The sequence below is a fragment of the Leptodactylus fuscus genome, chromosome 9 (assembly GCF_031893055.1).
Source record: "Leptodactylus fuscus isolate aLepFus1 chromosome 9, aLepFus1.hap2, whole genome shotgun sequence".
NCBI lineage: Eukaryota > Metazoa > Chordata > Amphibia > Anura > Leptodactylidae > Leptodactylus > Leptodactylus fuscus.
In genome coordinates, this window is record NC_134273.1 from 90971475 (window position 1) to 91032422 (window position 60948).

At 49.9% G+C, this 60948-nt stretch overlaps 1 protein-coding gene across 3 annotated transcripts; it reads right to left on the reverse strand.

Moving 5' to 3' along the window:
• Positions 1-25756: 25756 nt before the first annotated feature.
• On the reverse strand, positions 25757-58695 carry GNAI2 (G protein subunit alpha i2). Of its 3 annotated transcripts, none has more exons than XM_075286411.1 (9): positions 58405-58695; positions 35253-35295; positions 34515-34656; positions 33528-33688; positions 31037-31165; positions 30383-30512; positions 30006-30159; positions 29609-29805; positions 25757-27111 (listed from the first exon to the last, which is right to left on the reverse strand). In XM_075286411.1, the coding sequence occupies exons 1-8, from the start codon at positions 58520-58522 to the stop codon at positions 29615-29617; spliced, it is 1068 nt and encodes a 355-aa protein (XP_075142512.1). In that variant the 5' UTR covers positions 58523-58695; the 3' UTR covers positions 25757-27111; positions 29609-29614. The 3 variants fall into 3 exon arrangements, with proteins under 3 accessions (XP_075142512.1, XP_075142513.1, XP_075142515.1); XM_075286412.1 differs by lacking the exon at positions 58405-58695 and adding an exon at positions 57796-57821; XM_075286414.1 differs by lacking the exon at positions 58405-58695 and adding an exon at positions 57629-57645.
• Positions 58696-60948: the final 2253 nt, after the last annotated feature.

Consider the following 60948-nt stretch of genomic DNA (forward strand, 5'->3'; position numbering starts at 1 on the left):
CCAAGACCCTACACCCGAGGTTAGTAGGGTAATACAGGATAAGTAATGTAATGTATGTACACAGTGACTGTACCAGCAGAATAGTGAGCGCAGCTCTGGAGTATAATACAGGATAAGTAATGTAATGTATGTACACAGTGACTGTACCAGCAGAATAGTGAGCGCAGCTCTGGGGTATAATACAGGATAAGTAATGTAATGTATGTACACAGTGACTGTACCTGCAGAATAGTGAGCGCAGCTCTGGAGTATAATACAGGATAAGTAATGTAATGTATGTACACAGTGACTGCACCAGCAGAATAGTGAGCGCAGCTCTGGAGTATAATACAGGATAAGTAATGTAATGTATGTACACAGTGACTGCACCAGCAGAATAGTGAGCGCAGATCTGCAGTATAATACAGGATAAGTAATGTAATGTATGTACACAGTGACTGTACCTGCAGAATAGTGAGCGCAGCTCTGGGGTATAATACAGGATAAGTAATGTAATGTATGTACACAGTGACTGTACCAGAAGAATAGTGAGCGCAGCTCTGGAGTATAATACAGGATAAGTAATGTAATGTATGTACACAGTGACTGTACCAGCAGAATAGTGAGCGCAGCTCTGGAGTATAATACAGGATAAGTAATGTAATGTATGTACACAGTGACTGCACCAGCAGAATAGTGAGCGCAGCTCTGGAGTATAATACAGGATAAGTAATGTAATGTATGTACACAGTGACTGTACCTGCAGAATAGTGAGCGCAGCTCTGGGGTATAATACAGGAGAAGTAATGTAATGTATGTACACAGTGACTGTACCAGCAGAATAGTGAGCGCAGCTCTGGAGTATAATACAGGATAAGTAATGTAATGTATGTACACAGTGACTGTACCAGCAGAATAGTGAGCGCAGCTCTGGAGTATAATACAGGATAAGTAATGTAATGTATGTACACAGTGACTGTACCAGCAGAATAGTGAGCGCAGCTCTGGAGTATAATACAGGAGAAGTAATGTAATGTATGTACACAGTAACTGTACCAGCAGAATAGTGAGCGCAGCTCTGGAGTATAATACAGGATAAGTAATGTAATGTATGTACACAGTGACTGTACCAGCAGAATAGTGAGCGCAGCTCTGGAGTATAATACAGGATAAGTAATGTAATGTATGTACACAGTGACTGTACCAGCAGAATAGTGAGTGCAGCTCTGGAGTATAATACAGGATAAGTAATGTAATGTATGTACACAGTGACTGTACCAGCAGAATAGTGAGCGCAGCTCTGGAGTATAATACAGGATAAGTAATGTAATGTATGTACACAGTGACTGCACCAGCAGAATAGTGAGCGCAGCTCTGGGGTATAATACAGGAGAAGTAATGTAATGTATGTACACAGTGACTGTACCAGCAGAATAGTGAGCGCAGCTCTGGGGTATAATACAGGAGAAGTAATGTAATGTATGTACACAGTGACTGCACCAGCAGAATAGTGAGTGCAGCTCTGAAGTATAATACAGGATAAGTAATGTAATGTATGTACACAGTGACTGCACCAGCAGAATAGTGAGCGCAGCTCTGGGGTATAATACAGGAGAAGTAATGTAATGTATGTACACAGTGACTGCACCAGCAGAATAGTGAGCGCAGCTCTGGAGTATAATACAGGATAAGTAATGTAATGTATGTACACAGTGACTGTACCAGCAGAATAGTGAGCGCAGCTCTGGAGTATAATACAGGATAAGTAATGTAATGTATGTACACAGTGACTGCACCAGCAGAATAGTGAGCGCAGCTCTGGAGTATAATACAGGATAAGTAATGTAATGTATGTACACAGTGACTGCACCAGCAGAATAGTGAGCGCAGCTCTGGAGTATAATACAGGAGAAGTAATGTATGTACACAGTGACTGTACCAGCAGAATAGTGAGCGCAGCTCTGGAGTATAATACAGGATAAGTAATGTAATGTATGTACACAGTGACTGTACCAGCAGAATAGTGAGCGCAGCTCTGGAGTATAATACAGGATAAGTAATGTAATATATGTGCACAGTGACAGCACCAGCAGAATAGTGAGCGCAGCTCTGGAGTATAATACAGGATAAGTAATGTAATGTATGTACACAGTGACTGCACCAGCAGAATAGTGAGCGCAGCTCTGGAGTATAATACAGGATAAGTAATGTAATGTATGTACACAGTGACTGCACCAGCAGAATAGTGAGCGCAGCTCTGGAGTATAATACAGGATAAGTAATGTAATGTATGTACACAGTGACTGTACCAGCAGAATAGTGAGCGCAGCTCTGGGGTATAATACAGGATAAGTAATGTAATGTATGTATACAGTGACTGCACCAGCAGAATAGTGAGCGCAGCTCTGGAGTATAATACAGGATAAGTAATGTAATGTATGTACACAGTGACTATACCAGCAGAATAGTGAGCGCAGCTCTGGAGTATAATACAGGATAAGTAATGTAATGTATGTACACAGTGACTGTAGCAGCAGAATAGTGAGCGCAGCTCTGGAGTATAATACAGGATAAGTAATGTAATGTATGTACACAGTGACTGTACCAGCAGAATAGTGAGCGCAGCTCTGGAGTATAATACAGGATAAGTAATGTAATGTATGTACACAGTGACTGTACCAGCAGAATAGTGAGCGCAGCTCTGGAGTATAATACAGGATAAGTAATGTAATATATGTACACAGTGACTGTACCAGCAGAATAGTGAGTGCAGCTCTGGAGTATAATACAGGATAAGTAATGTAATGTATGTACACAGTGACTGTACCAGCAGAATAGTGAGCGCAGCTCTGGAGTATAATACAGGATAAGTAATGTAATGTATGTACACAGTGACTGTACCAGCAGAATAGTGAGCGCAGCTCTGGAGTATAATACAGGATAAGTAATGTAATGTATGTACACAGTGACTGTACCAGCAGAATAGTGAGCGCAGCTCTGGAGTATAATACAGGATAAGTAATGTAATGTATGTACACAGTGACTGCACCAGCAGAATAGTGAGCGCAGCTCTGGGGTATAATACAGGATAAGTAATGTAATGTATGTACACAGTGACCAGCAGAATAGTGAGCGCAGCTCTGGGGTATAATACAGGATAAGTAATGTAATGTATGTACACAGTGACTGTACCAGCAGAATAGTGAGCGCAGCTCTGGAGTATAATACAGGATAAGTAATGTAATGTATGTACACAGTGACTGTACCAGCAGAATAGTGAGCGCAGCTCTGGAGTATAATACAGGATAAGTAATGTAATGTATGTACACAGTGACTGCACCAGCAGAATAGTGAGCGCAGCTCTGGGGTATAATACAGGATAAGTAATGTAATGTATGTACACAGTGACCAGCAGAATAGTGAGCGCAGCTCTGGGGTATAATACAGGATAAGTAATGTAATGTATGTACACAGTGACTGTACCAGCAGAATAGTGAGCGCAGCTCTGGAGTATAATACAGGATAAGTAATGTAATGTATGTACACAGTGACTGTACCAGCAGAATAGTGAGCGCAGCTCTGGAGTATAATACAGGATAAGTAATGTAATGTATGTACACAGTGACTGCACCAGCAGAATAGTGAGCGCAGCTCTGGAGTATAATACAGGAGAAGTAATGTATGTACACAGTGACTGTACCAGCAGAATAGTGAGCGCAGCTCTGGAGTATAATACAGGATAAGTAATGTAATGTATGTACACAGTGACTGTACCAGCAGAATAGTGAGCGCAGCTCTGGAGTATAATACAGGATAAGTAATGTAATATATGTGCACAGTGACAGCACCAGCAGAATAGTGAGCGCAGCTCTGGAGTATAATACAGGATAAGTAATGTAATGTATGTACACAGTGACTGCACCAGCAGAATAGTGAGCGCAGCTCTGGAGTATAATACAGGATAAGTAATGTAATGTATGTACACAGTGACTGCACCAGCAGAATAGTGAGCGCAGCTCTGGAGTATAATACAGGATAAGTAATGTAATGTATGTACACAGTGACTGTACCAGCAGAATAGTGAGCGCAGCTCTGGAGTATAATACAGGATAAGTAATGTAATATATGTGCACATTGACAGCACCAGCAGAATAGTGAGCGCAGCTCTGGAGTATAATACAGGATAAGTAATGTAATGTATGTACACAGTGACTGTACCAGCAGAATAGTGAGCGCAGCTCTGGGGTATAATACAGGATAAGTAATGTAATGTATGTATACAGTGACTGCACCAGCAGAATAGTGAGCGCAGCTCTGGAGTATAATACAGGATAAGTAATGTATGTACACAGTGACTGTACCAGCAGAATAGTGAGCGCAGCTCTGGAGTATAATACAGGATAAGTAATGTAATATATGTACACAGTGACTGTACCAGCAGAATAGTGAGCGCAGCTCTGGAGTATAATACAGGATAAGTAATGTAATGTATGTACACAGTGACTGTACCAGCAGAATAGTGAGCGCAGCTCTGGAGTATAATACAGGATAAGTAATGTAATGTATGTACACAGTGACTGTACCAGCAGAATAGTGAGCGCAGCTCTGGAGTATAATACAGGATAAGTAATGTAATGTATGTACACAGTGACTGCACCAGCAGAATAGTGAGCGCAGCTCTGGAGTATAATACAGGATAAGTAATGTAATGTATGTACACAGTGACTGTACCAGCAGAATAGTGAGCGCAGCTCTGGAGTATAATACAGGATAAGTAATGTAATGTATGTACACAGTGACTGCACCAGCAGAATAGTGAGCGCAGCTCTGGAGTATAATACAGGATAAGTAATATAATGTATGTACACAGTGACTGCACCAGCAGAATAGTGAGCGCAGCTCTGGAGTATAATACAGGATAAGTAATGTAATGTATGTACACAGTGACTGTAGCAGCAGAATAGTGAGCGCAGCTCTGGAGTATAATACAGGATAAGTAATGTAATGTATGTACACAGTGACATATTGTGGAACTACAAGTCTCAGCATATTATGAATGCCTGGGGGTCTTTGGTATAAGTCTTTGGGGGGTGTGGTAGTAAATTCAGCAGGATGTGAGGAGAATTCTGCTGCAGCGCGGGATCATCCAGAGGCTGTGGATCTGTTAGAGTCATCACATGTGCAGGTCAGTGACCGGCCGCTGCCAGGCTCTTCGCTCTCCTTCGTCTTCTGCCGGTTTCCTATTTTTTTTATTTACTTCTTTCTGGATATTTGACTCACATTGAAAAGTCATCACGGTGGTGTTAGTGACATCAGGGCACAAGTATGTGTGTTCCCTGCAGAGCATCACTCCTGTGTGCACACTATCCCTTCACTCGCCATGTGTACACTGCTGGTGCCAACCTCCGCCCCGCCAACAAGTCCGGCATCAGCAGGCAGAGAGGAAATATGGGAGAGGGGAGATCGCGCCACAAACATGCACACATGTACCCGAGATGGTGCCAACGCCTCTGACCTGCCCGCTGTATAGTGCTCGGATATTACCCGAATCTTAAGACCTCTTCTTGCTGCCAGTGAATGGAAATGTTTTCTCTCCCTGTTGTGAGCTAGCCATGTGCACACAGCTGAGTGCTGTTACAATGTGTCAGTGACGAGATTCATCCATTCAGTGACAGCCAGCAGAGATCTGTAGGAACGTTACAGAATTTCTCCAGACATTGATGGAGCTTTCTTTCTATACATAGCCTTGACACTTGGTGTAGATTTGGGGTGGAGTGCTCCTTTATTGTCATCTCTCTGCGTGGTTGGTGTGATCCTGCAATTCTTTGTATAGATTGTAAGCTCCTGGGCTCAGGATAGTAAGCACAGCTCAGTGGATGGTGAGTCATGTTTGGGGAGTGGTCCCCCGGGGGATCCACCACCAGTCGCTTCTTGTACAGTGGCGTGGGGTGAAAAGTGCACCTGATAAGTCTTACCTGGAGGGAGAGATTGTGAGCGAGCGCCATCCGTCAGACGCGTGACAGCGGCCATAACACGTCACCCCAGGCCAGGCCCCGCACTATACTGTACACAGGAGCCCTGCATTATCCCATTTATTCCATTGTATAAAGTAGATTAGGCAGGATTATAGCACTGTACGCCGTAACCCCTTCACTGCCAGGGGCGCAGGTAACTCCACTATGCCAGGGGTCCGACCGGCGCTCCTCAGCAATGATCCACATGTCAGCAATCCTAAACACTGTGACTGAGATCCCAGGCTGGGCTGCGGGGTGGGTGAGTGGGCTCCAGAGCCCCCATCAGAGATGTCCAATTGTCTCATCTGGATTTTATCTCCAAACCTCTGCTTGCTGCCAGTAAATGGGCTGAAAACTGCACTGACCCAAGCCTGCTCACAGCTGAGGGTTTGTTACAATGTTTCAGTATAGTCCGTTATCTAAAGCTGATATCTCTCCTATTGTGATAGTTTGTTACAGTGTTTCAGTTCAGTTCTGGCGACATTCGCTCCTGCATCAGAGTCCATCTAAAGCCACAGGCAAGAAAGAGAGGAATAAGATGGATACCAATGAGCCGAGCAAAGATAGCGGGTCCTGTCATGGTGCTGCTGCCGTCCGTCTGTCTGTCTGTCTATGGACACATCTGTTGTTATTGTTACTCCTACAACAGACCAGATGATCGGGGGGGGGGGGGGACACGGATCAGAGTGGGGGGGACACGGAACAGTGGGGGGGACACGGAACAGTGGGGGGACACGGATCAGTGGGGGGGACACGGATCAGAGTGGGGGGACACGGATCAGTGGGGGGACACGGAACAGTGGGGGGACACGGATCAGTGGGGGGGACACGGAACAGTGGGGGGGACACGGATCAGTGGGGGGGACACGGATCAGAGTGGGGGGACACGGATCAGTGGGGGGGACACGGAACAGTGGGGGGACACAGATCAGTGGGGGGACACGGATCAGTGCGGGGGGACACGCATCAGTGTGGGTGGGACACGGATCAGTGTGGGGGGACACGGAACAGAGTGGGGGGACATGCATCAGTGGGGGGGGACACGGATCAGAGTGGGGGGACACGGATCAGAGTGGGGTACACGGATCAGAGTGGGGGGACACGGATCAGTGTGGGGGGGACACGGATCAGAGTGGGAGGACACGGATCAGTGGGGGGGACACGGATCAGTGGGGGGGGACACTGATCAGTGGGGGGGACACGGATCAGTGGGGGGAACACGGATCAGTGGGGGGGACACGGATCAGTGGGGGGGACACGGATCAGTGTGGGGGGGACACGGGTCAGTGGGGGGGACACGGGTCAGTGTGGGGGGGACACGGGTCAGTGTGGGGGGGACACGGGTCAGTGTGGGGGACACACGGATCAGAGTGGGAGAACACGGATCAGTGGGGGGAACACGGATCAGTGTGGGGGGGACACGGATCAGAGTGGGGGGGTCCCGGCTGTGTATCTGACATAGGATTGTATGAGCTAGATATAATTGTAACAAACCCTCAGCTCTATGAGCAGGAGCAGGTGGAGTGTGACTATCCCTGGTGTTACTCTTGTAGGTACGACGTTGCGTCAGGTCTGTTCAGTGGTCCGGAGCTGACTAGACCCCACCACCATGCTCTAGTTTCCTGGCCCTTCCTTATCTGGCATTATTGGCTGGGTTCACTTCAGTTCACAGCCGCTAGTGCCCCCATCTTATTAACCCCGTCGTTGCCTTGGCTGTTGTACCCCTTCCTCCTGTGTGGGTACCAGGCCGGCCAAGCCCCTCCCTCACTCTCCAACAGGAAGATCTCTCATTAATCACTTAAAACGGGCCCGGGGAGGGGGATTCTTGTGCCCCCCTCTAAAGCTCCATGGTACCACATCTCCCCTCCAAGGAAACAGCAGCTATGCCCTGACCAATCCTGAGCTGTGACAGGAACAGGCGACTCTGCCTCCCACTCCCACACCTGCAGAGCATTGCACCCTGAAGACGCCGCACACACATTTGTTTTTGTAGATAATGAGAGCTGTTCCCAACAGTCCCTACAGCACATGATACAGTATGAAACACAGCAGTGTAACGCTATAGTATACAGGTCATAGTACGGTGTAATACACAGCAGTATAACAGTATATAGTATATATAGTATACAGGTCATAGTACAGTGTAATACACAGCAGTGTAACGCTATAGTATACAGGTCATAGTACGGTGTAATACACAGCAGTGTAACGCTATAGTATACAGGTCATAGTACGGTGTAATACACAGCAGTGTAACGCTATAGTATACAGGTCATAGTACGGTGTAATACACAGCAGTGTAACGCTATAGTATACAGGTCATAGTACGGTGTAATACACAGCAGTGTAACGCTATAGTATACAGGTCATAGTACGGTGTAATACACAATGTTATACTAGTGTAACACACATCGGTAATATACAATATTGCAGATTAGATTGTCAGCTCCTGGGGTCAGGGATGATGGGAGTGATACATTGTGTGTGATATAGAGATTAGAGTGTCAGCTCCTGGGGTCAGGGATGATGGGAGTGATACATTGTGTGTGATATAGAGATTAGAGTGTCAGCTCCTGGGGTCAGGGATGATGGGAGTGATACATTGTGTGTGATATAGAGATTAGATTGTCAGCTCCTGGGGTCCGGGATGATGGGAGTGATACATTGTGTGTGATATAGAGATTAGATTGTCAGCTCCTGGGGTCAGGGATGATGGCAGTGATACATTGTGTGATATAGAGATTAGATTGTCAGCTCCTGGGGTCAGGGATGATGGGAGTGATACATTGTGTGTGATATAGAGATTAGATTGTCAGCTCCTGGGGTCAGGGATGATGGGAGTGATACATTGTGTGTGATATAGAGATTAGATTGTCAGCTCCTGTGGTCAGGGATGATGGGAGTGATACATTGTGTGTGATATAGAGATTAGAGTGTCAGCTCCTGGGGTCAGGGATGATGGGAGTGATACATTGTGTGTGATATGGAGATTAGATTGTCAGCTCCTGGGGTCAGGGATGATGGGAATGATACATTGTGTGTGTGATATAGAGATTAGATTGTCAGCTCCTGGGGTCAGGGATGATGGGAGTGATACATTGTGTGTGATATAGAGATTAGATTGTTAGCTCCTGGGGTCAGGGATGATGGCAGTGATACATTGTGTGTGATATAGAGATTAGATTGTCAGCTCCTGGGGTCAGGGATGATGGGAGTGATACATTGTGTGTGATATAGAGATTAGATTGTCAGCTCCTGGGGTCAGGGATGATGGGAGTGATACATTGTGTGATATAGAGATTAGATTGTCAGCTCCTGGGGTCAGGGATGATGGGAGTGATACATTGTGTGATATAGAGATTAGATTGTCAGCTCCTGGGGTCAGGGATGATGGGAGTGATACATTGTGTGTGATATAGAGATTAGATTGTCAGCTCCTGGGGTCAGGGATGATGGGAGTGATACATTGTGTGATATAGAGATTAGATTGTCAGCTCCTGGGGTCAGGGATGATGGGAGTGATACATTGTGTGATATAGAGATTAGAGTGTCAGCTCCTGGGGTCAGGGATGATGGTAGTGATACATTGTGTGATATAGAGATTAGAGTGTCAGCTCCTGGGGTCAGGGATGATGGGGAGTGATACATTGTGTGATATAGAGATTAGATTGTCAGCTCCTGGGGTCAGGGATGATGGAAGTGATACATTGTGTGTGTGATATAGAGATTAGATTGTCAGCTCCTGGGGTCAGGGATGATGGGAGTGATACATTGTGTGTGATATAGAGATTAGATTGTCAGCTCCTGGGGTCAGGGATGATGGGAGTGATACATTGTGTGTGATATGGAGATTAGATTGTCAGCTCCTGGGGTCAGGGATGATGGGAGTGATACAGTGTGTGTGATATAGAGATTAGATTGTCAGCTCCTGGGGTCAGGGATGATGGGAGTGATACATTGTGTGTGATATAGAGATTAGAGTGTCAGCTCCTGGGGTCAGGGATGATGGGAGTGATACATTGTGTGATATAGAGATTAGATTGTCAGCTCCTGGGGTCAGGGATGATGGGAGTGATACATTGTGTGATATAGAGATTAGATTGTCAGCTCCTGGGGTCAGGGATGACGGGAGTGATACATTGTGTGTGATATAGAGATTAGATTGTCAGCTCCTGGGGTCAGGGATGATGGGAGTGATACATTGTGTGTGATATAGAGATTAGATTGTCAGCTCCTGGGGTCAGGGATGATGGGAGTGATACATTGTGTGTGATATAGAGATTAGAGTGTCAGCTCCTGGGGTCAGGGATGATGGCAGTGATACATTGTGTGATATAGAGATTAGAGTGTCAGCTCCTGGGGTCAGGGATGATGGGAGTGATACATTGTGTGTGTGATATAGAGATTAGATTGTCAGCTCCTGGGGTCAGGGATGATGGGAGTGATACATTGTGTGTGATATAGAGATTAGATTGTCAGCTCCTGGGTCAGGGATGATGGCAGTGATACATTGTGTGTGATATAGAGATTAGATTGTCAGCTCCTGGGGTCAGGGATGATGGGAGTGATACATTGTGTGATATAGAGATTAGAGTGTCAGCTCCTGGGGTCAGGGATGATGGGGGTGATACATTGTGTGATATAGAGATTAGATTGTCAGCTCCTGGGGTCAGGGATGATGGGAGTGATACATTGTGTGTGATATAGAGATTAGATTGTCAGCTCCTGGGTCAGGGATGATGGGAGTGATACATTGTGTGATATAGAGATTAGAGTGTCAGCTCCTGGGGTCAGGGATGATGGGAGTGATACATTGTGTGTGATATAGAGATTAGATTGTCAGCTCCTGGGGTCAGGGATGATGGGAGTGATACATTGTGTGTGATATAGAGATTAGATTGTCAGCTCCTGGGTCAGGGATGATGGAAGTGATACATTGTGTGTGATATAGAGATTAGATTGTCAGCTCCTGGGGTCAGGGATGATGGGAGTGATACATTGTGTGTGATATAGAGATTAGATTGTCAGCTCCTGGGGTCAGGGATGATGGGAGTGATACATTGTGTGTGATATAGAGATTAGATTGTCAGCTCCTGGGGTCAGGGATGATGGCAGTGATACATTGTGTGTGTGATATAGAGATTAGATTGTCAGCTCCTGGGGTCAGGGATGATGGGAGTGATACATTGTGTGTGATATAGAGATTAGATTGTCAGCTCCTGGGGTCAGGGATGATGGGAGTGATACATTGTGTGTGATATAGAGATTAGATTGTCAGCTCCTGGGGTCAGGGATGATGGGAGTGATACATTGTGTGATATAGAGATTAGATTGTCAGTTCCTGGGGTCAGGGATGATGGGAGTGATACAGTGTGTGTGATATAGAGATTAGATTGTCAGTTCCTGGGGTCAGGGATGATGGGAGTGATACATTGTGTGATATAGAGATTAGATTGTCAGTTCCTGGGGTCAGGGATGATGGGAGTGATACATTGTGTGATATAGAGATTAGATTGTCAGTTCCTGGGGTCAGGGATGATGGTAGTGATACATTGTGTGTGTGATATAGAGATTAGATTGTCAGCTCCTGGGTCAGGGATGATGGGAGTGATACATTGTGTGATATAGAGATTAGATTGTCAGTTCCTGGGGTCAGGGATGATGGGAGTGATACAGTGTGTGTGATATAGAGATTAGATTGTCAGTTCCTGGGGTCAGGGATGATGGGAGTGATACATTGTGTGATATAGAGATTAGATTGTCAGTTCCTGGGGTCAGGGATGATGGGAGTGATACATTGTGTGATATAGAGATTAGATTGTCAGCTCCTGGGGTCAGGGATGATGGGAGTGATACATTGTGTGTGATATAGAGATTAGAGTGTCAGCTCCTGGGGTCAGGGATGATGGGAGTGATACAGTGTGTGTGATATAGAGATTAGATTGTCAGCTCCTGGGGTCCGGGATGATGGGAGTGATACATTGTGTGTGATATAGAGATTAGAGTGTCAGCTCCTGGGGTCAGGGATGATGGAAGTGATACATTGTGTGTGATATAGAGATTAGATTGTCAGCTCCTGGGGTCAGGGATGATGGGAGTGATACATTGTGTGATATAGAGATTAGATTGTCAGCTCCTGGGGTCAGGGATGATGGGAGTGATACATTGTGTGTGATATAGAGATTAGATTGTCAGCTCCTGGGGTCAGGGATGATGGGAGTGATACATTGTGTGTGATATAGAGATTAGATTGTCAGCTCCTGGGGTCAGGGATGATGGGAGTGATACATTGTGTGTGATATACAGATTAGATTGTCAGCTCCTGGGGTCAGGGATGATGGGAGTGATACATTGTGTGTGTGATATAGAGATTAGAGTGTCAGCTCCTGGGGTCAGGGATGATGGCAGTGATACATTGTGTGTGATATAGAGATTAGATTGTCAGCTCCTGGGGTCAGGGATGATGGGAGTGATACATTGTGTGTGATATAGAGATTAGATTGTCAGCTCCTGGGGTCAGGGATGATGGTAGTGATACATTGTGTGTGATATAGAGATTAGATTGTCAGCTCCTGGGGTCAGGGATGATGGGAGTGATACATTGTGTGTGATATAGAGATTAGATTGTCAGCTCCTGGGGTCAGGGATGATAGGAGTGATACATTGTGTGTGATATAGAGATTAGATTGTCAGCTCCTGGGGTCAGGGATGATGGGAGTGATACATTGTGTGTGATATAGAGATTAGAGTGTCAGCTCCTGGGGTCAGGGATGATGGTAGTGATACATTGTGTGTGTGATATAGAGATTAGATTGTCAGCTCCTGGGGTCAGGGATGATGGGAGTGATACATTGTGTGTGATATAGAGATTAGATTGTCAGCTCCTGGGGTCAGGGATGATGGTAGTGATACATTGTGTGATATAGAGATTAGATTGTCAGCTCCTGGGGTCAGGGATGATGGGAGTGATACATTGTGTGTGATATAGAGATTAGAGTGTCAGCTCCTGGGGTCAGGGATGATGGGAGTGATACATTGTGTGTGATATAGAGATTAGATTGTCAGCTCCTGGGGTCAGGGATGATGGGAGTGATACATTGTGTGTGATATAGAGATTAGAGTGTCAGCTCCTGGGGTCAGGGATGATGGGAGTGATACATTGTGTGTGATATAGAGATTAGATGGTCAGCTCCTGGGGTCAGGGATGATGGGAGTGATACATTGTGTGTGATATAGAGATTAGATGGTCAGCTCCTGGGGTCAGGGATGATGGGAGTGATACATTGTGTGTGATATAGAGATTAGATTGTCAGCTCCTGGGGTCAGGGATGATGGGAGTGATACATTGTGTGATATAGAGATTAGAGTGTCAGCTCCTGGGGTCAGGGATGATGGGAGTGATACATTGTGTGTGATATAGAGATTAGATTGTCAGCTCCTGGGGTCAGGGATGATGGGAGTGATACATTGTGTGATATAGAGATTAGAGTGTCAGCTCCTGGGGTCAGGGATGATGGGAGTGATACATTGTGTGTGATATAGAGATTAGATTGTCAGCTCCTGGGTCAGGGATGATGGGAGTGATACATTGTGTGTGATATAGAGATTAGATTGTCAGCTCCTGGGGTCAGGGATGATGGGAGTGATACATTGTGTGTGATATAGAGATTAGATTGTCAGCTCCTGGGGTCAGGGATGATGGGAGTGATACATTGTGTGTGATATAGAGATTAGAGTGTCAGCTCCTGGGGTCAGGGATGATGGTAGTGATACATTGTGTGTGTGATATAGAGATTAGATTGTCAGCTCCTGGGGTCAGGGATGATGGGAGTGATACATTGTGTGTGATATAGAGATTAGATTGTCAGCTCCTGGGGTCAGGGATGATGGTAGTGATACATTGTGTGTGATATAGAGATTAGATTGTCAGCTCCTGGGGTCAGGGATGATGGCAGTGATACATTGTGTGTGATATAGAGATTAGAGTGTCAGCTCCTGGGGTCAGGGATGATGGGAGTGATACATTGTGTGTGATATAGAGATTAGATTGTCAGCTCCTGGGGTCAGGGATGATGGGAGTGATACATTGTGTGTGATATAGAGATTAGATGGTCAGCTCCTGGGGTCAGGGATGATGGGAGTGATACATTGTGTGTGATATAGAGATTAGATGGTCAGCTCCTGGGGTCAGGGATGATGGGAGTGATACATTGTGTGTGATATAGAGATTAGATTGTCAGCTCCTGGGGTCAGGGATGATGGGAGTGATACATTGTGTGATATAGAGATTAGAGTGTCAGCTCCTGGGGTCAGGGATGATGGGAGTGATACATTGTGTGTGATATAGAGATTAGAGTGTCAGCTCCTGGGGTCAGGGATGATGGGAGTGATACATTGTGTGTGATATAGAGATTAGAGTGTCAGCTCCTGGGGTCAGGGATGATGGGAGTGATACATTGTGTGTGATATAGAGATTAGATTGTCAGCTCCTGGGTCAGGGATGATGGGGGTGATACATTGTGTGATATAGAGATTAGAGTGTCAGCTCCTGGGGTCAGGGATGATGGGAGTGATACATTGTGTGTGATATAGAGATTAGAGTGTCAGCTCCTGGGGTCAGGGATGATGGGAGTGATACATTGTGTGTGATATAGAGATTAGATTGTCAGCTCCTGGGTCAGGGATGATGGGAGTGATACATTGTGTGTGATATAGAGATTAGATTGTCAGCTCCTGGGGTCAGGGATGATGGGGGTGATACATTGTGTGTGATATAGAGATTAGAGTGTCAGCTCCTGGGGTCAGGGATGATGGGAGTGATACATTGTGTGTGATATAGAGATTAGATGGTCAGCTCCTGGGGTCAGGGATGATGGGAGTGATACATTGTGTGATATAGAGATTAGATTGTCAGCTCCTGGGGTCAGGGATGATGGGAGTGATACATTGTGTGTGATATAGAGATTAGATTGTCAGCTCCTGGGGTCAGGGATGATGGGAGTGATACATTGTGTGATATAGAGATTAGATTGTCAGCTCCTGGGGTCAGGGATGATGGGAGTGATACATTGTGTGATATAGAGATTAGATTGTCAGCTCCTGGGGTCAGGGATGATGGGAGTGATACATTGTGTGTGATATAGAGATTAGATTGTCAGCTCCTGGGGTCAGGGATGATGGGGGTGATACATTGTGTGTGATATAGAGATTAGATTGTCAGCTCCTGGGGTCAGGGATGATGGTAGTGATACATTGTGTGTGATATAGAGATTAGAGTGTCAGCTCCTGGGGTCAGGGATGATGGGAGTGATACATTGTGTGATATAGAGATTAGATTGTCAGCTCCTGGGGTCAGGGATGATGGGAGTGATACATTGTGTGATATAGAGATTAGATTGTCAGCTCCTGGGGTCAGGGATGATGGGAGTGATACATTGTGTGTGATATAGAGATTAGATTGTCAGCTCCTGGGGTCAGGGATGATGGTAGTGATACATTGTGTGTGATATAGAGATTAGAGTGTCAGCTCCTGGGGTCAGGGATGATGGGAGTGATACATTGTGTGTGATATAGAGATTAGAGTGTCAGCTCCTGGGGTCAGGGATGATGGGGGTGATACATTGTGTGTGATATAGAGATTAGATTGTCAGCTCCTGGGGTCAGGGATGATGGTAGTGATACATTGTGTGTGATATAGAGATTAGAGTGTCAGCTCCTGGGTCAGGGATGATGGGAGTGATACATTGTGTGATATAGAGATTAGATTGTCAGCTCCTGGGGTCAGGGATGATGGGAGTGATACATTGTGTGTGATATAGAGATTAGATTGTCAGCTCCTGGGTCAGGGATGATGGGAGTGATACATTGTGTGATATAGAGATTAGATTGTCAGCTCCTGGGGTCAGGGATGATGGGGGTGATACATTGTGTGTGTGATATAGTGATTAGATTGTCAGCTCCTGGGGTCAGGGATGATGGGAGTGATACATTGTGTGATATAGAGATTAGATTGTCAGCTCCTGGGGTCAGGGATGATGGGGTGACTGTATTGCACAGAACATGACCCCACGAGATATATAAGTGGAAACAAATGAACCATCTCCAGTTTTAATGACCCTGATAGGAGTTTTATAACTATTGTGATAATAAGGGAGTGACTGCCTCGCCCTGACGCCCTAAAAGGGTCACAAGACTGAACTGAGCAGCTGAAGAGAACAGCCGGGCTAGTGGGGGGAGCGGAGAGGAGTCCATGGACCCATTCAGCACAGAGCGAGGACAATGGTCGCCCCTCCATCAATAGCTTCAGATGGAGCCCAACATAAAGGGGACACATCAGTACAGACAGGAGCGTGTATGACATCAGTGGGATGCCGAATATTCCTCCAGCGGGCGCTGCGGCCACCCACACCCCATTGTCTCCCATAATTAGTGGCTATTTTCTGTGACTGTTACATATGCTGGCGCTATAATGGACACACAGAGCGCCCCCCCATGACAATGGCGGAGCAGTGACCCATCCCCAGGCGCCTATTCACACACCGTCACCTCTCGCCTGTCCCATACACAGGCACCGCTGGGAGGGGGCAGGGACGACGCTTATTGTGGGGTAATGAAAGGGTGAAACAGGAGGGAGAAGAGGAGCGGGGGGGGGGGGGGGGGCAGAGGGTCACATTGGGGACTCTAGGAGTCCTTATTGTACAGCCCATTTCTATGGCCAGGAACAATCATTTTGTGTAATCGATGAAGATGACGATCACCCCCATAACCATAGGAATGTCCCACGGTGTGAAGGAATGGCGCGCGTCCTGCGGAGGAATCCAAGAAGCATTGTAGCAAACCCTCAGCTGTGAGAGCAGGTAATGTCATAGAGGAGATGTTGCAGCACAACACACAGCCCTCCGGTGGGAAAGGGCCCCATAAAGATGGCGGCCAGGACCAGGGCTGTGTGATCGGTCTCAGATTGAAGTGGAGCAGGGGCGGTGACGGGAGGCTGTACCCCAAATTTACTTCCCCTTCCTATATCGCCCACTGCTCCCCCTATTCATCTATGGCTGTAACTGGAGCAGACTGTGACATCATTCATTTCTGACCTGTGTCCCCCAAATATTAATATGAAGTAGAGGGGTCTATGGTGCCCCAATAATACAAGAGACAGGTGTGACGCAGGACAATCCCTCCCATCATTGTGTGTACAAGCAGAATGACACATAACTGCTCCTCCGCACGCCGCGTCTCCCATGGCTCAGATGACGGCGGTAGGGGGACGGGGGGTGTCACCACAATAGCTTCTTTTGTCCTTTCAGGTGGCTCTGGTCCAAGGGACAAAAATGGTCCCCTCCTCATTCTGGGGACAGAGGAGCTCATTGTCACCCTGGTCTGCCAATAGGGAGGGGGGGTCATACAGGTCGGCGACTAATCAACACTGCACCCTCTCATATCAGCAAAGTGATGAAGTCACTGCGGTGCCCGTGTCTACTACACAGACCGCAGGCTCCGGACCAGGAAGAGGGAACTGTGTGGAGGGCAGGGGGCCGGAGGAAGGGGTTAGCAGGCCGAAACAGAATGGGAACACAAAGGGCGACTGCGGCCACCGCACCGTCAGGCAACGTCCTCCACAATGGTGCGGCATCTGTGAATCCAGATTGTAAGCTCCTGGCGGTCAGTGTCACCCCAATACATCAAGACAAGAGTCTGACACCTAATTGTTCCCCCCACAATAATACACTGTAACAACACATCAGCTGTGACAATTATTTAAACAGGAACAGGAGAGCCCTGCATCAGATGGATGTGAACAGAGCGACGGACCTTATAGGACTCACAGAGCTTACATAAGACTGGACACCGTCCCTTTAATACAGTCTACAGAGTATACAGAAGTGGGGGGGAGGGGGCAGCATACATCACACATGAACACCTGTAGGAATACAGCACTGTGTAGGGGGCAGTATACATCACACACGGCCACCCCCCAGGTATACAGCACTGTGTAGGGGGCAGTATACATCACACACGACCCCCCCCCCAGGTATACAGCACTGTGTAGGGGGCAGTATACATCACACGACCACCCCCCAGGTATACAGCACTATGTAGGGGGCAGTATACATCACACACGGCCACCCCCAGGTATACAGCACTATGTAGGGGGCAGTATACATCACACACGGCCACCCCCAGGTATACAGCACTGTGTAGGGGGCAGTATACATCACACACGACCACCCCCCAGGTATACAGCACTATGTAGGGGGCAGTATACATCACACACGGCCACCCCCAGGTATACAGCACTGTGTAGGGGGCAGTATACATCACACACGGCCACCCCCAGGTATACAGCACTGTGTAGGGGGCAGTATACATCACACACGGCCACCCCCAGGTATACAGCACTGTGTAGGGGGCAGTATACATCACACGCGACTACACTCCAGGAGGCAGAGATGAGGTTTCCAGGCAGGGCATATAAATGTAGTCATTGCATTCCCAATATTCTGTGAACCTGCAGAAACTGTGTTCGATCTACAAAAAACAAGTGTGGATGATCTATACTGATCTGATGGCGTCTGTGGGTGATCTATACTGATCTGATGGCGTCTGTGGGTGATCTATACTGATCTGATGGCGTCTGTGGGTGATCTATACTGATCTGATGGCGTCTGTGGGTGATCTACACTCACCGGCCACTTTATTAGGTACACCTGTCCAACTGCTCGTTAACACTTAATTTCTAATCAGCCAATCACATGGCGGCCACTCAGTGCATTTAGGCATGTAGACATGGTCAAGACAATCTCCTGCAGTTCAAACCGAGCATCAGTATGGGGGGGAAGAAAGGTGATTTGAGTGCCTTTGAACGTGGCATGGTTGTTGGTGCCAGAAGGGCTGGTCTGAGTATTTCAGAAACTGCTGATCTACTGGGATTTTCACGCACAACCATCTCTAGGGTTTACAGAGAATGGTCCGAAAAAGAAAAAACATCCAGTGAGCGGCAGTTCTGTGGGGGGCGGAAATGCGTTGTTGATGCCAGAGGTCAGAGGAGAATGGCCAGACTGGTTCCAGCTGATAGAAAGGCAACAGTGACTCAAATAGCCACCCGTTACAACCAAGGTAGCCAGAAGAGCATCTCTGAACGCCGCACAGTACGTCCAACTTTGAGGCTACAGATGGGCTACAGCAGCAGAAGACCACACCGGGTGCCACTCCTTTCAGCTAAGAACAGGAAACTGAGGCTACAATTTGCACAAGCTCATCGAAATTGGACAATTGAAGATTGGAAAAACGTTGCCTGGTCTGATGAGTCTCGATTTCTGCTGCGACATTCGGATGGTAGGGTCAGAATTTGGCGTCAACAACATGAAAGCATGGATCCATCCTGCCTTGTATCGGTAACGGTTCAGGCTGGTGGTGGTGGTGTCATGGTGTGGGGAATATTTTCTTGGCACTCTTTGGGCCCCTTGGTACCAATTGAGCATCGTTGCAACGCCAAAGCCTACCTGAGTATTGTTGCTGACCATGTCCATCCCTTTATGAGCACAATGTACCCAACATCTGATGGCTACTTTCAGCAGGATAATGCAATGCCATGTCATAAAGCTGGAATCATCTCAGACTGGTTTCTTGAACATGACAATGAGTTCACTGTCCTCCAATGGCCTCCACAGTCACCAGATCTCAATCCAATAGAGGAGCATCTTTGGGATGTGGTGGAACGGGAGATTCGCATCATGGATGTGCAGCCGACAAATCTGCGACTGCAACTGTGTGATGCCATCATGTCAATATGGAGCAAAATCTCTGAGGAATGCTTCCAGCACCTTGTTGTATCTATGCCACGAAGAATTGAGGCAGTTCTGAAGGCAAAAGGGGGTCCAACCCGTTACTAGCATGGTGTACCTAATAAAGTGGCCGGTGAGTGTATACTGATCTGATGGCGTCTGTGGGTGATCTATACTGATCTGATGGCGTCTGTGGGTGATCTATACTGATGACATCAGCAGTGTCTCTTGTATAATGGTGATAATCCTAATTACATCTGTACTGACGCCCTCCAAGCGAGTGTCGGCCAACTCACCAATGTGTACCAATCCCTACAAAGGGACTACACCATGGCCACCTACCTGGAGAGAATACGCCACCCCAAGCACAGACAGACCCTGAGCCGATACAGACTGAGCGCCCACAACCTAGAGATAGAGACGGGGCGATACAGACAGACGTACAAGCCACGGGAGAAGAGACTGTGCCAGCACTGTGACCAGGGGGCCCTAGAAGACCAGACCCACTTCCTGCTACACTGCACCAAATACTCAGCTGTGAGGGCCGTCTACTACCAAAGACTCTCTGCCCACATCCCAGACTGGGAGAAGAGGAAACTCTACATCCTACTGGGAGAAGAAGAGGCCACTGTGGAGATCGCTGCCCAATACGTGTCCAGCTGTCACCAAACCAGAGGAAGATGAGACTCCATGGACTGTTATATTTATCCCAATACACCCGCCCCACCCCACCCCACCCCCACCTCCCCATATAGCGGTCACCAACTAAGAGGAAGATGAGACTCCACGGACTGTTATACCCCATTACCTCCCCATCTAATCACCCACCCACCCCTAGACGTGCCGTTACTGCCCCCTCTAATCACCTCTCCACCCTACGTCCCCCCCCATACCCCTCTTCTCTGATGTGACCTCCATTCACTATCACAGCTCCGCTCCTCCTTATTACGGACTTTTCTGGACCTCGCTGTCCTCATGTCTTCAGGCGGTGTCATCCATTCCTGTGTACACGGCGCCACCTGCTGGAAACTCTCAGCATCTCCTTATATTTGGCAGACTGTTCCTCTAATATCGGGACTGTGCCCTAGCGCCACCTACAGGAAGGAGGAGATCACTAGAAAAGCATGATCTGTAAATAACATCCAAAGGAAGAGGGTCCCAACTACAGACAGCGGGATCGAGGGAGAGGACCCCTTAAAGAGGACCTTGCATGTCCTCGGGCACACGCGGTTTTATATAATTGGCTTTGCCCGGTGGCATTCACCAATATCTCTTCACTGTCAGAGGGGCGATCCTGACAGTCTAGCTGGAGACGCCTCCTCCTTGACACTACTGTCTGTAGCTCTGTACTATCAGAAGGGGGCGCTCCTTACCGTCCAGCCATGACTCTGAGCTGTGAGGAACGCCCCCATGAAATGTCCTCTTTAAATAGAGACTTGTGGGGGGGGGGGGGGGAAGGGACTCTGTATATTCTGGGATATTTATTCTCTTTACCCGGCGAGTGCAGCAGCGACGACAACGAGTCAGAACAGGAAACGCTTCAGTCATTTCAATGAACGAAACGCATCTGGTACTGCAACCCCGAGATCAGGGCAGCGGGCACCCCATGTGTAAGAGAGAAGAGCAACGACCCGACTGGTCACTATATCCTAAGGTGTATACATCTCGTGTCAGTATATTAGTGAAGTCCGTAACAGGGGGCGGGGCTGTGACTACTTCTCAGACATGATATATACAGGCTGGTTGTCAGTAGCAGGGGGCGGGGCTGTGACTACCTCTCAGACATGGTATATACAGGGGGCGGGGCTGTGACTACCTCTCAGACATGATATATACAGGCTGGTTGTCAGTAGCAGGGGGCGGGGCTGTGACTACCTCTCAGACATGGTATATACAGGGGGCGGGGCTGTGACTACCTCTCAGACATGATATATGCAGGGGGCGGGGCTGTGACTACCTCTCAGACATGATATATACAGGGGGCGGGGCTGTGACTACCTCTCAGACATGATATATACAGGGGGCGGGGCTGTGACTACCTCTCAGACATGATATATACAGGGGGCGGGGCTGTGACTACCTCTCAGACATGATATATACAGGGGGCGGGGCTGTGACTACCCCTCAGACATAATATATACAGGGGGCGGGGCTGTGACTACCTCTCAGACATGGCATATACAGGGGGCGGGGCTGTGACTACCTCTCAGACATGATATATACAGGGGGCGGGGCTGTGACTACCTCTCAGACATGATATATACAGGGGGCGGGGCTGTGACTACCTCTCAGACATGATATATACAGGGGGCGGGGCTGTGACTACCTCTCAGACATGATATATACAGGGGGCGGGGCTGTGACTACCTCTCAGACATGGTATATACAGGGGGCGGGGCTGTGACTACCTCTCAGACATGATATATACAGGGGGCGGGGCTGTGACTACCTCTCAGACATGATATATACAGGGGGCGGGGCTGTGACTACCTCTCAGACATGGTATATACAGGGGGCGGGGCTGTGACTACCTCTCAGACATGATATATACAGGGGGCGGGGCTGTGACTACCTCTCAGACATGATATATACAGGGGGCGGGGCTGTGACTACCTCTCAGACATGGTATATGCAGGGGGCGGGGCTGTGACTACCTCTCAGACATGGTATATGCAGGGGGCGGGGCTGTGACTACCTCTCAGACATGATATATGCAGGGGGCGGGGCTGTGACTACCTCTCAGACATGATATATACAGGGGGCGGGGCTGTGACTACCCCTCAGACATGATATATACAGGGGGCGGGGCTGTGACTACCTCTCAGACATGATATATGCAGGGGGCGGGGCTGTGACTACCTCTCAGACATGATATATACAGGGGGCGGGGCTGTGACTACCCCTCAGACATAATATATACAGGGGGCGGGGCTGTGACTACCTCTCAGACATGATATATACAGGGGGCGGGGCTGTGACTACCCCTCAGACATAATATATACAGGGGGCGGGGCTGTGACTACCTCTCAGACATGGTATATACAGGGGGCGGGGCTGTGACTACCTCTCAGACATGGTATATACAGGGGGCGGGGCTGTGACTACCTCTCAGACATAGTATATACAGGGGGCGGGGCTGTGACTACCTCTCAGACATGGTATATACAGGGGGCGGGGCTGTGACTACCTCTCAGACATGATATATACAGGCTGGTTGTCAGTAACAGGGGGCGGGGCTGTGACTACCTCTCAGACATGATATATACAGGGGGCGGGGCTGTGACTACCTCTCAGACATGATATATACAGGGGGCGGGGCTGTGACTACCTCTCAGACATGATATATACAGGGGGCGGGGCTGTGACTACCCCTCAGACATAATATATACAGGGGGCGGGGCTGTGACTACCTCTCAGACATGGCATATACAGGGGGCGGGGCTGTGACTACCTCTCAGACATGATATATACAGGGGGCGGGGCTGTGACTACCTCTCAGACATGATATATACAGGGGGCGGGGCTGTGACTACCTCTCAGACATGATATATACAGGGGGCGGGGCTGTGACTACCTCTCAGACATGATATATACAGGGGGCGGGGCTGTGACTACCTCTCAGACATGGTATATACAGGGGGCGGGGCTGTGACTACCTCTCAGACATGATATATACAGGGGGCGGGGCTGTGACTACCTCTCAGACATGATATATACAGGGGGCGGGGCTGTGACTACCTCTCAGACATGGTATATGCAGGGGGCGGGGCTGTGACTACCTCTCAGACATGGTATATGCAGGGGGCGGGGCTGTGACTACCTCTCAGACATGATATATGCAGGGGGCGGGGCTGTGACTACCTCTCAGACATGATATATACAGGGGGCGGGGCTGTGACTACCCCTCAGACATGATATATACAGGGGGCGGGGCTGTGACTACCTCTCAGACATGATATATGCAGGGGGCGGGGCTGTGACTACCTCTCAGACATGATATATACAGGGGGCGGGGCTGTGACTACCCCTCAGACATAATATATACAGGGGGCGGGGCTGTGACTACCTCTCAGACATGATATATACAGGGGGCGGGGCTGTGACTACCCCTCAGACATAATATATACAGGGGGCGGGGCTGTGACTACCTCTCAGACATGGTATATACAGGGGGCGGGGCTGTGACTACCTCTCAGACATGGTATATACAGGGGGCGGGGCTGTGACTACCTCTCAGACATGGTATATACAGGGGGCGGGGCTGTGACTACCTCTCAGACATGGTATATACAGGGGGCGGGGCTGTGACAACCTCTCAGACATGATATATACAGGCTGGTTGTCAGTAACAGGGGGCGGGGCTGTGACTACCTCTCAGACATGATATATACAGGGGGCAGGGCTGTGACTACCTCTCAGACATGGTATATACAGGGGGCAGGGCTGTGACTACCTCTCAGACATGATATATACAGCTGGTTGTCAGTAACAGGGGGCGGGGCTGTGACTACCTCTCAGACATGATATATACAGGGGGCAGGGCTGTGACTATCTCTCAGACATGATATATACAGGGGGCGGGGCTGTGACTACCTCTCAGACATGGTATATACAGGGGGCGGGGCTGTGACAACCTCTCAGACATGATATATACAGGCTGGTTGTCAGTAACAGGGGGCGGGGCTGTGACTACCTCTCAGACATGATATATACAGGGGGCAGGGCTGTGACTACCTCTCAGACATGGTATATACAGGGGGCAGGGCTGTGACTACCTCTCAGACATGATATATACAGCTGGTTGTCAGTAACAGGGGGCGGGGCTGTGACTACCTCTCAGACATGATATATACAGGGGGCAGGGCTGTGACTATCTCTCAGACATGATATATACAGGGGGCGGGGCTGTGACTACCTCTCAGACATGATATATACAGGGGGCGGGGCTGTGACAACCTCTCAGACATGGTATATACAGGGGGCGGGGTTGTGACTACCTCTCAGACATGATATATACAGGGGGCGGGGCTGTGACTACCTCTCAGACATGATATATACAGGGGGCGGGGCTGTGACAACCTCTCATACATGATATATACAGCTGGTTGTCAGTAGTAATAGGTGAATCGCTGGACTGTATCAGACCTCTCCATGTGTCGCCCACTCTCTGCTGATGTCACACCCTCGCTCACACGTACGTGCGATTATTGTGCTGTTTGCGCTCGTTCGGTGATGCAATCAGAAATGATTCAGTAATTATGAGCTGTTGTATTTTCCTCATCAGCCACTAGATGTCAGCACATTTACATTCCGTGATGATGATGATGATGATCTTCTTCTCCTCCGATCACAGCAGTGCGCACAGATTCCTGGTTCGGAGGTAGCCCTGTAATATTAGGATATGATAACATAGATGGAGGGGAGGCCTCTAACCCCAGGGGTACACGACCTTACTGCATATAAGTGACCAGAGATCCAGACTCCAGCCCTGGCCAGGTGCGGCTGCTGTGCGAGCAAGAGGATCCCTTTAAGGAGGACGAGGAGCAGAGCAGCCCCTAAGATCAGACGTTACTGTGACTGATGTGTCCTATGTGATCTGCACAAACCCCATCAGGACATCAAAGACCCAAAATGTGCAGAGAACTGACAGACTCATTACTGCAGGTGCGGACCCCCTACTCACTGCTGACCCCACCCAGACAGACACAAGACTCCCCCCTGCTGGACAGTGACCGGGTGACAACCAACTGCAAGATGGACAAGACTGTGAGGCGGAGTAATCAGGGAGAGCAGCCGGGTCTGACTACGACACCAGACCATCCCAGCTTGTGTGAGCCGGGTATTATAAATGGGCGCCCTGACCTGCGCCATGTCTTCTATCCGTCTCCCCAGTGTATAGTCCTGTGCTTACAGCAGTGAGAGCGCCCCCAGGAGGGCTCCCGACCTCAGACACACAATGACACCTCCACGATCCGTTTCTACATTTTATTATTTAAAACTTTGTGAACAATTTCAGAGAGAGAGAGAGAGAGAGAAAAAAAAAAAAACTATTAAAAGAGAGTGGGGGAGGGGAAGCGGCTCCGGCAGCGGGAAAGAAGCAATGTACATGGCGCCCCCAGCTGGAGGGGCGAGCGGGCAGACAGCGGGCACGGAGGCGGCCATTGTGTAAGCCATTTCCTAGATACCGAGACGCCACGTACCTCCTACCTCACCAAGGTCGTTGGGATCTACTACACTCCGCCCACACAATGGCCGCCTCCTGCGGGGGAGGGGTCTCCAGCTGCTGTCATACACCTTTTGGTCCACATCTTTTTACAGTCGCTGTCCCTCCCTTCCTCCATAGTGGGGGCCACAGGGGTCACATGACCTTATAAAATAAATTAAGCTCGGGGAGTTTCGCGCATCCGATTAACCTCTTCAGTGCCAGAGTGGCGGCAGAGGATTGTGGGGGTCACAGAGGCCGCTCGTCTACACTCTGGTTATGGGCGGAGCTACAGGTACAATAGTAAGAGAACATAAAATATTAAAAAAAAACACACAAAACGGCGGAAGGCACAAAGCTACAGGGGCCACATATCAGGGCCCCCCGCGGGCGGAGGGCCAGCGCCACCACCCCCACATCTACAGCCTAGGGTCACTTACTGTATTACACCCTCTTACAGGAATGGGAGTTTTCGGCAGGTTAACCCGCCATTGATGAAGTGTAGCAGGCGCGGTAACTAAGCGAGGGAGGGGAGACGTGGGCGGACGTCGCTCTATAGGTCCCGTCTGGATTATAATACAGGAAGAAGCAAAAGATTCAGTAACCGCCAACCAAGGAGCGGCGCAGGCTTAACGCACCCCTGGATGAGAATGGGTTAAAGCTGCCGGCGCTCCAGGCCTCTGCACTTTTTTTTTGGCTGCCGTGCGCAGATCCTTGTCATCAAGGAGTTAATAATCGCGGTGAGAGCGGCACATGCACAGACGTAAGAAAAGTCCAAGGCGATCCTGGAATAAGAGGCTGCGGCAAGTCCAAACCCCTGCGCCGGCCTGCGCGCGGCGCCCCCTGCCTCTCCGGGATACAAGTTGTGCTTTATACATCTGCAAAACCAGAAAGGACTACAAAAAAAACAAAACAAAGATGGCTGCTCCAGGAGGCAGAGGGGGCGCAGGACGCCCAGGGGGAAGGCAGAAGGGGTTAATAAACTAACAGCCTTGCACAGAGTACTGCACCCCGCAGCAGACTCCATCCAGCAGAGGAAAGGTTAATTACAAAATGAGACACTCAGGATAAAAAGTGTAAAATTCTGAGGGGCAAAAACTGCTCCCCCCGACTCCTGCTGACGTCACCACCGACCCTGCAAGAAGAGGAGAAGACAATCAGGCAAGAGCAACTGCAACCCTCATCACCCCCACCATTACAAACTACAGAAACTCAGCAGCTGAAATCTCCCAGAATCCCCTACACCAGGCTCAAGACAGCCATCTGCTGGAGGGAAAGCCAACTGCACCCTACAGGAGCTCAACTAGCAGTCAGCAGAATAGTGAGCGCAGCTCTGGAGTATAATACAGGAAAAGTAATGTATGTACACAGTGACTGTACCAGCAGAATAGTGAGCGCAGCTCTGGGGTATAATACAGGATAAGTAATGTATGTACACAGTGACTGCACCAGCAGGATAGTGAGCGCAGCTCTGGAGTATAATACAGGATAAGTAATGTAATGTATGTACACAGTGACTGTACCAGCAGAATAGTGAGCGCAGCTCTGGAGTATAATACAGTATAAGTAATGTAATGTATGTACACAGTGACTGCACCAGCAGAGTAGTGAGCGCAGCTCCGGAGTATAATACAGGATAAGTAATGTAATGTATGTACACAGTGACTGCACCAGCAGAATAGTGAGCGCAGCTCTGGAGTATAATACAGGATAAGTAATGTAATGTATGTACACAGTGACTGCACCAGCAGAATAGTGAGCGCAGCTCTGGAGTATAATACAGGATAAGTAATGTAATGTATGTACACAGTGACTGCACCAGCAGAATAGTGAGCGCAGCTCTGGAGTATAATACAGGAGAAGTAATGTAATGTATGTACACAGTGACTGCACCAGCAGAATAGTGAGCGCAGCTCTGGAGTATAATACAGGATAAGTAATGTAATGTATGTACACAGTGACTGCACCAGCAGAATAGTGAGCGCAGCTCTGGAGTATAATACAGGATAAGTAATGTATGTACACAGTGACTGCACCAGCAGAATAGTGAGCGCAGCTCTGGAGTATAATACAGGATAAGTAATGTAATGTATGTACACAGTGACTGTACCAGCAGAATAGTGAGCGCAGCTCTGGGGTATAATACAGGATAAGTAATGTATGTACACAGTGACTGTACCAGCAGAATAGTGAGCGCAGCTCTGGAGTATAATACAGGATAAGTAATGTATGTACACAGTGACTGCACCAGCAGAATAGTGAGCGCAGCTCTGGAGTATAATACAGGATAAGTAATGTAATGTATGTACACAGTGACTGCACCAGCAGAATAGTGAGCGCAGCTCTGGGGTATAATACAGGATAAGTAATGTATGTACACAGTGACTGTACCAGCAGAATAGTGAGCGCAGCTCTGGAGTATAATACAGGATAAGTAATGTAATGTATGTACACAGTGACTGCACCAGCAGAATAGTGAGCGCAGCTCTGGGGTATAATACAGGATAAGTAATGTAATGTATGTACACAGTGACTGTACCAGCAGAATAGTGAGCGCAGCTCTGGAGTATAATACAGGATAAGTAATGTAATGTATGTACACAGTGACTGTACCAGCAGAATAGTGAGCGCAGCTCTGGGGTATAATACAGGATAAGTAATGTAAGGTATGTACACAGTGACTGCACCAGCAGAATAGTGAGCGCAGCTCTGGGGTATAATACAGGATAAGTAATGTAATATATGTACACAGTGACTGCACCAGCAGAATAGTGAGCGCAGCTCTGGAGTATAATACAGGATAAGTAATGTAATGTATGTACACAGTGACTGTACCAGCAGAATAGTGAGCGCAGCTCTGGGGTATAATACAGGATAAGTAATGTAATGTATGTACACAGTGACTGCACCAGCAGAATAGTGAGCGCAGCTCTGGAGTATAATACAGGATAAGTAATGTAATGTATGTACACAGTGACTGTACCAGCAGAATAGTGAGCGCAGCTCTGCAGTATAATGCAGGATAAGTAATGTAATGTATGTACACAGTGACTGTACCAGCAGAATAGTGAGCGCAGCTCTGGAGTATAATACAGGATAAGTAATGTAATGTAATGTATGTACACAGTGACTGTACCAGCAGAATAGTGAGCGCAGCTCTGGAGTATAATACAGGATAAGTAATGTAATGTATGTACACAGTGACTGCACCAGCAGAATAGTGAGCGCAGCTCTGGAGTATAATACAGGATAAGTAATGTAATGTATGTACACAGTGACTGCACCAGCAGAATAGTGAGCGCAGCTCTGGAGTATAATACAGGATAAGTAATGTAATGTATGTACACAGTGACTGTACCAGCAGAATAGTGAGCGCAGCTCTGGGGTATAATACAGGATAAGTAATGTAATGTATGTACACAGTGACTGCACCAGCAGAATAGTGAGCGCAGCTCTGGAGTATAATACAGGATAAGTAATGTATGTACACAGTGACTGTACCAGCAGAATAGTGAGCGCAGCTCTGGGGTATAATACAGGATATAACTCAGGATCAGACAGGTGTACAGAGGGGTTTCTATCTGTATACTATATCCCTAGCTGTGGTCAGTGAGTATTGAGCAGACCCTTACCCGGGGTTAGAAGAGACCACAGTCCTTCAGGTTATTTTTGATGATGACATCTGTTACTGCATCGAACACAAATTGGACATTTTTTGTGTCAGTCGCGCAGGTGAAGTGCGTGTAGATCTCCTTGGTGTCGCGTCTCTTGTTCAGGTCCTCAAACTTGCTCTGGATATAGCTGGCGGCCTCATCGTACTGGTTGGCGCCTGTGGGGAGGCCATGAGCACGTGTTACAGGGGAGACACCTGGACAATACCTAGAAGGATTGTTCTCCTCGGCAGATATGGATTGTATAATGGGGGTCTAATATCTCACAGGCCATAAGGTATGAAATGGCAAGTGAATGGGGGAGGGGGCTGCCTAGAAACAGGTCAGCAGGGTACATAGGGGGCTGCGCTGAGGTCACCTGTGTATTCTGGGAAGCAGATGGTGAGCGGACTCTGTGTGATCTTCTCCTCAAACAGATCCTTCTTATTGAGGAAGAGGATGATGGACGTCTCGGTGAACCACTTATTGTTGCAGATGCTGTCGAAGAGCTTCATACTTTCATGCATCCGATTCTGCAAAGAGAAGAGAGCGGGTTCGGGTCACAGCGCAGATACATAGAGGGGGGGGGAGTGATGACTTATGCAGCTGTCGCCATCTTGGACACACATACAAGCACAGTATCGATGATCACAACACAATTGCCAGGGCACATGACTAACGCTGCCTCAGACTGTGTGCTCAGCCGCGCGGCCACCTCAGGACCGGACCCCTCTCCGTAGAGCTTTAGGTACTCACCATCTCCTCGTCTTCTGCCAGGACAAGGTCGTAAGCGCTGAGCGCCACACAGAAGATGATGGCCGTCACCCCCTCAAAGCAATGAATCCATTTCTTCCGCTCAGACCGTTGGCCACCAACATCGAACATCCTGCAGCAAGAGGAAGTGAAGAGACAGACGGCGGTGAATCCATTTCCTGAGATTGTGCAATATCCACAGGCCAGAGTGTGGCCAAACAGTCGCGGTCCTTCACTATTAGCGTAACGTCAGTCCTGTAGACACCACCGTCTGCTCCAGCTGTAAATCTAACAGTAGGCTGCAGTGACCACCAGGTGGCAGCACTGCACTGTTGTGGGGGGATGGTGATGTCATGCTCAGATACGCAGCCGTGGTCGCCTCCATCTTATACTTAAAGGGGTTTCCCAGGGCTTTTACATTGATGAGGGAGGGGCGGACATGGTGGTAACGCTCCCTGATCCGATGTCATCACCAGGGCTGTGCTGTAAGCACCTTTCTACAGACACTATTCCAGTGCTTGGATCGTCAGGTAGCGCTTGTAATGGCGACTTTTAGGAAAAGCCACGGATGAGCTTCCCTGCCGTGTCTGACCCCTGTGACCCTTGCACATTAGAGCAGTGAGTGGCGCCACCGCTGGGCGCCTCCAGTATACGCACTTGAAGTGGAGATCTTTGAAGGTGAAATGCGTCTCTACGATCCCCGTAGTCTTCACTCTCGTCCTCAGGACATCCTGCTGGGTCGGTACATAGTCTGACCGCGCGATCCGCTCCAGATCGTTCAGGTAGCTGCAGAGAGAAAGATTATGACAGAAGGCAGGGTAACCTGAAGAGCTGACAATCCGCTGCGGCCCGGTCCGTGGAGCTGCTAATTAATTCCATACAATATGATGCAGGCGCCCCGCACAAGCGCTCACCGACAGGTCTCAACTTGTAGCCAGTCCCTAAAGGGCTGACAGTGCTTCCGAACAATGGCCCCCGGGGGTCCCACACTTACCTCCTGCTAATTAATATCGATTTGACCTTGTTAATGGTCCTAATGAGACACTTACACAGCTGCCGCGGAAGACGCAGGACTATTATTGTGCAGAGGTACTTAGAACATTAACCCCACAAGGACCAGACTACAAACAAGGCCCCTGGGACCCCAACTGCAGAGCAAGCAAACATCCCCCGCCTGACACCGTACTACACCGCCATCTTGTAATCCTACAGTGTTCAGTCCATAGATCTCCTCCCAGGGCCCTGACTCATGGCCAGAGCCATCAGGTACATCAGTGAGAGCTCCCCAAAAATCTGTCGCCCCAAGGATGGAGTATGACAGTGTGTATATGTATGTATGTATGTATGTATGTATGTATGTATGCATGCGTGTATGTACGTATGTGTGTGTATGTATGTATGCATGTATGTATGCGTGTATGTGTGTATGTATGTATGTGTGTATGTATGCATGTGTATGTATGCGTGTATGTATGTATGCGTGTATGTATGTATGCGTGTATGTATGCATGTGTATGTATGCATGTGTATGTATGCATGTGTATGTATGCATGTGTATGTATGCATGTGTATGTATGCATGTGTATGTATGCATGTGTATGTATGCATGTGTATGTATGCATGTGTATGTATGCATGTGTATGTATGCATGCATGCATGTATGTATGCATGCATGTATGTATGCATGCATGTATGTATGCATGCATGTATGTGTGTGTGTATGTATGCATGTATGTGTGTATGTATGCATGTATGTGTGTATGTATGCATGTATGTGTGTATGTATGCATGTATGTGTGTATGTATGCATGTATGTGTGTATGTATGCATGTATGTGTATGTATGCATGTATGTATGTAGTTTGCATTTCCTTTCTTTTCCGCTGACTTTTTGATTTGGAACACTTTTGCGGCCAGAGAACAGGGCCGGATCCCATTACATGGAGCGGACGGCCCGGGCTCCTCATGCAAACCCTGCTTTGCATTTCTATAATTTGCCATTAACCACTTGTATGCTGGAGAGAAAACCGCATGACATCAAGACAGAAAGATGGAAATATGTAAAAGAGACCAAAAGTAAAACCATGACCAGATTTAAAGGGCCGGTGCAGAATTATGCAAGTACAACCTCTATAACGGAGGTCACTGAATGGGAACAAACTCGAAACTCATGTGTTCCAGTTCACACAAGTGCAGTGCACATCAATATACAGCCCCTCTATGGACGGAGTCACTGCAGAGCTCTACAATGTTCATAGGCACTGAATGAAGAGCGCCCCCCCAAGCCACGGATGAGAGACGCACCGACGACTTGCAACTATTCACCTGTTCCCGTATTCTGTACCAATATGGCTGCCACGGGAGTAGTCACTCTGTTCCCAAATACATGGGGTGTTAAATGTTTACAACATGACCCAGTGCTCCTCAGGAAAAGCTGGGTGGTGATGTGTGGAGGCAGCACATAGGTGGCACCCAGCTTTCCTTTCATCCCTGATCTCTCAGTAATGAGAGGAGTCTTAGCTGCCCCTGGACCTGTAAAGGGTTAATCCTGCCCGTACCATCACCCAAACACCTCCTAGGACGATTTGCATTTTGGAACATGCTACATGCAAATCGGTATTCCGATACGTCAAACTTTGCCCCTCCCCCTACAGCAGATCAGGAGGAAACATCAAATCTGCCTAGAAAAGCCCTGGCTGGAGGTAATAGTCTGCAATAGAGCGAGAACAACAACTCTCAGCAGGTCAGCGCGATGGATAAGACGGATCTCAACACATTAACATCCAGAATATTGCATTTGCGCGCCCCTCCCCCCAGACAAGACTACGACTACAGCAACCCTGAGAGGTGAGGAAAATGAGAGGACGAACACCTGCTGCAGCAGTCACCGGAGACGCCCGCAGCAGCGGAAGGCAAATTCATGCAAAACAATCTCATTAGAGGTGTCCACAATCCATGAAAGAGCCTCACCTAACATCAGGGTCCCCCACGGACCCCCTCCCCTCCCCCACGTCTAGTGGAACGTACAAGACCACAGGTCCGGAGACTTCTTCAGATCCCTGCTTGTAGTCAGAGGCAGAAACATTGGTTTTGGTGCGAACCACATTAGCCCCTCCCCCCATCCCCAGTGCCCCCCTGCTAACACTCACTAGGCTGCGGAGTCATTCAGCTGGTATTCTCGCGAGCGGTTGAAGCAGGCCTGCACCCCCTGGTCTGCCCACAGTCTGCGGATCACTCCGGCCAGGTCGTCCGGCAGTATGCCCTGCTCCTCCGCTGTACACGACAATGCAAAGAGCTGCCGGGCATCATCCTGGGAACAGAGAGGGGGCAAAAGTCACATAGTGAAGGGGCAACGGCTGCAACATAAGACTCTGCATCCAATCCCTACACAAGAACCTGGAGAGTGCAACAAATCCAGGCCCTGTCCTCTGCGGTAATGGCGCCCCTCACCACTGCCATCACCCACACCCACAGGAGCACAGCGCAGGTCATAGGCTGCAGCTTCAGGACTGCTGGGTCTGAGACAATAGGAATTAGACTCCTCGCCCCCCGCCCGCCCGATCCCCATTCACAGGCCTCACTCCAGAGTAAGGAACTAAACAAGCACAGACAGTGAACATGGCGTAAGTGGGCACAAGTGTCATGTGACTTATACCGTTCACCTGTTGCAGTCTCATGCCCTGATGTAATGGGGTGGTGGTCGGCACGGCGTGCTGCGGAGCAGGTTGTGCGCCCTCCAGTCACTCTGCTTCACATATCATGGAGATAATGAGCTGCCGGAGGCGCAGTCACCGGGGACGGGTAATCTAATTAGGAGCGGGTCCTGGTTACGCTGTGCCCTCATTAATCTCCTCTCGGGGGAGGCCCGCTGCTTGGTACCATCACGGTTAACACATTCCTGCCTGCTACAAGGAGTCTCATCGTCACGTCCCTGGCAGGAGTTATCCTATGAACATCATTACTGTCACGGCCGGACAACCCAGGACATGGAGGGACAGACTGGAACCCCATAAGTAATGTGATGGGTCCCTATGGGGACCCCCTAACATCAAGGTAATGGAAGATCCTGCTCGTAGGGGGACTGCAAACAAACAATGGCGTTTCGTGTTCAGACTAACACACTGGAGGACACTCACCGCTCTGGCCGCATCTCCAAAGTCTATTTTGAGGTTGCCCATGGCCTTTATTATGGCCATTATAGACTGGATGGTGTTACTGTAAACCACGGCTCGGTACTGCCGGCACTCCTCCTCCGAATAACCGTCCTCATGGATAATCCTAGAAGATTACAGAGCGTAAATACCCACACTGGGCAGCAGACAGGATAACCCCAACATTGTAATGTGAACACAACCCAAATAACACAAGAACCTGCGCTGACCACTGATGGGAAAAGGTCTTGTACCCAAAGATAAGCGGCGCCATCTATCTGCCCCTTACTAGTCGGAGCTGAGCGCAAACGTTCGGGCTAGTTCACATGGGGGCAAGGAGGCGGACTTTGCCTCAAACTCCGCCTCCATACAATGGTGGTCTATGGAGACCACTAGCGTTCTGCCCTTTCTTCAGGCGGATTCTGTGGCTCGCTGAGCCGTGGCTTCACCTGGTGGCAGCAAATTCTGGAGTCAGCCCACTCATTTGAGCCAACTCCGGAGGGGGAAACCACAACAGTCGTGGCAGGTGGGTTTTGACCCGAGAGTGATGTGGCTCCCCGTGTCACTCTTGGTGCCAAAATCCACCAACACCCCTCCCCCGTGTGAACAAGCCCTCAAAGTGCCAGAGGAGACTGTGTGGCTGCTCACGTTACACGGCCATTGGATCTACACCAACAACAACAATCTAAGACTACAGAGCGACAGACACGAGCGAGGCCTTACTTCATCTGCTTGACGATTGTGCTTTTTCCAGATTCTCCTGCACCTGAGGAAACAAAACAAAGACAAGGTTAGAAGAAGGAGAAGACAGCGCAACGCTACAATACAGGCTGCGCCACCTGAGACGCAACACTGTACAGGCAGGTCAGCGAGCCAAGCAGGGCTGTGATCATAGAGTTGTGACGGCCAGCCATGACACCAGCCACGCTGAGCCCGACCCTGCGCCATTCCTCCTGCCTGACCTGAAAGGCTCCATAGCTAGAATCAGAGAGTAGTGTGAACACAGCCTAATGGGGGATGTCATGTTTCATGATGGTCGTGCCGGTCCTCCTCCGTACTCAGATATGTTGTAGTTCTCTCACAAGTGCCTCTTACACGATCCCCCCTCCATGTGCCGTCAACCATGTTGTCTAGTAATGCGTCCACCAGCCCCATGGACAGGTACGCTGGGCAGCCGTGTGTGAAGATATCAAAGCCTCAGAGACAGATATGTGATGAGACGCAACGTGACGGTCTCCGCCATATCACAGCGGGTGGGGGTTGGGCAGGATTAATTAAACTCAGCTGACCGGCCCAAAGACTGTGTGGAATGTAAGTGCAGCCGGGCCGGCCACGCTCCTGTAGGACCTCCACCTGGGGCAGCACGGAGTTAAATCTGGATGTTATCATGTAAATCAATGTCCGGTGGGCAGAGATAAAGACCCCCCTCTTATTTCCATATCTCGTCCCACATGCACAGCGACAGCTGGCCCGGCCTGATACCGACATGTGTCCCGTGCCGCCACAATAAGAGCTTTGTCTCTCCTTGTATGCTGCAGCATTGGCGCCCGTGCAGACCAGGCCATGTGATGCCATGCTTCCAGGTGCCAGCAGGTATCATGGCGGCATTAACCCTGTGAGCGCTATGATTAGCTTGTGTTAGCAGCTCAGGGGTGTTAATCTGATCATCTCTGAGCTCCTAATCCTCAAGAGATTATCTCACCCAACACCCAATAAGTGGATCCCGTCCAACAGCCACAGGCGCTGCCGGGCAGGCTAGTGCCAGCCGCACGGCTACAGAGATTGGCATGACATCGCACACATCGGCTGCACCGCCATATCCTGACACTTCTGTATACTGAGTAGCCGGCAGGTCAGTGACAAACGTGTGACAGCCACAGAAGAGCGGCACAAGATGGAGCCTCCTCGTGTACAACGTGGCAGGAACGACGACCGCGATGAAAAAGAGGCGCAGACAAGGGGGAATCTATAGCAAGTGCAAAAATATTCACACCCTAATAGGCCAGGATAGCCCAGCTGTATGGCGGCAGCGCCGGGGTCCAGACAGTCTTCAGGCTACCTGCACATGGCTAATGGTGCTGTGCGAGGAGACCCCAAGTCTGTAAGGAAGCCATCAAAAAACAAAGACCCTAAAGACGCAGACCATCGCACCCCGCCTGATGCTCATGTAGGGTCTGCTCGCATCCGTTTACATAGATTCACTTTCTTCCAGATCTCTGCTTGCCATTACTGAATGAAGCCATCCAAAGATTAAAGGATTCTTACAGCTCTGGGTTTGTGACAATGTAACAGTCCAGAATACTTTATAACAAACCCTGAGCTGCGAGCACAAGCATAGGACTTGGTTTCCTTCTATCACCGATGCGGTTTGACGATTCTATAAATCCTTAGGTTAGTGCAGAGCCGTCCTCACCCGATAACCTGCAATGGACGCGTCTCCTGGAGATCGGCGCAGTCATAGACGCCACAGCCGCCATTATCACAGATCAGCGCTCACAACCCCATTAATGATCATTACACATCTATAACAAGTCAACACCTCACAGGAGCACGAAGAGTATTCCGTATAGAGAAGATGTGCAGATGACATGAAGGCAGACCACCACCATCTAGGAGGACTGACCACCACCATCTAGAAGGACAGACCACCACCATCTAGAAGGACTGACCACCACCATCTAGAAGGACAGACCACCACCATCTAGGAGGACAGACCACCACCACCCTATATACTGCCGCCATCTAGGAGGACAGACCACCACCATCTAGAAGGACTGACCACCACCATCTAGAAGGACAGACCACCACCATCTAGGAGGACTGACCACCACCATCTAGGAGGACTGACCACCACCATCTAGGAGGACTGACCACCACCCTATATACTGCCGCTATCTAGGAGGACTGACCACCACCATCTAGAAGGACTGACCACCACCATCTAGGAGGACAGACCACCACCACCCTATATACTGCCGCCATCTAGAAGGACTGACCACCACCATCTAGAAGGACAGACCACCACCATCTAGAAGGACAGACCACCACCATCTAGAAGGACAGACCACCACCATCTAGAAGGACAGACCACCACCATCTAGAAGGACAGACCACCACCATCTAGAAGGACAGACCACCACCATCTAGAAGGACAGACCACCACCATCTAGAAGGACAGACCACCACCATCTAGAAGGACAGACCACCACCATCTAGAAGGACAGACCACCACCATCTAGAAGGACAGACCACCACCATCTAGAAGGACAGACCACCACCATCTAGAAGGACTGACCACCACCATCTAGAAGGACAGACCACCACCATCTAGAAGGACTGACCACCACCATCTAGGAGGACTGACCACCACCATCTAGAAGGACTGACCACCACCATCTAGAAGGACTGACCACCACCATCTAGGAGGACTGACCACCACCATCTAGAAGGACTGACCACCACCATCTAGAAGGACTGACCACCACCATCTAGAAGGACAGACCACCACCATCTAGAAGGACAGACCACCACCATCTAGAAGGACAGACCACCACCATCTAGAAGGACAGACCACCACCATCTAGAAGGACAGACCACCACCATCTAGAAGGACTGACCACCACCATCTAGAAGGACTGACCACCACCATCTAGAAGGACTGACCACCACCGCCCTATATACTGCCGCCATCTCTTAGACCAGACCTCCACCGCCCTATATACTGCCGCCATCTCGGAAGACCGACCTACACCACCGTATATACTGCCGCCATCTCGGAGGACCGACCTCCACTGCCCTAGATGCTGTAATTGATGGATTATTAAACTGGGGCCAGTAGGTTCAATAGACATTACATCCAGAGTCGCTCCTAGTGATTGGTCAGTGTTCAGATTGTGTCCATTTAAAACCAGAGATTTGTTCCTCTAAGAAAGATGTCATCACACAGCCGAGCTTCCCCCGCCCTTCCCTTCCTGTCACTGTGAGGGCGGGGGTGCCTACTACTGAATACATTGGGGGGGGGAATGCAGCCGTCTGCACTGAGGAGACATTACATGTGAACATTCCCATAACACAGTGAGGAGCAGCAGTCGGGGGACCCCTCAGCTGTATGACGGGGTGCAGAGCGCTCTCAGCTTCTCAGGGTTAATGCAGCGACCCCCTCAGCTGTATGACGGGGTGCAGAGCGCTCTCAGCTTCTCAGGGTTAATGCAGCGACCCCCTCAGCTGTATGACGGGGTGCAGGGCGCTCTCAGCTTCTCAGGGTTAATGCAGTGACCCCCTCAGCTGTATGACGGGGTGCAGAGCGCTCTCAGCTTCTCAGGGTTAATGCAGCGACCCCCTCAGCTGTATGACGGGGTGCAGGGCGCTCTCAGCTTCTCAGGGTTAATGCAGCGACCCCCTCAGCTGTATGACGGGGTGCAGAGCGCTCTCAGCTTCTCAGGGTTAATGCAGCGACCCCCTCAGCTGTATGACGGGGTGCAGGGCGCTCTCAGCTTCTCAGGGTTAATGCAGCGACCCCCTCAGCTGTATGACGGGGTGCAGGGCGCTCTCAGCTTCTCAGGGTTAATGCAGCAACCCCCTCAGCTGTATGACGGGGTGCAGGGCGCTCTCAGCTTCTCAGGGTTAATGCAGCGACCCCCTCAGCTGTATGACGGGGTGCAGGGCGCTCTCAGCTTCTCAGGGTTAATGCAGCAACCCCCTCAGCTGTATGACGGGGTGCAGGGCGCTCTCAGCTTCTCAGGGTTAATGCAGTGACCCCCTCAGCTGTATGACGGGGTGCAGAGCGCTCTCAGCTTCTCAGGGTTAATGCAGCGACCCCCTCAGCTGTATGACGGGGTGCAGGGCGCTCTCAGCTTCTCAGGGTTAATGCAGCGACCCCCTCAGCTGTATGACGGGGTGCAGAGCGCTCTCAGCTTCTCAGGGTTAATGCAGCGACCCCCTCAGCTGTATGACGGGGTGCAGGGCGCTCTCAGCTTCTCAGGGTTAATGCAGCGACCCCCTCAGCTGTATGACGGGGTGCAGAGCGCTCTCAGCTTCTCAGGGTTAATGCAGCGACCCCCTCAGCTGTATGACGGGGTGCAGGGCGCTCTCAGCTTCTCAGGGTTAACGCAGCGACCCCCTCAGCTGTATGACGGGGTTCAGAGCGCTCTCAGCTTCTCAGGGTTAATGCAGCGACCCCCTCAGCTGTATGACGGGGTGCAGGGCGCTCTCAGCTTCTCAGGGTTAATGCAGCGACCCCTCAGCTGTATGACGGGGTGCAGGGCGCTCTCAGCTTCTCAGGGTTAACGCAGCGACCCCCTCAGCTGTATGACGGGGTGCAGGGCGCGCTGAGCTTCTCAGGGTTAACGCAGCGACCCCCTCAGCTGTATGACGGGGTGCAGGGCGCTCTCAGCTTCTCAGGGTTAACGCAGCGACCCCCTCAGCTGTATGACGGGGTGCAGGGCGCTCTCAGCTTCTCAGGGTTAATGCAGCGACCCCCTCAGCTGTATGACGGGGTGCAGGGCGCTCTCAGCTTCTCAGGGTTAATGCAGCGACCCCCTCAGCTGTATGACGGGGTGCAGGGCGCTCTCAGCTTCTCAGGGTTAATGCAGCGACCCCCTCAGCTGTATGACGGGGTGCAGGGCGCTCTCAGCTTCTCAGGGTTAATGCAGCGACCCCCTCAGCTGTATGACGGGGTGCAGGGCGCTCTCAGCTTCTCAGGGTTAATGCAGCGACCCCCTCAGCTGTATGACGGGGTGCAGGGCGCTCTCAGCTTCTCAGGGTTAATGCAGCGACCGCTCAGTTCCTCTTGCAGTTGACAAGAAAGTAGAAGGCGAGGGCAGGAAGCGGAGAAGCCGAGGTTCTTCCTGAGCCGCACCCAGCACAGGCAGCCCAGTGCAAGTCAAGGAGTCTAGAGAGGACCCAGGGTCAGAGAGACCTCAAAACATGACATGGGGGGGCTGGAGGAGACCTCAGAACTAAACTAAGGGGCTCAACCCTGCAATAAGTAGGGTACAATAGCGTCCTAAAGGATGGGGGCAACAAAGACTGCAAAAACAGGAGTCAAGTCCCAAATCACTGAATAATGAGAAGCTGTGAATCTGTCCAGAAAACGGTTTCACTTCCACACCTTTATAAGTCGCAGTGTGACCCGGTGGGGTGGGGGGTCTGATGACATCACACATTGATAATGAAGAACCTCCTCCGACAAGAGCTATGACATCACTGCACCAGTATTATGTCATCACCAGCCAATGCTGAGTGAACCAGAGCTAGCAGCAGGAGGTCTTTGTGCCCCTGGGGGTGAGGGCTCCGCTCCTGGCACCATTTCCATGCACAGCAGGAGGTGGCGGTGACCCGAGGTGGCAGATTACAGATTTCAGCCCCTCTAATTTCAGACATAAACCTCTTATTTTGCATTTTACAGCAATTAGTACAATGACTTTGCCTCCTGTTGCGGGGGACGGAGTGACACGAGCTCAGATTGATATGGGGGTCATTCCAGGTCCGCAGTCCGCCCAGTATGTAGAAATGGCGACCGTCTTGTCAGTGACCAGCAGCCCTTCCTTGTACAGATCAAATAGTTGGGGTGAGGGGGGTGTGATGGAGGAGTAATGGCGGCCGTGCAGGCTCTGGACACAATCCCACATCTGTGCCTCTGGGATGTGACCGAAATTCTGAGCAGCTCTGATACGGCGGCGTCTGGGGGCCGACAGCGGTGGTAGCGGGGCACACGGGGAAACCAGGGAAGAAACCCAACAAATAAATCCAGCAGCAGCCGCTGCCGAGCTCCGAATAAATTGTTTACTGCAGGCGCGGAGACACCAAACCCCCGGGTGATTTATCAGGGGGTGCACTGCTGCTGTTTACATCGCACCGCGCCTGTGTGTACTGCACCAGCAACTTATTACACAGACCCCAAGAATATATATATATACATATCCCGCAGCACCGCAGAGACAAGCAGGCAGCACAAAAACATCTACGACACAGCAACACAACCAAGACCACAGGGAGCAGCCATACACCCAGAGCTGAACTCACTAATCTGCTATTACTAGAGAAAGCAGGCCAGAAGACAGAACAGCTCATCTGAGCTCCAATATACAGGAATATATGGTCTACATCCAAAGTATGCTGGGAGAGGCCAGATCTATAAGACAGAATAGTGAGCGCAGCTCTGGAGTATAATACAGGATAAGTAATGTAATGTATGTACACAGTGACTGCACCAGCAGAATAGTGAGCGCAGCTCTGGAGTATAATACAGGATAAGTAATGTAATGTATGTACACAGTGACTGTACCAGCAGAATAGTGAGCGCAGCTCTGCAGTATAATGCAGGATAAGTAATGTAATGTATGTACACAGTGACTGTACCAGCAGAATAGTGAGCGCAGCTCTGGAGTATAATACAGGATAAGTAATGTAATGTAATGTATGTACACAGTGACTGTACCAGCAGAATAGTGAGCGCAGCTCTGGAGTATAATACAGGATAAGTAATGTAATGTATGTACACAGTGACTGCACCAGCAGAATAGTGAGCGCAGCTCTGGAGTATAATACAGGAGAAGTAATGTAATGTATGTACACAGTGACTGTACCAGCAGAATAGTGAGCGCAGCTCTGGAGTATAATACAGGATAAGTAATGTATGTACACAGTGACTGTACCAGCAGTATAGTGAGCGCAGCTCTGGAGTATAATACAGGATAAGTAATGTAATGTATATACACAGTGACTGTACCAGCAGAATAGTGAGCACAGCTCTGGAGTATAATACAGGATAAGTAATGTAATGTATGTACACAGTGACTGTACCAGCAGAATAGTGAGCGCAGCTCTGGAGTATAATACAGGATAAGTAATGTAATGTATGTACACAGTGACTGTACCAGCAGAATAGTGAGCGCAGCTCTGGGGTATAATACAGGATAAGTAATGTAATGTATGTACACAGTGACTGCACCAGCAGTATAGTGAGCGCAGCTCTGGAGTATAATACAGGATAAGTAATGTAATGTATGTACACAGTGACTGTACCAGCAGAATAGTGAGCGCAGCTCTGGAGTATAATACAGGAGAAGTAATGTAATGTATGTACACAGTGACTGTACCAGCAGAATAGTGAGCGCAGCTCTGGAGTATAATACAGGATAAGTAATGTATGTACACAGTGACTGCACCAGCAGAATAGTGAGCACAGCTCTGGAGTATAATACAGGATAAGTAATGTATGTACACAGTGACTGCACCAGCAGAATAGTGAGCGCAGCTCTGGAGTATAATACAGGATAAGTAATGTAATGTATGTACACAGTGACTGTACCAGCAGAATAGTGAGCGCAGCTCTGGAGTATAATACAGGATAAGTAATGTAATGTATGTACACAGTGACTGCACCAGCGGAATAGTGAGCGCAGCTCTGGGGTATAATACAGGATAAGTAATGTAATGTATGTACACAGTGACTGTACCAGCAGAATAGTGAGCGCAGCTCCGGAGTATAATACAGGATAAGTAATGTAATGTATGTACACAGTGACTGTACCAGCAGAATAGTGAGCGCAGCTCTGGAGTATAATACAGGATAAGTAATGTAATGTATGTACACAGTGACTGTACCAGCAGAATAGTGAGCGCAGCTCTGGAGTATAATACAGGATAAGTAATGTATGTACACAGTGACTGCACCAGCAGAATAGTGAGCGCAGCTCTGGAGTATAATACAGGATAAGTAATGTATGTATTGCTATCATATATGACCCCCTGCCATGTAGTAAGCGGTACACTCTATATAGAGACCGAGGACAGACCTGTCAGTACTGGAGCAGCTGGGGGGGAGGGTCACTGTAGATTATTTGCAGGACACCCTTCCTATGGCCGCCAGTGTCAGATGAGGGCACCAACAAACAATACATGACCAGGCTCCTGGCACACTGGCACAGAACTGACACTGAGTTACGGTATGTCAGGAAGTCGCTGTTTACATTGCCTGCCATGTGCACGTACGCCGGCACGCAACAGTCAGGAGACTACTGGGCATTATGTAGCAGAGCCAGCTGTAACCCACAATGCTCCAGTGACACTACATCTCCACTCCTGGGTGGTAACAGCTGCTGTATCCGCTCCCGCACAGATGTCCGTCAGCACCCAGCTTTCCTGTACTGGGAATATCCACCCAAAGTCTCAGGAATGCAGAGCTCCAGGAAAGCTGGGTGTCATGAGCTGAAGTGGAGGTTATATCACTTGTCACCCAACTTTCCCATAAAACAGATGGAGCCTCTGCCTTTCAGAGCCCTGTAGCTGCCCCCTGGTCTTGGGCCCCGTTCCCATTGTCCTGCAGTCAATGCCCGGTGACCCCTCCCCCGCTGCGGCTCCATTTCCTGCCTTTCTACTGTGAGTCTCATAAAGGGAAGTGTAACGCGGGTGCAGGAAGGGGAGCGCCGCGCAGCCTCCTACCCCAACAGCGAGACCCCACACTCATGGGCACCTGAAGGAGACGCTCGTGTGCTGCAGCTGGTGCTCTACTGTCCCCTGTTATCAGCCAAAGATCAAACTGTCAAAACTACAGCAAAACAGGTACCACGAAAACAGACCGCCGTCACCTGGGACTGTAACCATCGCAACCAGAGGAGAGGCATTACTACACCTCCTGGCACTCAGCCCTAGGACAAACACTCCTGTCAAATGGCTGATAACAGGAAGTCATAGAATGTAGGACAGGCAAACGTGTTTGGGGTGGGGGTCCTTACCGTTACCCCTCCCCCATATCAGGGCCATCAGCAGTGACAACCCAATAAATACAGGGCCCAATGGTCGCCCTTAACCCTTCTGCTACTGACTAACAGCTGACAGCAGCAGAACAGTTACATCCCAAACCGCAGGAGCGTGTGACTTCCTCCATAGATAACAGATCATGTGTGAAAGCAGGAAGGACAGGCAACGCAACAGATACTACCCCCTCCCACCATGTGCAATGAGCTGCAGACCCCCCACTACAGGTGTGCTCACCCATGGTCAGGGCGTCCATACAATGACATCCCTCAGACTGTGACAATTCACCTCTGTGTCTATTCCACCGCTCTACAATCAGAATGACACAGATTTCAGCCGCCAGCCATTCTGTGCCATCTCCACCAATCACTGGTCATACATGGCAGCTGTGCCCACAGACGACTACAAGTGCATCTCAGAGCATGGCACTGCCAGGAGGAGCAGTAAGAGGACATCCACAGAAATGGCAAGTTTGTAGCATCACCTCTGTTGTAAGCAGAATGTTGGCTGCAGCCCCCTCCTCACACTCACATGATGCACAGAGAGCATGGCCAGGGGTCGGAGACACAAGCAACGTGATCCCCCTCCCCCTCAGATGTCACAACCTCATAAGTCATGGCACATTAAATGCTACATAACCCCAGGAGGAGCTCCATCAGTACACAGCCAAGACTCCTACAAGAGAAGCTCCATCAGTACACAGCCAAGACTCCTCCAAGAGAAGCTCCATCAGTACACATGCCGCAGCCAAGACTCCTCCAAGAGAAGCTCCATCAGTACACAGCCAAGACTCCTCCAAGAGAAGCTCCATCAGTACACAGGCCGCAGCCAAGACTCCTCCAAGAGAAGCTCCATCAGTACACAGGCCGCAGCCAAGACTCCTCCAAGATAAGCTCCATCAGTACACAGGCCACAGCCAAGACTCCTCCAAGAGAAGCTCCATCAGTACACATGCCACAGCCAAGACTCCTCCAAGATAAGCTCCATCAGTACACAGGCCGCAGCCAAGACTCCTCCAAGAGAAGCTCCATCAGTACACAGCCAAGACTCCTCCAAGAGAAGCTCCATCAGTACACAGCCAAGACTCCTCCAAGATAAGCTCCATCAGTACACAGGCCGCAGCCAATACTCCTCCAAGAGAAGCTCCATCAGTACACAGCCAAGACTCCTCCAAGAGAAGCTCCATCAGTACACAGCCAAGACTCCTCCAAGAGAAGCTCCATCAGTACACAGGCCGCAGCCAAGACTCCTCCAAGAGAAGCTCCATCAGTACACAGGCCACAGCCAAGACTCCTCCAAGATAAGCTCCATCAGTACACATGCCACAGCCAAGACTCCTCCAAGATAAGCTCCATCAGTACACAGGCCACAGCCAAGACTCCTCCAAGAGGAGCTCCATCAGTACACAGGCCACAGCCAAGACTCCTACAAGATAAGCTCCATCAGTACACAGGCCACAGCCAAGACTCCTCCAAGAGAAGCTCCATCAGTACACAGGCCGCAGCCAAGACTCCTCCAAGAGAAGCTCCATCAGTACACAGGCCACAGCCAAGACTCCTCCAAGAGAAGCTCAATCAGTACACATGCCGCAGCCAAGACTCCTCCAAGAGAAGCTCCATCAGTACACATGCCGCAGCCAAGACTCCTCCAAGAGAAGCTCCATCAGTACACATGCCGCAGCCAAGACTCCTCCAAGAGAAGCTCCATCAGTACACATTCCGCAGCCAAGACTCCTCCAAGAGAAGCTCCATCAGTACACATGCCACAGCCAAGACTCCTCCAAGAGAAGCTCAATCAGTACACAGGCCGCAGCCAAGACTCCTCCAAGAGAAGCTCAATCAGTACACATGCCGCAGCCAAGACTCCTCCAAGAGAAGCTCCATCAGTACACATGCCACAGCCAAGACTCCTCCAAGATAAGCTCCATCAGTACACATGCCACAGCCAAGACTCCTCCAAGAGAAGCTCCATCAGTACACATGCCACAGCCAAGACTCCTCCAAGATAAGCTCCATCAGTACACAGGCCGCAGCCAAGACTCCTCCAAGAGAAGCTCCATCAGTACACAGCCAAGACTCCTCCAAGAGAAGCTCCATCAGTACACAGCCAAGACTCCTCCAAGATAAGCTCCATCAGTACACAGGCCGCAGCCAATACTCCTCCAAGAGAAGCTCCATCAGTACACAGCCAAGACTCCTCCAAGAGAAGCTCCATCAGTACACAGCCAAGACTCCTCCAAGAGAAGCTCCATCAGTACACAGGCCGCAGCCAAGACTCCTCCAAGAGAAGCTCCATCAGTACACAGGCCACAGCCAAGACTCCTCCAAGATAAGCTCCATCAGTACACATGCCACAGCCAAGACTCCTCCAAGATAAGCTCCATCAGTACACAGGCCACAGCCAAGACTCCTCCAAGAGGAGCTCCATCAGTACACAGGCCACAGCCAAGACTCCTACAAGATAAGCTCCATCAGTACACAGGCCACAGCCAAGACTCCTCCAAGAGAAGCTCCATCAGTACACAGGCCGCAGCCAAGACTCCTCCAAGAGAAGCTCCATCAGTACACAGGCCACAGCCAAGACTCCTCCAAGAGAAGCTCAATCAGTACACATGCCGCAGCCAAGACTCCTCCAAGAGAAGCTCCATCAGTACACATGCCGCAGCCAAGACTCCTCCAAGAGAAGCTCCATCAGTACACATGCCGCAGCCAAGACTCCTCCAAGAGAAGCTCCATCAGTACACATTCCGCAGCCAAGACTCCTCCAAGAGAAGCTCCATCAGTACACATGCCGCAGCCAAGACTCCTCCAAGAGAAGCTCAATCAGTACACAGGCCGCAGCCAAGACTCCTCCAAGAGAAGCTCAATCAGTACACATGCCGCAGCCAAGACTCCTCCAAGAGAAGCTCAATCAGTACACATGCCGCAGCCAAGACTCCTCCAAGAGAAGCTCCATCAGTACACATGCCGCAGCCAAGACTCCTCCAAGAGAAGCTCCATCAGTACACAGGCCACAGCCAAGACTCCTACAAGAGGAGCTCCATCAGTACACAGGCCGCAGCCAAGACTCCTCCAAGATAAGCTCCATCAGTACACAGACTATATCTCTACTGACTGTCACTGGATGGAAACATCACTATAGTGAGTGGTCACCTGTCCAAACCTGGTCCTGCAAAGTCACATCATGGAGGCGGAGAATCAGAGCCACAGCAAGAGCCGGTGACATCACTGCAACAGAATCTGCAAACTGTGTATTTGGGGCGATGACTCATAAGTGATCATTATAGAATGTATAATTTATATGGGAGATGGAAGAGCACAGGAGACACATACAGTCTACTGCTCTCTGTTATCAGCCACGTCAGGATAGGCCGACTGTAGGAGAGGGGAATACAATCTATTACTATCTGTTATCAGCCATGTCAGGAGAGGAGAGGCCGACTGTAGGACAGGAGAATACAATCTATTACTATCTGTTATCAGCCACGTCAGGATAGGCCGACTGTAGGGGAGGGGAATACAATCTATTACTATCTGTTATCAGCCATGTCAGGAGAGGAGAGGCCGACTGTAGGACAGGAGAATACAATCTATTACTATCTGTTATCAGCCATGTCAGGAGGTGCCGACTGTAGGACAGTGGAATACAATCTATTACTATCTGGTATCAGCCATGTCAGGAGAGGAGAGGCCGACTGTAGGACAGGAGAATACAATCTATTACTATCTGTTATCAGCCATGTCAGGAGAGGAGAGGCCGACTGTAGGACAGGAGAATACAATCTATTACTATCTGTTATCAGCCATGTCAGGAGAGGAGAGGCCGACTGTAGGAGAGGGGAATACAATCTATTACTATCTGTTATCAGCCATGTCAGGAGAGGAGAGGCCGACTGTAGGAGAGGGGAATACAATCTATTACTATCTGTTATCAGCCATGTCAGGAGAGGAGAGGCCGACTGTAGGACAGGAGAATACAATCTATTACTATCTGTTATCAGCCATGTCAGGAGGGGAGAGGCCGACTGTAGGACAGGGGAATACAATCTATTACTATCTGTTATCAGCCACATCAGGATAGGCCGACTGTAGGACAGGAGAATACAATCTATTACTATCTGTTATCAGCCATGTCAGGAGAGGAGAGGCCGACTGTAGGACAGGAGAATACAATCTATTACTATCTGTTATCAGCCATGTCAGGAGAGGAGAGGCCGACTGTAGGACAGGAGAATACAATCTATTACTATCTGTTATCAGCCATGTCAGGAGGGGCCGACTGTAGGACAGAGGAATACAATCTATTACTATCTGTTATCAGCCATGTCAGGAGGGGCCGACTGTAGGACAGGAGAATACAATCTATTACTATCTGTTATCAGCCATGTCAGGAGAGGAGAGGCCGACTGTAGGACAGGGGAATACAATCTATTACTATCTGTTATCAGCCATGTCAGGAGGGGCCGATTGTAGGACAGGAGAATACAATCTATTACTATCTGTTATCAGCCATGTCAGGAGAGGCCGACTGTAGGACAGGGGAATACAATCTATTACTATCTGTTATCAGCCATGTCAGGAGAGGCCGACTGTAGGACAGGGGAATACAATCTATTACTATCTGTTATCAGCCATGTCAGGAGGGGCCGACTGTAGGACAGGAGAATACAATCTATTACTATCTGTTATCAGCCATGTCAGGAGAGGCCGACTGTAGGACAGGGGAATACAATCTATTACTATCTGTTATCAGCCATGTCAGGAGAGGCCGACTGTAGGACAGGGGAATACAATCTATTACTATCTGTTATCAGCCATGTCAGGAGGGGCCGACTGTAGGACAGGAGAATACAATCTATTACTATCTGTTATCAGCCATGTCAGGAGAGGCCGACTGTAGGACAGGGGAATACAATCTATTACTATCTGTTATCAGCCATGTCAGGAGAGGCCGACTGTAGGACAGGGGAATACAATCTATTACTATCTGTTATCAGCTATGTCAGGAGAGGCCGACTGTAGGACAGGGGAATACAATCTATTACTATCTGTTATCAGCTATGTCAGGGGAGGCCGACTGTAGGACAGGGGAATACAATCTATTACTATCTGTTATCAGCCATGTCAGGAGAGAAGAGGCCGACTGTAGGACAGGGGAATACAATCTATTACTATCTGTTATCAGCCATGTCAGGAGAGGGGAGGCCGACTGTAGGACAGGGGAATACAATCTATTACTATCTGTTATCAGCCATGTCAGGAGAGGCCGACTGTAGGACAGGGGAATACAATCTATTACTATCTGTTATCAGCCATGTCAGGAGAGGCCGACTGTAGGACAGGGGAATACAATCTATTACTATCTGTTATCAGCCATGTCAGGAGAGGAGAGGCCGACTGTAGGACAGGGGAATACAATCTATTACTATCTGTTATCAGCCATGTCAGGAGAGGAGAGGCCGACTGTAGGACAGGGGAATACAATCTATTACTATCTGTTATCAGCCATGTCAGGAGAGGAGAGGCCGACTGTAGGACAGGGGAATACAATCTATTACTATCTGTTATCAGCCATGTCAGGAGAGGAGAGGCCGACTGTAGGACAGGAGAATACAATCTATTACTATCTGTTATCAGCCATGTCAGGAGAGGAGAGGCCGACTGTAGGACAGGGGAATACAATCTATTACTATCTGTTATCAGCCATGTCAGGAGAGGAGAGGCCGACTATAGGACAGGGGAATACAATCTATTACTATCTGTTATCAGCCATGTCAGGAGAGGAGAGGCCGACTGTAGGACAGGAGAATACAATCTATTACTATCTGTTATCAGCCATGTCAGGAGAGGCCGACTGTAGGACAGGAGAATACAATCTATTACTATCTGTTATCAGCCATGTCAGGAGAGGAGAGGCCGACTGTAGGACAGGGGAATACAATCTATTACTATCTGTTATCAGCCATATTAGGAGAGGAGAGGCCGACTGTAGGACAGGGGAATACAATAGCTGTTTCCGTGACAGGAAGAGTAACCTCTGTCCCTATGACAACTACTACTGTCACCAGCTCCAGACTGTACAGTTACTGACAATTTCCTCATAATGGAGTCTCCATTGGGCACAACCAGCTGAGCAGTCTTGCCCCACGCAGTGATAGGGGGCAGCTGCACACACCAGGCTGGTTGGTGCCCTGTGTGGGGGAGGCTGGCAGCGCTGGGCCTGCGCTTTCCATGTGTGAGGGGAGGATGCTGGCACGGACTGTGAACAGAAGGCTCCTCCATGGTACACGTCTGCTGGATTTATTCCTGTATAATTACAGAGCCGGCTGCTGACCTCTCAACCACACCGCACTGCGAATATCAACTGCGCACATTAACCCTCTCACCGCCAGAGACCGCACAGAACGGAGGAGTCTATGAAGAGTCATCGCTGTATAATGGACAGTTCTACAGTTTCACTTCTTTCCACATTGAAGGTTTCTGCTTGCTGTCAGTGAATATGTACAACAAACGGCCACACACATCCTGACCCATTACATGTCACAGCTGAGGTCTGTTACCTTGTATCAGGTAATACAATCACGTCCTCCAGGCTGATACATTATATCTGCAGTGATACATTGTAACAATAAGGCCGGTGGGGGGTTGTTATAGTGTTCAAGGCTGAGCTCTCAGTATTGGGGTCTTATGGAATAGGACCAGGATTTTGACTCCCACCCCCCATACAGGGTCCAGTAGAGACGACGCAGGGCTACAATATTAATGGCCATGGACCACGCAGTTTTCCCACAGATGATGATGGACAAGCCGAGATGAAGAGATTACGTGGAGACTTTCATGTGAATCCCATAAAGTGCCGGGAACAGGGAACGGCCCCAACAAAGAATGAGCAACAATAGCGCGGAGGAGGGAGGGTCTGCGGCTGCACATCACAGGAGTGGGCTACCCATCAGTAATCCCCGGCCACTGCACACACATGCTGCAGCTGCAGGACCCGCCAGGACTTTGCCCTCAGGCTGAATATTGTTGCTAAGCACAAGGTGAAGAAGCCGAACCCGCTACTAAGAGATGAGTAAACAGAGCACTCGGGAGTTGCGTTACCAAGGGAGCCGGAGCCCAGCTCAGGAGGATGAGTCCCCGCAGCCGTCACCCCAAACTAGAACCCCAGGGGTGCATCAGAAGAGGGTGACCAAAAACAGAAGAGACACCATGAAGCGCACCGCATCATCATGTTTACACTGACAGGAGACTGAGCGATCAGAGGCGCGCCGCGAGGGCCACATCACAGAGCGTGCTCACAAGGGATGGACCATCAGTGAGCTCTGGTCATCCCAGTGGGGGGAAAAAGGGTTAATGGTGTGGCCCTTTCCCTGAGCGGAGGGTGGGGCGACCGGCAGCGTGGGAAGAAAACGCCAAATAAAAATAGAGTCCGCAAACTATTAGCAAGAATGTGAATGAAGAGAATCCCCCTCCCAAGATGGCGGAGAAACATCCCAGGGGCGGACACAGAAACCTGTTCACACAGCTGAGGAGCTCGTTACAATGTATCCTGTGTGAGCACCACAACAGTCCTCACTTCATCTCCACTGATACATTGTAACAGTGTTTAGGCCACAAACGTCTACACTGGATACAACTGTAACAACCCGTCAGCTATGAGCAGGACTAGGCCAGGACGGGTGTCCGCCTCTGGATTGTTCCCATTCACTGCCAGCCAGCAGAAATATTGAAGCAGTGGATGATACGAGGGGATTCTATCCAGAGGGGCCGACATCACAGCGAGCCCATTATAGCATCAGCTATGGCCGGACAACAAACTCTGCTGCAGCTGCTGAAACAACAACGAGTCGGTCTCAGAGGCCGCAACGCTGGTGGCTAGTTACCCCGAGACGAACGCAGCCGAGGCTGAAGAAGAAAAGCCCCGCTGATAACGGGAAAGGGTTAAGTGGGGTGCGCTGTTTATCTCCAGCCCGTGTCACATTGTTGAGTGCGGCAGCAGAGACTGGCGGTGGCGGCGGCAGCGCTGCGGATAAACAGCGGTATTGTTAATGTAAATATTATCCCCGGACGCCACACAACGCAGCATAAACAGGAAGTGCCATTCTCTTCCCTTATACGGCCGTCACCGCCAGGGGCCCCACTTATTAACCCTTCATAGAACAGCCCAACCTGCAACGACAAGGCCCAGGGGGCAAATGTCTGCTGAGAGTTGTGGTTCAGGTGCTGCAGGTGTCGGACATCGTCTGCACGTGGATTAGGGTGTCAGAGTACTGACTGCCATCGACATCCTGACAAGCCGCCGTCTCCTGGTTCTCAGCGCCGTAACGTGTTGGGTACCGCCCCCTGATCCTCCGTTTTCCGTATGGCCGGGATCTACAAATCGGAACGTTTTTTTCCTTTACCTTCTCATGCTAATTAAAAATAAAATGTGTGGGAAAAATCTAGCAAAGCGGGAGCGGGTGTATGGGGGGGTCATATAGAAAGCAGGGTACCTGGAAAGGCCAAAGGTCAATGATGGGGACTGCCCCTCCCCCACACACAGGGGCACCAAAAAGCAGAAGTGTGTAAAACATGTTGACGTTTAGGATGTTTCTGCCGAGAGGAAGTAACTGAGGAGCAGCCGGAGCAGCGGCGGCAGCGTTATAAATCCCGGCACCTGTAATCTGCCGCAGCGTCACATCATGGCTGACACAGAAAATGACATGAGAAGCGGCAGCTCCAGGCGGCAGGATGTGGCTCCGCGCCCGCCCAGGTCTTCCTGCCGTCTTCTCACACCAGGGGCGGCTACACTAAGTCACAGGAAGTGGTGAACGCACAAGAGATGGCGACACAGCAGCCAATGGAGGACGGACACCCTCTACCAACCAGGAGCCTGGGAAAGCTGGATACCCACTGACCATCAACTAGACAGAGAAGATCAGCGGCGACACTCTAGGAGGATGGCAGACATGACTACACCGATATAAGAGTATACTGGGTTCATAATGGATACACAGACCCCCCTCAACCTGTGGTGTATATGTACTGGACAGAGTATATACAGTGAGCTCAGTATACATAGACCCCCCCCATAAACCTGTAGTGTATATGTACTGGACAGTATATACAGTGAGCTCAGTATACATAGACCCCCCCTCAACCTGTAGTGTATATGTGCTGGACAGTATATACAGTGAGCTCAGTATACATAGACCCCCATAAATCTGTAGTGTATATGTACTGGACAGAGTATACAGTGAGCTCAGTATACATAGACCCCCCTCAACCTGTAGTGTATATGTACTGGACAGAGTATACAGTGAGCTCAGTATACATAGACCCCCATAAATCTGTAGTGTATATGTACTGGACAGAGTATACAGTGAGCTCAGTATACATAGACCCCCATAAACCTGTAGTGTATATGTACTGGACAGTATATACAGTGAGCTCAGTATACATAGACCCCCATAAACCTGTAGTGTATATGTACTGGACAGAGTATACAGTGAGCTCAGTATACATAGACCCCCATAAACCTGTAGTGTATATGTACTGGACAGAGTATACAGTGAGCTCAGTATACATAGACCCCCATAAATCTGTAGTGTATATGTACTGGACAGAGTATACAGTGAGCTCAGTATACATAGACCCCCATAAACCTGTAAAGTATATGTACTGGACAGTATATACAGTGAGCTCAGTATACACAGACCCCCCTCAACCTGTAGTGTATATGTACTGGACAGAGTATATACAGTGAGCTCAGTATACATAGACCCCCCTCAACCTGTAGTGTATATGTACTGGACAGTATATACAGTGAGCTCAGTATACATAGACCCCCCTCAACCTGTAGTGTATATGTACTGGACAGAGTATATACAGTGAGCTCAGTATACATAGACCCCCCTCAACCTGTGGTGTATATGTGCTGGACAGTATATACAGTGAGCTCAGTATACATAGACCCCCCCTCAACCTGTAGTGTATATGTACTGGACAGAGTATATACAGTGAGCTCAGTATACATAGACCCCCCTCAACCTGTGGTGTATATGTGCTGGACAGTATATACAGTGAGCTCAGTATACATAGACCCCCTCAACCTGTAGTGTATATGTACTGGACAGTATATACAGTGAGCTCAGTATACATAGACCCCCATAAACCTGTAGTATATATGTACTGGACAGTATATACAGTGAGCTCAGTATACATAGACCCCCCCCAACCTGTAGTATATATGTGCTGGACAGTATACACAGTGAGCTCAGTATACATAGACCCCCATAAACCTGTAGTGTATATGTACTGGACAGTATATACAGTGAGCTCAGTATACATAGACCCCCATAAACCTGTAGTGTATATGTACTGGACAGTATATACAGTGAGCTCAGTATACATAGACCCCCCTCAACCTGTAGTGTATATGTGCTGGACAGTATATACAGTGAGCTCAGTATACATAGACCCCCATAAACCCGTAGTGTATATGTACTGGACAGTATATACAGTGAGCTCAGTATACATAGACCCCCCTCAACCTGTAGTGTATATGTGCTGGACAGTATATACAGTGAGCTCAGTATACATAGACCCCCCCCCAACCTGTAGTATATATGTGCTGGACAGTATATACAGTGAGCTCAGTATACATAGACCCCCATAAACCTGTAGTATATATGTGCTGGACAGTATATACAGTGAGCTCAGTATACATAGACCCCCCTCAACCTGTGGTGTATATGTACTGGACAGTATATACAGTGAGCTCAGTATACATAGACCCCGCCCCCCTAAACCTGTAGTGTATATGTACTGGACAGTATATACAATGAGCTCAGTATACATAGACCCCCCTCAACCTGTGGTGTATATGTACTGGACAGTATATACAGTGAGCTCAGTATACATAGACCCCGCCCCCCTAAACCTGTAGTGTATATGTACTGGACAGTATATACAGTGAGCTCAGTATACATAGACCCCCCATAAACCTGTAGTGTATATGTGCTGGACAGAGTATATACAGTGAGCTCAGTATACATAGACCCCCCCTCAACCTGTGGTGTATATGTACTGGACAGTATATACAGTGAGCTCAGTATACAAAGACCCCCCTCAACCTGTGGTGTATATGTACTGGACAGTATATACAGTGAGCTCAGTATACAAAGACCCCCCTCAACCTGTGGTGTATATGTACTGGACAGTATATACAGTGAGCTCAGTATACACAGACCCCCCCCTCAACCTGTGGTGTATATGTGCTGGACAGTATATACAGTGAGCTCAGTATACATAGACCCCCATAAACCCGTAGTGTATATGTGCTGGACAGTATATACAGTGAGCTCAGTATACACAGACCCCCCCCCCCCCCTCAACCTGTAGTGTATATGTGCTGGACAGTATATACAGTGAGCTCAGTATACACAGACCCCCCCCCCCCCTCAACCTGTAGTGTATATGTGCTGGACAGTATATACAGTGAGCTCAGTATACACAGACCCCCCTCAACCTGTAGTGTATATGTGCTGGACAGTGTATACAGTGAGCTCAGTATACACAGACCCCCCCCCCCTCAACCTGTGGTGTATATGTGCTGGACAGTATATACAGTGAGCTCAGTATACATAGACCCCCTCAACCTGTAGTGTATATGTGCTGGACAGTATATACAGTGAGCTCAGTATACATAGACCCCCTCAACCTGTAGTGTATATGTGCTGGACAGTATATACAGTGAGCTCAGTATACACAGACCCCCCCCCCCCCTCAACCTGTAGTGTATATGTGCTGGACAGTATATACAGTGAGCTCAGTATACACAGACCCCCCCCCCCCTCAACCTGTAGTGTATATGTGCTGGACAGTATATACAGTGAGCTCAGTATACACAGACCCCCCCCCCCCCCTCAACCTGTGGTGTATATGTACTGGACAGTATATACAGTGAGCTCAGTATACACAGACCCCCCTCAACCTGTAGTATATATGTGCTGGACAGAGTATATACAGTGAGCTCAGTATACATAGACCCCCCCTCAACCTGTAGTGTATATGTACTGGACAGTATATACAGTGAGCTCAGTATACATAGACCCCCCATAAACCTGTGGTGTATATGTACTGGACAGTATATACAGTGAGCTCAGTATACATAGACTCCCCTCAACCTGTAGTGTATATGTGCTGGACAGTATATACAGTGAGCTCAGTATACACAGACCCCCCCCCCCTCAACCTGTGGTGTATATGTGCTGGACAGAGTATATACAGTGAGCTCAGTATACATAGACCCCCCCCACACTAAACCTGTGGTGTATATGTACTGGACAGTATATACAGTGAGCTCAGTATACATAGACCCCCCCACACACACACACACACTAAACCTGTGGTGTATATGTACTGGACAGTATATACAGTGAGCTCAGTATACATAGACCCCGCCCCCCTAAACCTGTAGTGTATATGTACTGGACAGTATATACAGTGAACTCAGTATACATAGACCCGCCCCCCTAAACCTGTGGTGTATATGTGCTGGACAGTATATACAGTGAGCTCAGTATACAGAAATCACCAAGTTGTTTGTTATACAGAAGATACATAGCTGGGGGGTGTAATATAGAAGTGGCGTATACCAATATAGAGGTATATAGCTGGGCAATGCAAGGATTATATAGAGGTGTACCTTACAGTGAGAAATAGTGAAATAAACACAGGGGTATATAGCAAAGTGTAAAAGATATATGGGGTATATAGTAGGGCAGTAGTGACGTGTAGGGAATATACACCTGCGGTAAAGGTAATGTATACGGGAATCTGTGCAGTGAGAAGTGGAGGTATATATAGATTGCAGTATAAGGGAGAGAGAGGGTTATACAAGGAGACTGTACACGGCCAGGTAGTATAGATAGATATAGGGGTATATATATATGTGGGCTGTATAGTGACAGAGGGGTATACAATATACAGTAGGATATATATAAACATACAGCACTATACCCGAGTACTGAAGTGTATACATGAGATATAGATACACACAAGGCAGCTTACCTGAGTGTATATAAGAAGCAGTAACACATGGGGGGGTATATATAATATATATACACGTAAGGGGAGCGACAAAATGGCAGCTATACATATATAGATGATGTATACGTATGAGGTGCTACTTTTTGTATATTTATGTATATCTGGTGGTATATAGTTACTATATATATACATATATGGGATATACAGTTATGAGCAGCAGTTTGACCTACCTGGGGGTATAAACATATGTATAGGGGGTATAAACACATATAGAGGGGTATATACATAGGTATAGGGGTATATAGTTACCCAGCAGCAGCAGCTTCACCTCCTGGGCCACCCATACATACAGGGGGTATATACATAGGTTTAGGGGGCATAGACAAATATGGGGGGGTATATACATAGGTATAGGGGTATAGACACATACAGAGGGGGGTATATATATATACGTAGGTATAGGGGTATATAGTTACCCAGCAGCAGCAGCTTCACCTCCCGCGCCGCCCATACATACAGGGGGTATATACATAGGTATAGGGGGTATAGACACATATGGGGGGGTATAGACACATATGGGGGGTATATATATACATATGGGGGGGTATATATATATACATATGGGGGGGTATAGACACATACAGAGGGGGGTATAGATATATACGTAGGTATAGGGGTATATAGTTACCCAGCAGCAGCAGCTTCACCTCCCGCGCCGCCCATACATACAGGGGGTATATACATAGGTATAGGGGGTATAGACACATATGGGGGGGTATAGACACATATGGGGGGTATATATATACATATGGGGGGGTATATATATATACATATGGGGGGGGTATAGACACATACAGAGGGGGGTATAGATATATACGTAGGTATAGGGGTATATAGTTACCCAGCAGCAGCAGCTTCACCTCCCGCGCCGCCCATACATACAGGGGGTATATACATAGGTATAGGGGGTATAGACACATATGGGGGGGTATAGACACATATGGGGGGGTATATATATATACATATGGGGGGTATAGACACATACAGAGGGGGGTATATACATAGGTATAGGGGTATATAGTTACCCAGCAGCAGCAGCTTCACCTCCCGCGCCGCCTTCTCTCCGTCCTCCCGCAGGTTCTTGTCGATGATCTTGGATCTCTCGGCCGCCGCTTTGTCCTCGGCGCTCACCGTGCAACCCATGGCGGCGATATGTCGCGATAACGCCAGACGTCCTGATAGCGCGCTAGACCGAGAGCCTCGGGCCCCGCCGCGACTCCCGTGCACCTCCACCCCCGCGACAGCAGCGATCTCCCCTGCGACACCGAGTGAGAGGAGCCCGGCCGCCCGACAGCACAGCCAGACACAAGTGAGGGCCGCCCTGCCCGAGAGAGCGACAGCCCCGACTGCAGGCCCCGCCCCCGCTACAGGCCCCGCCCACACCGCTGGCCCCGCCCAGGACACGAGCCGTTATGTGAGGAGAGAGCCGCAGCCGTGTGTACAGGGGCCGCAGTGTCTGAATAGAACCTTATACATCTATGTACATGAGGGAAGTCAGTGCAGAGGTCACACAGGAGATCGGGGACAATGGGAGTGTGGGGACCCCGGACAAGGCGGCCTGCTCGGATATTGGGGACAGCAGCTAGTACCGGGTGACAGGGAATGAGCCCCCAGCTGCAGACTGACCCCGCTGACCCCTTCTCTCCTCCTAACCCTACATAGTGCGGCCTCCTCTTCAGTAGCGCAGGGTCGGTCCCGTGCCGCCTCCTCTTCAGTAGTGCAGGGTCGGTCCCGTGCGGCCTCCTCTTCAGTAGTGCAGGGTCGGTCCCGTGCGGCCCCCTCTTCAGTAGTGCAGGGTCGGTCCCGTGCCGCCTCCTCTTCAGTAGTGCAGGGTCGGTCCCGTGCGGCCCCCTCTTCAGTAGTGCAGGGTCGGTCCCGTGCGGCCCCCTCTTCAGTAGTGCAGGGTCGGTCCCGTGCCGCCTCCTCTTCAGTAGTGCAGGGTCGGTCCCGTGCGGCCTCCTCTGCAGTAGTGCAGGGTCGGTCCCGTGCGGCCCCCTCTTCAGTAGTGCAGGGTCGGTCCCGTGCGGCCCCCTCTTCAGTAGTGCAGGGTCGGTCCCGTGCGGCCCCCTCTTCAGTAGTGCAGGGTCGGTCCCGTGCCGCCTCCTCTTCAGTAGTGCAGGGTCGGTCCAGTGCCGCCTCCTCTTCAGTAGTGCAGGGTCGGTCCAGTGCGGCCTCCTCTTCAGTAGTGCAGGGTCGGTCCCGTGCGGCCCCCTCTTCAGTAGTGCAGGGTCGGTCCCGTGCGGCCTCCTCTTCAGTAGTGCAGGGTCGGTCCCGTGCGGCCTCCTCTTCAGTAGTGCAGGGTCGGTCCCGTGCGGCCTCCTCTTCAGTAGTGCAGGGTCGGTCCCGTGCGGCCTCCTCTTCAGTAGTGCAGGGTCGGTCCCGTGCGGCCTCCTCTTCAGTAGTGCAGGGTCGGTCCCGTGCGGCCTCCTCTGCAGTAGTGCAGGGTCGGTCCCGTGCGGCCTCCTCTTCAGTAGTGCAGGGTCGGTCCCGTGCGGCCTCCTCTTCAGTAGTGCAGGGTCGGTCCCGTGCGGCCTCCTCTTCAGTAGTGCAGGGTCGGTCCAGTGCGGCCTCCTCTTCAGTAGTGCAGGGTCGGTCCCGTGCGGCCTCCTCTGCAGTAGTGCAGGGTCGGTCCCGTGCGGCCTCCTCTTCAGTAGTGCAGGGTCGGTCCCGTGCGGCCTCCTCTTCAGTAGTGCAGGGTCGGTCCCGTGCGGCCCCCTCTGCAGTAGTGCAGGGTCGGTCCCGTGCGGCCTCCTCTTCAGTAGTGCAGGGTCGGTCCCGTGCGGCCCCCTCTGCAGTAGTGCAGGGTCGGTCCCGTGCGGCCTCCTCTTCAGTAGTGCAGGGTCGGTCCCGTGCCGCCTCCTCTTCAGTAGTGCAGGGTCGGTCCCGTGCCGCCTCCTCTTCAGTAGTGCAGGGTCGGTCCCGTGCGGCCTCCTCTGCAGTAGTGCAGGGTCGGTCCCGTGCCGCCTCCTCTTCAGTAGTGCAGGGTCGGTCCCGTGCGGCCTCCTCTTCAGTAGTGCAGGGTCGGTCCCGTGCGGCCTCCTCTTCAGTAGTGCAGGGTCGGTCCCGTGCGGCCTCCTCTTCAGTAGTGCAGGGTCGGTCCCGTGCGGCCTCCTCTTCAGTAGTGCAGGGTCGGTCCCGTGCGGCCTCCTCTGCAGTAGTGCAGGGTCGGTCCCGTGCGGCCTCCTCTTCAGTAGTGCAGGGTCGGTCCCGTGCGGCCTCCTCTTCAGTAGTGCAGGGTCGGTCCCGTGCGGCCTCCTCTTCAGTAGTGCAGGGTCGGTCCAGTGCGGCCTCCTCTTCAGTAGTGCAGGGTCGGTCCCGTGCGGCCTCCTCTGCAGTAGTGCAGGGTCGGTCCCGTGCGGCCTCCTCTTCAGTAGTGCAGGGTCGGTCCCGTGCGGCCTCCTCTTCAGTAGTGCAGGGTCGGTCCCGTGCGGCCCCCTCTGCAGTAGTGCAGGGTCGGTCCCGTGCGGCCTCCTCTTCAGTAGTGCAGGGTCGGTCCCGTGCGGCCCCCTCTGCAGTAGTGCAGGGTCGGTCCCGTGCGGCCTCCTCTTCAGTAGTGCAGGGTCGGTCCC

Excerpts from the sequence above, each read along its gene's own strand:
- GNAI2 (XM_075286411.1), bottom strand. The coding sequence starts at position 58,522 with ATGGGTTGCACGGTGAGCGCCGAGGACAAAGCGGCGGCCGAGAGATCC. Across the intron at positions 30,513-31,036 it reads TTCAAAGATCTCCACTTCAA|GATGTTCGATGTTGGTGGCC; the intron begins GTGCGTATACTG and ends CTCTTGCTGCAG. Across the intron at positions 29,806-30,005 it reads CTGCTTCCCAGAATACACAG|GCGCCAACCAGTACGATGAG; the intron begins GTGACCTCAGCG and ends GCCTCCCCACAG.